The 59,493-nt window shown below is 52.7% G+C and overlaps 1 protein-coding gene across 1 annotated transcript; it reads right to left on the bottom strand.

Annotated features, from left to right (window-relative positions):
- Positions 1 to 3,655: 3,655 nt before the first annotated feature.
- On the bottom strand, positions 3,656 to 39,365 carry psmc3ip (PSMC3 interacting protein). Its single transcript, XM_059957794.1, has 5 exons — positions 39,266 to 39,365; positions 35,881 to 35,981; positions 19,142 to 19,231; positions 9,768 to 9,879; positions 3,656 to 3,867 (listed from the first exon to the last, which is right to left on the bottom strand). The coding sequence occupies exons 1-5, from the start codon at positions 39,288 to 39,290 to the stop codon at positions 3,656 to 3,658; spliced, it is 540 nt and encodes a 179-aa protein (XP_059813777.1). The 5' UTR covers positions 39,291 to 39,365.
- Between the last annotated feature and the right edge of the window lie 20,128 nt (positions 39,366 to 59,493).

Here is a 59,493-nt window from a genome sequence, read left to right as displayed (position 1 = left end):
TTCGATTCCCATCACACGGTAGTGTAGTGGTTAGCACAATGTTTACAGTACCAGTGATCCGGGTTCGATTCCCATCACACGGTAGTGTAGTGGTTACCACAATGTTTACAGTACCAGTGATCCGGGTTCAATTCCCATCACACGGTAGTGTAGTGGTTACCACAATGTTTACAGTACCAGTGACCCGGGTTCAATTCCCACCGCTGTCTGTAAGGAGACAGTACATCCTCCCGGTGGAATGCGTCGGTGTCCTCCGGCTGCCCTGGTTTCCTTGCACAGTCCAAAGACGTTCCGGTTGGTAGGTTAAATGGTAATTGTAAACTGTCCCGTGATTAGATGAAGGTTAAAATTTGGGGCTGCTGTGCGATGTGGCTTGAAGTATGTTAGACAGACTGGCCTGTAAATACTTGGCTTATCCCAGCTGACCACCTTGCTCTCTTCCAATGCTTGTAACCCTTAGAGTTACAAATCTGTTCAGTCCATGTAACTTTCTCCTGTGCCTCACACTGCAGCCTTGGACACCTATCATCAAACCCTGGGGATTAATCCACCTCTTACGAAACACAGTCCACCCAGAGGACCACAACCTTGCTGTGGGCTGGAGTCTTTTGTGCCTCAATGACCCCGAGAGCTACATCGGCTGAAGTCAGGGCCTTATGCTTTGGCTCTTGGGAGGGTCAATCATGCCAAATAGGTCAAAGGGCAGAGGCCAGGCCAAGAGAGGTCCACTGGCCCTCCAGGTTCGGGGGTTCAGCTCTGGGCCAACAACCCTGACCGGTCAAACAAAATTGTTATGGAAACAGCGACGAGGAATCCATCTGTGTCCGTGTGCGACGGTATTGCTGAGTCTCCTTCATGTGAAAACCAAGAGGAAACATGCTGAAGGAAGCCCTGACCAGCACCAGAGATGGAGGACCTTTGCTGCTGTCCTAAACACCAATGACGTCACGGTTGGCAACACACACACAAAACACAGCACTGCTCCATACTTCAGGAAAGGATATGGCACAGACATTTCTTTGCTGTATTGTTGTATGACTCTGTGATACATGGGTTTATTGTCTTCACATTGACAGCACATGATGGAAAAGGTAAGCTTTCAGCGCCGTCCACACAGATAATTTCATCGGTGAGATAAAACAAGGGAAAACCATAACAGAAAGCACAAAACAAGTGTTTGGTTCCATGCAGGTTCCAAGTGCTGTGCAGGTGGATAAAAGACAAAAGAGGTAGCTGAAGAGGTTGTGGAGACATTACGGAATGGAAAATTGCGAAGTCACCCCACTCTTCTAGGAGGCAGAAGAAAGGAAATCATAGGCCAGTTAGTCTGACCGCAATGGTTGAGAAGGTGTTTGAAATAATGATTCATTTTAATTTCAGGGAGTGTATACAGTATACAGCCTGGAATTCTTACTCTTCACAGGCATACACAAAACAGGAAACCCCAAAGAACGGGTGATGGTAGTATCAGTACCCCAAAGACCACCCCTACAATGCACAGGCGGCAGCATCGGCCCCCCTCCCACTTGCACAGTAGAACCAACCCCTCCCACCATGCAAGCAATAGCAAATACCCCGTAAGAGTCCATCAAAAACGACAGTCCGTATCGCGGCACCTCTCTCACCAGCGAGGGAAAGAGAAATCGCTCCTGCAACCACACCCAGATGCTGGAGTCAATTGTTAAAGAATCTTGCCCGTCTAATCTGTTGGAATCCTTTGAGGCAGGATAAGCAAAGGACGGCCTGTGGATGTTGTGTATTTGGATTTTCAGAAGCCCTCTGACGAGGCTGCTTAACAAGATCAGAGCCCAATCAGGAAAGATTGGGTGACTGGGCAAAGAGTGAGAATAAAGGGGAAATATTCTGGTTGGCTGCCAGTGACTAGTGGTGTTCCACAGGGGTCGGTGTTAGGACCACTCCTTTTTACATTATTTGGATGAAAGAACTGATGGCTTGCGGCCAAGTTTGTGGATGATACGAAGACAGGTGGGGGGCAGGTAGTGCTGAGGAAGTACTGAGGCTGCAGTAGGACTTAGACAGATTGGGGGAATGGGCAAAGAAGAGGCAGGTGGAAATACAGTCGGGTGTATATGGTCACGCACTTTGATAGAAGCAATAAAAGCATGTCTGTTTTCAAAATGGGGAGAAAATCCACAAATCAGAGGTGCAGAGAGACTTGGGAGTCCTTTTTTCAGGATTCCCCCAAGGTGAACGTGCAGGTTTAATCAGTGGTAAGGGAGGCAAATGCAATGTTAGCATTTATTTCGAGAGGACTAGAGTATAAAAGTAAGGGTGTGATGCTGAGGCTTTGTAAGACACTGGTGAGGCCTCACTTGGAGAACAGCGAGCAGCTTTGGGCCCCTTATTGTTCTGGCATAGGACAGGGCCTAGAGGCAATTCAGAATGATCCCAGGAATGAAGGGGTTAACAGAGGAGAGTTTGATGGCTCTGGGCCTGTGCTCGCTGCAGTTTAGAAGATTGGTGGGGGGAGGAATCTCACTGAAACTTATTGAAAGGTCTGGACAGAGTGAAGGTGGGGGGGATGTTCCTCACATAGTGGGGGAGTCTAGGGCCGGAGGGCACAGCCTCCGATCAGAGGGATGTCCATTTAGAACAGAGACGAGGAGGAATCTCTTTAGTCAGAGGGTGGTGAATCTGTGGAATTCATTGCACAGGCAACTGTGAAGGCCGGGCCATTGGGTGTATTTAAAGCAGAGATTGATAGGTTCTTGATTAGTCAGGGTGTGAAAAGTTTGGGGGAGAAGGCAGGAGAATGGGGTTGAGGGGTGTCAGAAACACACTGAGTCTCAGCAATTTGCAGAACGGTAAACTTTATTCCCGCACCCTTCTACTATAATAGTAGGCACTTACCCGGTGCGTCCTGGGGACTTCCAGTACCAGGTACTGTCCCCTTCTCCCCGTTTACCGCTCTGCGAATTGCTGAGACTCAGTGTGTTTCTGACAACGTGGGGGCTCGTCCAGGATCCACACTCCGGCCGCGGTGGACACGAGGAAGGACATCGGAGACGGTGCACCCCGCCGAGTTTGGCGGTCCCTGACTCCTTGCTCGTCGCTCCGGCGCGGCTTGAGCGAGTGATATCCGGACAGCGCAGAGCGGTAAACGGGGAGAAGGGGACAGTACCTGGTACTGGAAGCCCCCAGGACACACCGGGTAAGTGCCTACTATTATAGTAGAAGGGTGCAGGAATAAAGTTTACCGTTCTGCAAATTGCTGAGACTCAGTGTGTTTCTGACAAGGGGGTTAATAAATCAGGCACGGTGGAATGGCAGAGCAGACTCGATGGGCTGAATGGCCTAATTCTGCTCCTGTGTCTTATATGGTGTAAAGCCAGACATGGTAGGTAGTGAGATCAGAGACCACCTTATCATACAATCTAATCTCTCCACACTCCCTCTTCTCTCTTTTTCCATTCCTCATTCCGGCTCCCCTCCCACCCCTTCTTCTCTCACATCCCTCTGGTGCCCCCTCCTCCATCCCTCTCTCCCACAGTCCACTCTCCAGATTCCCTCTTCATCAATCCCCTCCCAGCTTCCTTACCACTGAGGTTAGGCTCACTGCTGCCACTCCTTGGGGAGATTTGGGGGAGGGGTGAGGGAGCTTGAGCTCATTTGTCATCCTCCTGTCAACTAGAACTCACTCATGGCTGGCAAAGATATTTTTGAAAAACTTAAGCTGCAGTCCCCAGAATAACACCTTCACCTGCTCCTTCTCCTCTGGGGTCACGTGATTGCTCGTAGATTTGATCTTCTGCAGTCTCGCCTGATGAGATGCACATTCTTGCTTTAAGGCTGCAATTTTCACCGACATCTCTTCAGTCGTCATCGAATTATTGAGATCCTTAAGTTCTAATTCGGACAGAAAATAGGTTAATGTCCATCTCCATCTCATAAGGTAGACGTAAATGTACAGGTGTACCCAGTACATCATACAGTACGGAACAGACACATCCTGCACAGCGAAATTCCGACTAAACTCCAGCTACACAAAGTCTACAATCTAAATACAGACCCAAAATAGGTTAACGAGAGACGGGGGGGGGGGGGGGGTGACAGCAGAGTGTCATTTTAAAAGATGTAGAGTTTAAGTGTGATAAATGTGAGGTGATGCATTTTGAGGAGGTTATCGAAGACAGGTCCCAAGCTTGGAAAAGAGGAGGGCTGGGCATGGGGGTGAGCAACGCCTGCCCCGTAAAAACTCAGAGCCGCAGAAATGCCAACAGAAATTCCAAACTACCATCCCTGGGAGAGGAACAAAGTCGTGTGGTGAAAGCTGAAGTCAACCTTCAGCTCAGGGCAGAGGATTATGGTGAGCTGCTGACAGCTGCCTTTGTCTCAGCAGGCGTCAAAGGCTTTAGAAGATTGGGACCAGGACATGTACCAGGAATAGCAAGGAGCAGCAGCGCCATGAGGTGAGAATCTGTGCGTCAGGGGTTCGATAGGTGTTTAATTAGTCAGGGTGTCAAGGGTTACGGGAGAGGGGTAATAAATCAGCATGGATGAGCGGCAGAGCAGACTCAATGGGCCAAATCCAACATCATAGGTTGTCCCCACGAAAGATGCCTGAACTTGGTGGCATAGATAGATAATGCGGCTGAGAGAGATGATGGGATGGCTGGCCGGCATTTCATGGCAGGGGACTGAATATAGGAGCAGGCAGGTTATGCCCCAGCTTTATAACAATGATAAAGGACAGCATACAGTCCTGGAAAATGAAGAAAGAAAAATAAAAAGAGGATGCAGAGGAGATTCATCAGGACGTTGCATGGGGTGGAGCATTTTAATTAATTATTTTATTCAGAGATTGAGCAGCACCAGACTGCCCGGCAACCCACTGATTTAACCCTGGCCTGATCATGGGACGGATACAATGACCAATTAACCTACCAACCAGTACGTTTTCGGACGGCGGGAGGAAACCCACGGGGAGGAACAGACACACAGGAATTGAACTCCGAGTGCCCCGAGCTGGCAATGCTTTGCACTAACCACTACTTTACCACGGAGCCCTAATTGTGGGGAACTGGAGGAAAGGAAGAGAGGGCATGAAGGGGTAGAGATGGGGTAGCCTGAGAGGATCTGTTCCCCCTAGACGGGAATAAAACTGCAGATCACAATCTGTGGTCAGGGGCAAGAGGTTCAGAGAGGATCGAAGTAAGTCATTCAATTCCCAGGTGAACTACCTCCACAAGCACTTCAATCACCCAGGGTCTGAAGGCTACAGGCCACGTGTTGGAAGGTGGGATAAAACTCTGACAGGAGCCCACTGGACAGTGCACCAGACCGCCTGCAACCCTCTGACTCAAGAGGACCCGCTTCCCACATCCTTACGGTTCAGACCGCTTCGCATTCCAGTTATTACCAACAGCACGCCCCTCAGCATTCTCTTTAATAACGGTCCCAAGTCCCTCTCACCGTGCTCCTTCTCCACATGAGTCACTTCTAAAGATCTTTGCTGACTCCTCTCTGATGCCTTCACATCTCCCCGCATGGGGAGGGGGGGGGGGGGGGGTACATAAAATTGACGGCAGTACACAGCTTCTGCCACCAGGGGTCAGGCAGGTGCTTTATAAAGAAACACCGAGCAGTGACAAAACCTGCGAATCCCACGCCACCTCTATTGAAACAGAGGGAGTCCACCCCTTCAGACAATCCCACACCTGCTCTAATTCCCATTACCTACGGACAATCCCACACCTGCTCTAATTCCCATTACCTACGGACAATCCCACACCTGCTCTAATTCCCATTACCTACGGACAATCCCACACCTGCTTTTATTCCCATTACCTACGGACAATCCCACACCTGCTTTTATTCCCATTACCTACGGACAATCCCACACCTGCTCTAATTCCCATTACCTACGGACAATCCCACACCTGCTTTTATTCCCATTACCTACGGACAATCCCACACCTGCTCTTATTCCCATTACCTACGGACAATCCCACACCTGCTTTTATTCCCATTACCTACGGACAATCCCACACCTGCTCTAATTCCCAATACCTACGGACAATCCCACACCTGCTTTTATTCCCGACATTACCTACGGACAATCCCACACCTGCTTTTATTCCCATTACCTACGGACAATCCCACACCTGCTTTTATTCGCATTACCTACGGACAATCCCACACCTGCTTTTATTCCCAATACCTACGGACAATCCCACACCTGCTTTTATTCCCATTACCTACGGACAATCCCACACCTGCTTTTATTCCCATTACCTACGGACAATCCCACACCTGCTTGTATTCCCGACATTACCTACGGACAATCCTACACCTGCTTTTATTCCCATTACCTACGGACAATCCCACACCTGCTTTTATTCCCATTACCTACGGCCAATCCCACACCTGCTTTTATTCCCGACATTACCTACGGACAATCCCACACCTGCTTTTATTCCCATTACCTACGGACAATCCCACACCTGCTTTTATTCCCAATACCTACGGACAATCCCACACCTGCTTTTATTCCCGACATTACCTACGGACAATCCCACACCTGCTTTTATTCCCATTACCTACGGACAATCCCACACCTGCTTTTATTCCCATTACCTACGGACAATCCCACACCTGCTTTTATTCCCAATACCTACGGACAATCCCACACCTGCTTTTATTCCCAATACCTACGGACAATCCCACACCTGCTTTTATTCCCAATACCTACGGACAATCCCACACCTGCTTTTATTCCCATTACCTACGGACAATCCCACACCTGCTTTTATTCCCAATACCTACGGACAATCCCACACCTGCTTTTATTCCCATTACCTACGGACAATCCCACACCTGCTCTAATTCCCATTACCTACGGCCAATCCCACACCTGCTTTTATTCCCGACATTACCTACGGACAATCCCACACCTGCTTTTATTCCCATTACCTACGGACAATCCCACACCTGCTTTTATTCCCAATACCTACGGACAATCCCACACCTGCTTTTATTCCCGACATTACCTACGGACAATCCCACACCTGCTTTTATTCCCATTACCTACGGACAATCCCACACCTGCTTTTATTCCCATTACCTACGGACAATCCCACACCTGCTTTTATTCCCAATACCTACGGACAATCCCACACCTGCTTTTATTCCCAATACCTACGGACAATCCCACACCTGCTTTTATTCCCAATACCTACGGACAATCCCACACCTGCTTTTATTCCCGACATTACCTACGGACAATCCCGCACCTGCTTTTATTCCCATTACCTACGGACAATCCCACACCTGCTTTTATTCCCATTACCTACGGACAATCCCACACCTGCTTTTATTCCCAATACCTACGGACAATCCCACACCTGCTTTTATTCCCAATACCTACGGACAATCCCACACCTGCTCTAATTCCCATTACCTACGGACAATCCCACACCTGCTTTTATTCCCATTACCTACGGACAATCCCACACCTGCTCTTATTCCCATTACCTACGGACAATCCCACACCTGCTTTTATTCCCATTACCTACGGACAATCCCACACCTGCTTTTATTCCCATTACCTACGGACAATCCCACACCTGCTCTAATTCCCAATACCTACGGACAATCCCACACCTGCTTTTATTCCCGACATTACCTACGGACAATCCCACACCTGCTTTTATTCCCATTACCTACGGACAATCCCACACCTGCTTTTATTCGCATTACCTACGGACAATCCCACACCTGCTTTTATTCCCAATACCTACGGACAATCCCACACCTGCTTTTATTCCCATTACCTACGGACAATCCCACACCTGCTTTTATTCCCATTACCTACGGACAATCCCACACCTGCTTGTATTCCCGACATTACCTACGGACAATCCTACACCTGCTTTTATTCCCATTACCTACGGACAATCCCACACCTGCTTTTATTCCCATTACCTACGGCCAATCCCACACCTGCTTTTATTCCCGACATTACCTACGGACAATCCCACACCTGCTTTTATTCCCATTACCTACGGACAATCCCACACCTGCTTTTATTCCCAATACCTACGGACAATCCCACACCTGCTTTTATTCCCGACATTACCTACGGACAATCCCACACCTGCTTTTATTCCCATTACCTACGGACAATCCCACACCTGCTTTTATTCCCATTACCTACGGACAATCCCACACCTGCTTTTATTCCCAATACCTACGGACAATCCCACACCTGCTTTTATTCCCAATACCTACGGACAATCCCACACCTGCTTTTATTCCCAATACCTACGGACAATCCCACACCTGCTTTTATTCCCATTACCTACGGACAATCCCACACCTGCTTTTATTCCCAATACCTACGGACAATCCCACACCTGCTTTTATTCCCATTACCTACGGACAATCCCACACCTGCTCTAATTCCCATTACCTACGGCCAATCCCACACCTGCTTTTATTCCCGACATTACCTACGGACAATCCCACACCTGCTTTTATTCCCATTACCTACGGACAATCCCACACCTGCTTTTATTCCCAATACCTACGGACAATCCCACACCTGCTTTTATTCCCGACATTACCTACGGACAATCCCACACCTGCTTTTATTCCCATTACCTACGGACAATCCCACACCTGCTTTTATTCCCATTACCTACGGACAATCCCACACCTGCTTTTATTCCCAATACCTACGGACAATCCCACACCTGCTTTTATTCCCAATACCTACGGACAATCCCACACCTGCTTTTATTCCCAATACCTACGGACAATCCCACACCTGCTTTTATTCCCGACATTACCTACGGACAATCCCGCACCTGCTTTTATTCCCATTACCTACGGACAATCCCACACCTGCTTTTATTCCCATTACCTACGGACAATCCCACACCTGCTTTTATTCCCAATACCTACGGACAATCCCACACCTGCTTTTATTCCCAATACCTACGGACAATCCCACACCTGCTTTTATTCCCAATACCTACGGACAATCCCACACCTGCTTTTATTCCCGACATTACCTACGGACAATCCCGCACCTGCTTTTATTCCCATTACCTACGGACAATCCCACACCTGCTCTAATTCCCATTACCTACGGACAATCCCACACCTGCTTTTATTCCTGTCCGTCACTCTAGATAATTACTGATTAAATACAATGACCATCCTACCCTCGGCAAAATCACTCATTAAAGATAATCACTAATCAAATATAATCACTGTCCCTCCCTCCGGATAATCACTGATTGAATATAATCAGTCTCCCTCCCCCACCCCCTCCCCCCAGATAATCTCTGATTAAGTATAATCACCATTCCTACCCCCCCCCAGATATAATCATAGTCCCTCCCTCCAGATAATCTGAGATTAAATATCATCACTGTTCCTCCCCCAGCTAATCACTATTTAGATATAATAGCTATCCCTCCCCTGGATAACCAGTGATTAAATATAATCACCATCTCTCTCTCCCCGGATAATCACTGATTTAATAGAAACACTGTTTCCTCCCCAGATAATCACTGATTAAATATAATCATGGACTCCCCCCACCCGATAATCACTGATTAATCATAATCACTATCCCCCCCAGATAACGACGGGTTAAATTACAGTAATCTATCGATTACTGGAGACGCAGATGATCTCACAAGCTGCATGTGGGCCAAGGGAAGAAAATTTCCCCAGTTTTGTATTGCCTTCTGACACCGATGAGGTGACAAACAACCCATGCACATCCCCCTTCCCACCTGTTTCCATCTGACGGCAGCTCTGCTGAATGCTGCTGAACTTCTCACTCAGCTCTCGGATCTGATTATCGAGTGCCTTCAGATCCGCTTCACCGACCGCTGTAAATTGACTCTAAACAGAATCAGATTGGACAAGAGTCAAACCACTGGTAAAACTAACAACTGGTTACCTGATGCCAAGAGAGAGGAATGAGCCGATGTTTGGCCATGACAGGAACGGGCTCATAGCCTTTACGAAGGGGCAGATCCGGGGCGGCATGGCCTGGGCCAGACAGCGAACAACGAGCTGCTGATGTTTGACCGATTTAAGCACAGGGCCAGGTTGGGAAGGTATCGACTCGAGGTCTGAGAGTGATTCAAAGTGGCAGGGCCTGGTTGGGGATGGGTCAAATCGAGGCAGCGGGGGCCAGGTCCAAGAGGTTATCGAACTGGCAGGGCCAGACTGGGAAGGTTCGGGTGTTGGGGCCGGAGGCAAGGGACGGGCCGATATCCAGCAGGTTTTTTGCAACTTCTGCTGATGGATGGTGGAAGAGTGTGTGTCTGGGGTGGGGTGGGCGTCTTCGACATTGCTGGCTGCTTTACTGAGGCAGGGAGAGAGAAGGGAGACTGTCAGAGGTAGGTGAGGGTCTTTGATCATGCTGAGGCAGCGTGGGGTGTGGACAGAGTCCATGGAGGGGAGAAGCGGGTAGGTGAGGGTTTTTGATTGTGCTGAGGCAGAGTCTGTGGAGAGGAGAAGGAAGAATGTCCTAGGTAGGTGAGGGTCTTTGATCGTGCTGAGGCAGACAGAGTCCGTGGAGGGGAGAAGGGAGAATGTCCGGGGTAGGTGAGGGTCTTTGATTGTGCTGAGACAGAGTCTGTGGACCAAGGCACAATGGATCCAGATAGGATGTTTTCTCCAGGGTCAATAGAACTGGAGTGGGTCGATGGGGAATTGCCGAGTTTCTTTTGCCTCCTTGGGAGTAAAAGGGAGGCAGTTGGCAATGGTGATCAAGTGAATCCTCCGAGTAAATTTGGTGGTGTCAGGGACAACAGAGATGGTTATCTAAGATTACAGCAGGATCAAGAACTTGGGAAGTGGGACGAGGAGTGGCAGAGGGTCTGAGCTACAAGGACATCTTTCCTGTCACGTAGGAGGCAAAGAAAGCCTTTACAGATATAAAATCGAGGGACGAAGAAGGTGGTCCTTTTCCTTAGGAGTGGCAAGTCTAAAACTAAAAGTCAGATTTAAGGTGAGGAGAAAGATTCGAAGAGGGGGTCCAATGGAAAACAGTTTTTAGAGGGTGGTGGGTAGGTGCAATATGCTGTCAGAGAAAGCTGTAAAGGTGGGTCCAAATACATTTAACAGGAAGCCTAAGAGAGCCTTTGGCACTGTGGCCTCACAAATCAAAGTATTATGTATAGGAAATGGGATGTCAAGTTGAAGCTGTATAAGACACTAATTCGGAGCATTGTGTGCAGATCTGGTCACCTACCTACAGGAAAGATGTAAATAAGGTTGAAAGAGCGTAGAGAAAATTTATGAGGATGTTTCCGGGTCTGGAGGACCTGGGTTACGTATCAAATAGGTTTGAACTTTATTCCTCGAAACACAAGATTAAGGGGAGATTTGACAGAGGTACGAGGGGTATAGATAGGGTAAACGCAAGCAGATTTTTCCACTGAGGTTGGGTGGGACTATAACCAGAGGTCATAGGTTAAATGTGAAAGATGAAAAGTTTAAGGGGAACATGAGGGCAAATTTCTTCACTCAGGGGGCCGTGAGCGTGTGGACTGAGCTGACGGCACAAATGGGGAAAAAGATTCTGATAGTCTCAGAGGAAACCCAAGTTTGTTCAACATTTCCGAATAGCAAAAACACTCTAATGCAGGCAGAACCCTGGTAAGCCTCCTCTGCACCCTCTCCAAAGCTTCCCCATCCTTCCAGTAATGGGACAACCAGCGGTGCACACAATATTCCAGGCAGAGAATAATCACAGCCCGAAAAGACGAAATGTTCAAAGTCAAAGTGGAGCAACGAAAAACCTACTTTCAACAGCGTCACAGGCAAATAGAATCACACCAGCAGCATTCACAAGAAAGGAATTATAGACAATTAGATCAAAAATGTCCGTTTTAGGTCGCAGGATTTAAGCGGTCACAGTGTCGCTAAAATGTAGTGATTAGTGTTGCTTTGGTTCATCCAAGAGCCAAACAAAGCCATAAGATATAGCAGCGGGATTAGACCATTTGGCCCATCAAATCTGGTCTGCCATTTTATCATGGCTGATTTATTATCCCTCTTAACCTCTATTCTCTTATAACCTTTGACACCTTGACTAATCAAAAACCTCCGTTTTAAATATACTCAATGACTTGGTCTCCACATCTGTCTATGGCAATGAATTCCACAGATTCACCACCTTCTAGCTAAAGAAATTCCTCCTCATCTCTGTTCTAAATGGATGTCCTTCTGTGGCTGTGCCCTCTGGTCCTAGACCCCCACCATCGGAAACATCCTCTCCACATCCACGCTATCTGTGTCCTCTGGTCCTAGACTCCCCCACTATAGGAAACACCCTCTCCACATCCACTCAATCTGTGTCCTCTGGTCCTAGACTCCCCCACTATAGGAAACATCCTCTCCACATCCACTCTATCTGTGTCCTCTGGTCCTAGACTCCCCCACTATGGGAAACATCCTCTCCACATCCACGCTATCTGTGTCCTCTGGTCCTAGACTCCCCCACTATAGGAAACACCCTCTCCACATCCACGCTATCTGTGTCCTCTGGTCCTAGACTCCCCCACTATAGGAAACATCCTCTCCACATCCACTCTATCTGTGTCCTCTGGTCCAAGACTCCCCCACTACAGGAAACATCCTCTCCACATCCACTCTATCTGGGTCTTTTAATGTCCCATCGGTTTCAATCAGATAACACCCCTCTTCCGCCAATCTTCTGAACTCCAGTGAGTACAGGCCAGGTGGTATCAAATGCTGCACAAACATTAACAAAAGGTTGAAAGGAGGTAGCTGTTCCAGAACCTGGGTTGCACTTCAGGCTTCTGCGCCTCCTCCCTGATTGCTGCAGCTGTGAGAAGACATGGGAAAGCTCAGATGCGGGGACCTTTGAAAAGGGCAGCACCTCTGGTAGATACTACTAACCGTGGTTCCAGCACAGAAAACTACTTTCATAGAACAGGAACAGGCCATTCAGGCGAACCAACTAGAAGAGCAAAATACTAATCCCTCCTCCCTACACCATGTCCGAATCCCTCCATCTTCCTTACACCTGTGTGCTTAACCAAACGTCTCCTCCGATGTATTTACCATTACCACCAGACCAGGCAGTCTACTCCAGGCATCCACAATTTTCTGAGGTAAAAACTTACCCCTTGAACCTACCCTCTCTCACCTTCAATACCTGCCCTCTGGTATTAAATATTTCAACCCTGGGAAAGGGATACTCACTGTCAACTTGATCTATGCCTCTCACAATCTTGTAAACCTCTATCAGGTGTCCTCTCGGCCTCCAGCGCTCCAGAAAAAAGCAACCTAAGTTCGTCCAACCTCATGTTATAACACACGCCTGCTAAACCAGGCAGCATCCTGCTAAACCTCTTCTGCACCCTCTCCGGAGCCTCAACATCCCTCCTACAGTGGGGTGACCAGAACTGTATGCAATACTCCAGATGTGGCCTCACCAGAGTTTTATGAAGTTGCAACATAACCTCCTGACTTTTGAACTCAGTGCTTCAACTCATCAAAGCAACCATTCCATCAGCTTTCTCAACCACCTTATCGACCTACGTCACCATTTTCAAGGTGCTACGAACTTGGAGATCTCTCTGCTGCAGGGGCAACCCCAAGCTTCCCGTTGTCGACCACAAATGTTTTGTGGCCTCCCGTAATGTTACACTGAGGATAAACGTACAGCACCTCATATTCTGTCTGGGCACACTGCTGCCTTCTGGAAATAAAAAAATGCTAAAACTCCTGCCTGCAGTGCCCAAGAAGAACAATGTCGGCTGCCTTAATGAGTATCGCCAGTTAGCACTCACATTGACAGAGATGAAATGCTTTCAGAGGTTGGTCATGTCTAGACTGAACTCCTGCCTCAGCAAGGACTTGGACCCATTTCAGTTTGCCTATTGCCACAATAGGTCAATGGCAGACGTAATCTCAATGGCTCTCCACACCTAGACAACACAAACACCTACGTCAGGGTGCTGTTCATCAACTATAGCTCAGCATTTAAAACCATCATTCCCACAATCCTGATTGAGAAGTTCCAGAACCTGGGCCTCTGTACCTCACTCTGCAATAGGATCCTTGGCTTCCTAACCGGAACACCACAGTCTCTGCAGATTGATGATAACGCTGGTGCACCTCAGGGGTGTGTGCTTAGCCCACTGCTCTACACTCTGTATAGACATGTCAATGTAACTAGGCATAGCTCAAATACTATCTATAAATTTGCTGATGATACAACCATTGTTGGTAGAATCTTAGGTGGGGATGAGAGGGCATACAGGAGTGAGATATGTCAACTAGTGGAGTGGTGCTGCAGCAACAACCTGGCACTCAACATCAGTAAGATGAAAGAGCTGATTGTGGATTCTGGAAGGGTAAGATGGAGGAAAAAAAATACCAATCTCATAGAGGAATCAGAAGTGGAGAGAGTGAGCAGCTTCAAGTTCCTGGGTGTCAAGATCTCTGAGGATCTAACCTGGTCCCAACATATCGATGTAGTTATAAAGAAGGCAAGACAGTGACTATACTTCATTTGGAGTTTGAAGAGATTTGGCATGTCAACAATTTCACTCAAAAACTTCCATAGTTGTACTGTGCAGAACATTCTGACAGGCTGCAATGATCATAATATGATAGAATTCATCCCATATTTCGAGAGGGAGAAGATGAAGTCAGATGCATCAGTATTACAGAGGCATGAGAGAGGAGTTGGCCAAAGTTGATTGAAACAGGACACCAGCAGGGATGACAGCAAAAGAGCAATGGCTAAGAGTTTCAAGGGGCAATTCCGAAGGCCCAGGATAGATGCGTCCCAAAGAGGAAGAAGGATTTTAAAGGCAGGATGAGGGTGACAAGGGAAGTCAAAGCCAACATAGAAGCCAAAAAGGGGCATATAATAGAGCAAAGATCAGTGGGAAGTTAGAGGATTGGGAAGCTTTTAAAAACAACAAAAGGCAAATTAAGAAAAGACATTGAGGAGGTAAAAATGGAATACGAAACTAAACTAGCCAACAATATTAAAGAGGACACAAAAAGTAGATTTTTCAGATGCACAAAGAGTGAAAGAGAGGCAGGAGTAGATAACGGACTGTTGGAAAGTGACACCAGAGAGGTAGTGAAGGGAGACAAGGAAATGGTGGAAGAATTGAATAAGTATTTTGCATCAGTCTTCACTGTGGAAGACATCAACAGTATGCCAGAAATCAGAGTGCGTCAGGGGCAGATGTGAGTAAAGCTGCCATCACTAGGGAGAAGGTGCTCCAGAATAGTTCTGGGAATGAAAGGGTTTTCACGTTACGAGCACTGGATGGCTCTGGGCCTCTACGTACTGGAGTTTAGAAGAATGAGGGGTATCCAACTGAAGCCCATTGCATGTTGAAAGGCCTGGATAAAGTGGATGTTTCCTGTAGTGGGGGGATGTAGGACCAGAGGGCACAGATAGAGTGGATGTGGAGAGGATGTTTCCTATAGTGGGGAGTCTAGGACCAGAGGACACAGATAGAGTGGATGTGGAGAGGATGTTTCCTATAGTGGGGGAGTCTAGGACCAGAGGACACAGATAGAGTGGATGTGGAGAGGATGTTTCCTATAGTGGGGGAGTCTAGGACCAGAGGACAGAGATAGAGTGGATGTGGAGAGGATGTTTCCTATAGTGGGGGAGTCTAGGACCAGAGGACAGAGATAGAGTGGATGTGGAGAGGATGTTTCCTACAGTGGGGGAGTCTAGGACCAGAGGACACAGATAGAGTGGATGTGGAGAGGATGTTTCCTACAGTGGGGGAGTCTAGGACCAGAGGACACAGATAGAGTGGATGAGGAGAGGATGTTTCCTATAGTGGGGGAGTCTAGGACCAGAGGACACAGATAGAGTGGATGTGGAGAGGATGTTTCCTATAGTGGGGGAGTCTAGGACCAGAGGACACAGATAGAGTGGATGGGGAGAGGATGTTTCCTATAGTGGGGGAGTCTAGGACCAGAGGACACAGATAGAGTGGATGGGGAGAGGATGTTTCCTATAGTGGGTGAGTCTAGGACCAGAGGACACAGATAGAGTGGATGTGGAGAGGATATTTCCTGTAGTGGGGGGAATGCAGGACCAGAGGGCACAGCCTCAGATTGCGAGACACCACTTTTGAACAGAGATGAGGTGGAAATTCTTTAACCAGTGGGTGATGAATCGGTGGAACTCATTGCCAAGGATGGCTGTGGAGGCCAAGTCATTGAGTATGTTTAAAGCGGAGGTTGATAGATTCTTGATTAGTAGGGGGTGTCAACGGTTACAGGGTGGGAGAATAAATCAGCCATGATAGGATGGCAGATGGGCCCAACGGCCTAATTCTGCTCCTATGCTTTATGGTCTAATTATCTATAATGTTTGTTTAGCATTCAGTCCTCCACAGAGAATTGTTTCGTTAGCTGACCATATCTTTGATTTCATCTCATTTTTCTACTTTGTGGCGTTACGTGCTCCCTATTGCGTGGTGACCAGAATTCTATCTAAATACTGGGTCGGGCACGCCGGTGAAGCGCGCAGGGCCTGGGCACGCCGGTGAAACGTACATGGCCTGGGCACGCCGGTGAAACGTATCGGGCCGGGCACGCCGGTGAAGCGTGCAGGGCCTGGGCACGCCGGTGAAGCGTGCAGGGCCTGGGCACGCCGGTGAAGCGCGCAGGGCCTGGGCACGCCGGTGAAACGTACATGGCCTGGGCACGCCGGTGAAACGTATCGGGCCGGGCACGCCGGTGAAGCGTGCAGGGCCTGGGCACGCCGGTGAAGCGTGCAGGGCCTGGGCACGCCGGTGAAGCGTGCAGGGCCTGGGCACGCCGGTGAAGCGTGCAGGGCCTGGGCACGCCGGTGAAGCGTGCAGGGCCTGGGCACGCCGGTGAAGCGTGCAGGGCCTGGGCACGCCGGTGAAGCGTGCAGGGCCTGGGCACGCCGGTGAAGCGTATCGGGCCTGGGCACGCCGGTGAAGCGTGCAGGGCCTGGGCACGCCGGTGAAGCGTGCAGGGCCTCGGCACGCCGGTGAAGCGTGCAGGGCCTGGGCACGCCGGTGAAGCGTGCAGGGCATGGGCACGCCGGTGAAGCGTGCAGGGCCTGGGCACGCCGGTGAAACGTATCGGGCCGGGCACGCCGGTGAAGCGTATCGGGCCTGGGCACGCCGGTGAAGCGTATCGGGCCTGGGCACGCCGGTGAAACGTATCGGGCCGGGCACGCCGGTGAAACGTGCGGGGTCTGGGCATGCCGGTGAAGCGCGCGGGGACTGGGCACGCCGGTGAAACGCGCGGGGACTGGGCACGCCGGTGAAACGTACAGGGCTGGGCACGCCGGTGAAATGTACAGGGCTGGGCACGTCGGTGAAGCGCAGGTCCGGGCACGCCGGTGAAGCGTATCGGGTCGGGCACGCCGGTGAAGCGTATCGGGCCTGGGCACGCCGGTGAAACGTATCGGGCCGGGCACGCCGGTGAAGCGTGCGGGGCCTGGGCACGCCGGTGAAGCGTGAGGGGCCTGGGCACGCCGGTGAAGCGTGAGGGGCCTGGGCACGCCGGTGAAGCGTGAGGGGCCTGGGCACGCCGGTGAAGCGTGAGGGGCCTGGGCACGCCGGTGAAGCGTGAGGGGCCTGGGCACGCCGGTGAAGCGTGCGGGGCCTGGGCACGCCGGTGAAGCGTGCGGGGCCTGGGAACGCCGGTGAAGCGTGCGGGGCCTGGGCACGCTGGTGAAATGTATTGGGCTGGGCACGCCGGTGAAACGTACAGGGCCGGGCACGCCGGTGAAGCGTATCGGGCCTGGGCACGCCGGTGAAACGTATCGGGCCGGGCACGCCGGTGAAGCGTGCGGGACCTGGGCACGCCGGTGAAGCGTGCGGGGCCTGGGCACGCCGGTGAAGCGTGAGGGGCCTGGGCACGCCGGTGAAGCGTGCGGGGCCTGGGCACGCCGGTGAAGCGTGCGGGGCCTGGGAACGCCGGTGAAGCGTGCGGGGCCTGGGCACGCTGGTGAAACGTACAGGGCCGGGCACGCCGGTGAAGCGTATCGGGCCGGGCACGCCGGTGAAGCGCGCAGGGCCTGGGCACGCCGGTGAAGCGCGCAGGGCCTGGGCACGCCGGTGAAACTTGCAGGGCCTGGGCACGCCGGTGAAACGTATCGGGCCGGGCACGCCGGTGAAACGTGCAGGGTCTGGGCATGCCGGTGAAGCGCGCGGGGACTGGGCACGCCGGTGAAACGTACAGGGCTGGGCACGCCGGTGAAGCGTGCAGGTCCGGGCACGCCGGTGAAGCGTATCGGGTCGGGCACGCCGGTGAAGCGTGCGGGGCCTGGGCACGCCGGTGAAGCGTGAGGGGCCTGGGCACGCCGGTGAAGCGTGCGGGGCCTGGGCACGCCGGTGAAGCGTGCGGGGCCTGGGCACGCCGGTGAAGCGTGCGGGGCCTGGGCACGCCGGTGAAGCGTGCGGGGCCTGGGCACGCCGGTGAAGCGCGCGGGGCCTGGGCACGCCGGTGAAACGCGCGGGGCCTGGGCACGCCGGTGAAGCGCGCGGGGCCTGGGCACGCCGGTGAAACGTACAGGGCCGGGCACGCCGGTGAAGCGTATCGGGCCGGGCACGCCGGTGAAGCGCGCGGGGCCTGGGCACGCCGGTGAAATGTATTGGGCTGGGCACGCCGGTGAAACGTACAGGGCCGGGCACGCCGGTGAAGCGTATCGGGCCGGGCACGCCGGTGAAGCGCGCAGGGCCTGGGCACGCCGGTGAAGCGCGCAGGGCCTGGGCACGCCGGTGAAGCGCGCAGGGCCTGGGCACGCCGGTGAAGCGCGCAGGGCCTGGGCATGCCGGTGAAACTTGCAGGGCCTGGGCACGCTGGTGAAACGTATCGGGTCCGGGCACGCCGGTGAAACGTGCAGGGCCTGAGCACGCCAGTGAAACGCGCAGGGCCGGGCACGCTGGTGAAACGTACAGGGCCGGGCACGCCGGTGAAACGTGCAGGGCCTGGGCACGCCGGTGAAACGTGCAGGGCCTGGGCACGCCGGTGAAATGTATTGGGCTGGGCACACCGGTGAAGCGCGCGGGGCCTGGCACGCCGGTGAAATGTATTGGGCTGGGCACACCGGTGAAACGTACAGGGCCGGGCACGCCAGTGAAATCTAATTCCTCACCTGATCAGCAAAGTAAATCTTCTGTTTCCCGTACACCTTCTCTTTAATTTTGCCATCATGTGCGAGCTGCTCAAGGGCTTTCACTACAACCTGCCACAAAAGATTTCACAAAAGATTACTCCCATAAAACTTCCCACCTTTCTCACGGGCACCAAGCTCAGCCTCGGAGTTATAATTAAAGGGAAACCAGGATTCAATGCACTCTCGCTGCTGTACTGCAACACGGTGGACACCCTCCGCAGGGTTAGTCCAGCCCAGAATACCCTCTCCATTCAGTTATCAACATGCGCCACTTCCTGCCGACAACTTATTCTCCAAAAAATTACATTTGGAATGTGAAACTAATTCATCCAATGACAAACACAGAAGAAAACATAAACAAATTGCAGAAATTTATAGCAAAAGACTGTTAGGTCCCTGTTGTATTGGCCAAAAATGGAGCAGTTTATATTCCCAAATTCCCAGATGTTGGTCTACAGGCTCTCTCAGAGATTCTGTTTTCTCTCAACACCCCTGTCACACGGGTTGGAGAAAAACAGATCAACGATGCTCACTCTGTAAACACCAGTAACATATTTTACATCTCAAATCAACAGGCTCTGGATTCAAAACAGAGTAACAATGCTCACTCTGCTAACTTAAATATAATTTTTGTCTCATCTCAAATGAACGGACTGTGGGTTCAAGTGTTCACTCCGCTAAGTTCAATACAATTCTACACGTCTTCAGATCAGTAGATTCAAGAATGTTTAATGTCATTTTCAGTACACAGGCACAAAGGAGAATAACATAATTGTTACACTTGATCTGATGCCACAAAAAAAACATGAAGATTAAAAGCACAATAACAGAAAGGACAATTAATATCAGTACATAAGATAGCTGTTATACAGAGATTGATAGGGGTGTCTGTACATAATGTGACAGACAGGAAATGCTAACATAGTAGTTGGGGGGGTGAGTGGGTGGAGATGGTGATCGAGGGAGGTGAGTGGGTGGAGATGGTGATTGGGGGGGGTCAGTGGGTGGAGATGGTGATTGAGGGGGGGTCAGTGGGTGGAGATGGTGATTGAGGGGGGTCAGTGGGTGGAGATGGTGATTGAGGGGGGTCAGTGGGTGGAGATGGTGATTGAGGGGGGTCAGTGAGGTGATGGTGATTGAGGGGGGTCAGTGGGTGGAGATGGTGATTGAGGGGGGTCAGTGGGTGGAGATGGTGATTGAGGGGGGTCAGTGGGTGGAGATGGTGATCGAGGGAGGTGAGTGGGTGGAGATGGTGATTGGGGGGGTTAGTGGGTGTAGATGGTGATTGAGGGGGGGTCAGTGGGTGGAGATGGTGATTGAGGGGGGTCAGTGGGTGGAGATGGTGATTGGGGGGGTTAGTGGGTGGAGATGGTGATTGGGGGGGTTAGTGGGTGTAGATGGTGATTGAGGGGGGTCAGTGGGTGGAGATGGTGATTGAGGGGGGGTCAGTGGGTGGAGATGGTGATCGAGGGGGGTCAGTGGGTGGAGATGGTGATTGAGGGGGTGTCAGTGGGTGGAGATGGTGATCGAGGGGGGTCAGTGTGTGGAGATGGTGATTGAGGGGGGTCAGTGGGTGGAGATGGTGATTGAGGGGGGTCAGTGGGTGGAGATGGTGATTGAGGGGGGTCAGTGGGTGGAGATGGTGATCGAGGGGGGGTCAGTGGGTGGAGATGGTGATTGGGGGGGGTCAGTGGGTGGAGATGGTGATTGAGGGGGGATCAGTGGGTGGAGATGGTGATCGAGGGGGGTCAGTGGGTGGAGATGGTGATTGAGGCGGGATCAGGGGGTGGAGATGGTGATTGAGGGGGGATCAGTGGGTGGAGATGGTGATTGAGGGGTGTCAGTGGGTGGGGTTGGTGATCGAGGGGGGTCAGTGGGAGGAGATGGTGATCGAGGGGGGTCAGTGGGTGGAGATGGTGATTGAGGGGGGAACAGTGGGTGGAGATGGTGATTCAGGGGGGTCAGTGGGTGGAGATGGTGATTGGGGGGGTCAGTGGGTGGAGATGGTGATTGAGGGGGGTCAGTGGGTGGAGATGGTGATTGGGGGGGTTAGTGGGTGTAGATGGTGATTGACGGGGGTCAGTGGGTGGAGATGGTGATCGAGGGGGTCAGTGGGTGGAGATGGTGAACGAGGGGGGATCAGTGGGTGGAGATGGTGATGGGGGTGGTCAGTGAGGTGATGGTGATTGAGGGGGGTCAGTGGGTGGAGATGGTGATCGAGGGGGGTCAGTGGGTGGAGATGGTGATCGAGGGGGGTCAGTGGGTGGAGATGGTGATCGAGGGGGGTCAGTGGGTGGAGATGGTGATTGAGGCGGGATCAGTGGGTGAAGATGGTGATTGAGGGGTGTCAGTGGGTGGGGTTGGTGATTGAGGGGGGTCAGTGGGAGGAGATGGTGATCGAGGGGGGTCAGTGGGTGGAGATGGTGATTGAGGCGGGATCAGTGGGTGGAGATGGTGATTGAGGGGGGTCAGTGGGTTGATGGTGATTGAGGGGGGTCAGTGGGTGGGGATGGTGATTGGGGGGGTCAGTGGGTGGAGATGGTGATTGAGAGGGGTCAGTGGGGGTGATGGTGATTGAGGGGGGTCAGTGGGTGGAGATGGTGATTGAGGGGGGTCAGTGGGTGGAGATGGTGATTGAGGGGGGTCAGTGGGTGGAGATGGTGATTGAGGTGGAGTCAGTGGGTGGAGATGGTGATTGAGGGGGGTCAGTGAGGTGATGGTGATTGAGGGGGGTCAGTGGGTGGAGATGGTGATTGAGGCGGGATCAGTGGGTGGAGATGGTGATTGAGGGGTGTCAGTGGGTGGAGATGGTGATTGAGGGGGGTCAGTGGGTGGAGATGGTGATCGAGGGGGTCAGTGGGTGGAGATGGTGATCGGGGGGGTCAGTGGGTGGAGATGGTGATTGAGGGTGGGTCAGTGGGTGGAGATGGTGATTGGGGGGTCAGTGGGTGGAGATGGTGATTGAGGGGGGTCAGTGGGTGGAGATGGTGATTGAGGGGGGTCAGTGTGTGGAGATGGTGATCGAGGGGGGTCAGTGGGTGGAGATGGTGATTGAGGGGGTGTCAGTGGGTGGGGATGGTGATCGAGGGGGGTCAGTGGGTGGAGATGGTGATTGAGGGGGGTCAGTGGGTGGAGATGGTGATTGAGGGGGGTCAGTGGGTGGAGATGGTGATTGAGGGGGGGTCAGTGGGTGGAGATGGTGATTGGGGGGTCAGTGGGTGGAGATGGTGATTGAGGGTGGGTCAGTGGATGGAGATGGTGATTGAGGGGGGTCAGTGGGTGGAGATGGTGATTAAGGGGGGTCAGTGGGTGGAGATGGTGATTGAGGAGGGTCAGTGGGTGGAGATGGTGATTGAGGGGGGTCGGTGGGTGGAGATGGTGATTGAGGGGGGGTCAGTGGGTGGGGATGGTGATTGAGAGGGGTCAGTGGGTGGAGATGGTGATTGAGGGGGGTCAGTGGGTGGAGATGGTGATTGAGGGGGGTCAGTGGGTGGAGATGGTGATTGAGGGGGGTCAGTGAGGTGATGGTGATTGAGGGGGGTCAGTGAGGTGATGGTGATTGAGGGGGGGTCAGTGGGTGGAGATGGAGATTGAGGGGGGTCAGTGGGTGGAGGGTGATTGAGGGGGGGGTCAGTGGGTGGAGATGGTGATTGAGGGGGGTCAGTGGGTGGAGATGGTGATTGAGGGGGGTCAGTGGGTGGAGATGGTGATTGAGGGGGGTCAGTGGGTGGAGATGGTGATTGAGGGGGGTCAGTGGGGGTGATGGTGATTGAGGGGGGTCAGTAGGTGGAGATGGTGATTGTGGGGGGTCAGTGGGTGGAGATGGTGATTGAGGTGGAGTCAGTGGGTGGAGATTGTGATCGAGGGGGTTCAGTGGGGTGATGGTGATTGGGGGGGGTCAGTGGGTGGAGATGGTGATTGAGGGGGGTCAGTGGGTGGAGATGGTGATTGAGGGGGGTCAGTGGGTGGAGATGGTGATTGAGGGGGGGTCAGTGGGTGGAGATGGTGATTGGGGGGTCAGTGGGTGGAGATGGTGATTGAGGGTGGGTCAGTGGATGGAGATGGTGATTGAGGGGGGTCAGTGGGTGGAGATGGTGATTAAGGGGGGTCAGTGGGTGGAGATGGTGATTGAGGAGGGTCAGTGGGTGGAGATGGTGATTGAGGGGGGTCGGTGGGTGGAGATGGTGATTGAGGGGGGGTCAGTGGGTGGGGATGGTGATTGAGGGGGGTCAGTGGGTGGAGATGGTGATTGAGGGGGGTCAGTGGGTGGAGATGGTGATTGAGGGGGGTCAGTGGGTGGAGATGGTGATTGAGGGGGGTCAGTGAGGTGATGGTGATTGAGGGGGGGTCAGTGGGTGGAGATGGAGATTGAGGGGGGTCAGTGGGTGGAGGGTGATTGAGGGGGGGGTCAGTGGGTGGAGATGGTGATTGAGGGGGGTCAGTGGGTGGAGATGGTGATTGAGGGGGGTCAGTGGGTGGAGATGGTGATTGAGGGGGGTCAGTGGGTGGAGATGGTGATTGAGGGGGGTCAGTGGGGGTGATGGTGATTGAGGGGGGTCAGTAGGTGGAGATGGTGATTGAGGGGGGTCAGTGGGTGGAGATGGTGATTGAGGTGGAGTCAGTGGGTGGAGATTGTGATCGAGGGGGTTCAGTGGGGTGATGGTGATTGGGGGGGGTCAGTGGGTGGAGGTAGTGATTGGGGGGGGTCAGTGGGTGGAGATGGTGATTGAGGGGGGTCAGTGGGTGGAGATGGTGATTGAAGGGGGTCGGTGGGTGGAGATGGTGATTGAGGGGGGTCAGTGGGTGGAGATGGTGATTGAGGGGGGTCAGTGGGTGGAGATGGTGATCGAGGGGGGTCGGTGGGTGGAGATGGTGATCGAGGGGGGTCAGTGGGTGGAGATGGTGATCGAGGGGGGTCAGTGGGTGGAGATGGTGATCGAGGGGGTTCAGTGGGTGGAGATGGTGATTGAGGGGGGTCAGTGGGTGGAAATGGTGATTAAGGGGTGTCAGTGGGTGGAGATGGTGATTGAGGGGGGGTCAGTGGGTGGAGATGGTGATTGAGGGGGGGTCAGTGGGTGGAGATGGTGATTAAGGTGTGTCAGTGGGTGGAAATGGTGATTAAGGGGTGTCAGTGGGTGGAGATGGTGATTGAGGGGGGGTCAGTGGGTGGAGATGATGATCGAGGGGGGTCAGTGGGTGGAGGTAGTGATTGAGGGGGGGTCAGTGGGTGGAGATGGTGATTGAGGGGGTGTCAGTGGGTGGGGATGGTGATCGAGGGGGGTCAGTGGGTGGAGATGGTGATTGAGGGGGGTCAGTGGGTGGAGATGGTGATTGAGGGGGGTCAGTGGGTGGAGATGGTGATTGAGGGGGGGTCAGTGGGTGGAGATGGTGATTGGGGGGTCAGTGGGTGGAGATGGTGATTGAGGGTGGGTCAGTGGATGGAGATGGTGATTGAGGGGGGTCAGTGGGTGGAGATGGTGATTGAGGAGGGTCAGTGGGTGGAGATGGTGATTGAGGGGGGTCGGTGGGTGGAGATGGTGATTGAGGGGGGGTCAGTGGGTGGGGATGGTGATTGAGAGGGGTCAGTGGGTGGAGATGGTGATTGAGGGGGGTCAGTGGGTGGAGATGGTGATTGAGGGGGGTCAGTGGGTGGAGATGGTGATTGAGGGGGGTCAGTGAGGTGATGGTGATTGAGGGGGGTCAGTGAGGTGATGGTGATTGAGGGGGGGTCAGTGGGTGGAGATGGAGATTGAGGGGGGTCAGTGGGTGGAGGGTGATTGAGGGGGGGGTCAGTGGGTGGAGATGGTGATTGAGGGGGGTCAGTGGGTGGAGATGGTGATTGAGGGGGGTCAGTGGGTGGAGATGGTGATTGAGGGGGGTCAGTGGGTGGAGATGGTGATTGAGGGGGGTCAGTGGGGGTGATGGTGATTGAGGGGGGTCAGTAGGTGGAGATGGTGATTGAGGGGGGTCAGTGGGTGGAGATGGTGATTGAGGTGGAGTCAGTGGGTGGAGATTGTGATCGAGGGGGTTCAGTGGGGTGATGGTGATTGGGGGGGGTCAGTGGGTGGAGATGGTGATTGAGGGGGGTCAGTGGGTGGAGATGGTGATTGAGGGGGGTCAGTGGGTGGAGATGGTGATTGAGGGGGGGTCAGTGGGTGGAGATGGTGATTGGGGGGTCAGTGGGTGGAGATGGTGATTGAGGGTGGGTCAGTGGATGGAGATGGTGATTGAGGGGGGTCAGTGGGTGGAGATGGTGATTAAGGGGGGTCAGTGGGTGGAGATGGTGATTGAGGAGGGTCAGTGGGTGGAGATGGTGATTGAGGGGGGTCGGTGGGTGGAGATGGTGATTGAGGGGGGGTCAGTGGGTGGGGATGGTGATTGAGGGGGGTCAGTGGGTGGAGATGGTGATTGAGGGGGGTCAGTGGGTGGAGATGGTGATTGAGGGGGGTCAGTGGGTGGAGATGGTGATTGAGGGGGGTCAGTGAGGTGATGGTGATTGAGGGGGGGTCAGTGGGTGGAGATGGAGATTGAGGGGGGTCAGTGGGTGGAGGGTGATTGAGGGGGGGGTCAGTGGGTGGAGATGGTGATTGAGGGGGGTCAGTGGGTGGAGATGGTGATTGAGGGGGGTCAGTGGGTGGAGATGGTGATTGAGGGGGGTCAGTGGGTGGAGATGGTGATTGAGGGGGGTCAGTGGGGGTGATGGTGATTGAGGGGGGTCAGTAGGTGGAGATGGTGATTGAGGGGGGTCAGTGGGTGGAGATGGTGATTGAGGTGGAGTCAGTGGGTGGAGATTGTGATCGAGGGGGTTCAGTGGGGTGATGGTGATTGGGGGGGGTCAGTGGGTGGAGGTAGTGATTGGGTGGGGTCAGTGGGTGGAGATGGTGATTGAGGGGGGTCAGTGGGTGGAGATGGTGATTGAAGGGGGTCGGTGGGTGGAGATGGTGATTGAGGGGGGTCAGTGGGTGGAGATGGTGATTGAGGGGGGTCAGTGGGTGGAGATGGTGATCGAGGGGGGTCGGTGGGTGGAGATGGTGATCGAGGGGGGTCAGTGGGTGGAGATGGTGATCGAGGGGGGTCAGTGGGTGGAGATGGTGATCGAGGGGGTTCAGTGGGTGGAGATGGTGATTGAGGGGGGTCAGTGGGTGGAAATGGTGATTAAGGGGTGTCAGTGGGTGGAGATGGTGATTGAGGGGGGGTCAGTGGGTGGAGATGGTGATTGAGGGGGGGTCAGTGGGTGGAGATGGTGATTAAGGTGTGTCAGTGGGTGGAAATGGTGATTAAGGGGTGTCAGTGGGTGGAGATGGTGATTGAGGGGGGGTCAGTGGGTGGAGATGATGATCGAGGGGGGTCAGTGGGTGGAGGTAGTGATTGAGGGGGGGTCAGTGGGTGGAGATGGTGATTGAGGGGGGTCAGTAGGGGAGAAGGTGATTGAGGGGGGTCAGTGGGTGGAGATGGTGATCGAGGGGGTTCAGTGGGTGGAGGTAGTGATTGAGGGGGGTCAGTGGGTGGAGATGGTGATTGAGGGGGGTCAGTGGGTGGGGATGGTGATTGGGGGGGTCAGTGGGTGGAGATGGTGATTGGGGGGTCAGTGGGGTGATGGTGATTGGGGGGTCAGTGGGTGTGGATGGTGATTGAGGGGGGTCAGTGGGTGGAGATGGTGATTGAGGGGGGTCAGTGGGTGGAGATGGTGATCGGGGGGGTCAGTGGGTGGAGATAGTGATTGAGGGGGGTCAGTGGGTGGAGATGGTGATTGAGGGGGGGTCAGTGGGTGGAGGTAGTGATTGAGGGGGTTCAGTGGGTGGAGATGGTGATTGGGGGGAATCAGTGGGGTGATGATGATTGAAGGGGGGTCAGTGGGTGGAGATGGTGATTGGGGGGGTCAGTGGGTGGAGATGGTGATTGAGGGGGGATCAGTGGGGTGATGATGATTGAGGGGGGGTCAGTGGTTGGAGATGGTGATTGAGGGGGGTCAGTGTGTGGAGATGGTGATTGAGGGGGGTCAGTGGGTGGAGATGGTGATCGAGGGGGGTCAGTGGGTGGAGATGGTGATTGAGGGGGGTCAGTGAGGTGATGCTGATCGGGGGGGTCAGTGGGTGGAGATGGTGATGGGGGGGTCAGTGGGTGGAGATGGTGATTGAGGGGGGTCAGTGGGTGGGGATGGTGATTGAGGGGGGTCAGTGCGTGGAGATGGTGATCGGGGGGTCAGTGTGTGGAGATGGTGATCGAGGGGGGTCAGTGGGTGGAGATGGTGATTGAGGGGGGGGTCAGTGGGTGGAGATGGTGATTGAGGGGGGGTCAGTGGGTGGAGATGGTGATTAAGGACGGTCAGTGGGTGGAGATGGTGATTGAGGGGGGGTCAGTGGGTGGAGATGGTGATTGAGGGGGGGTCAGTGGGTGGGGATGGTGATTGGGGGGGTCAGTGGGTGGAGGTGGTGATTGAGGGGGGTCAGTGGGGTGATGGTGATTGGGGGGTCAGTGGGTGGAGATGGTGATTGAGGGGGGTCAGTGGGTGGAGATGGTGATTGAGGGGGGTCAGTGGGTGGAGATGGTGATTGAGGGGGGTCAGTGGGTGGAGATGGTGATTGAGGGGGGTCAGTGGGGGGGATGGTGATTGAGGGGGGTCAGGGTGGGATGGTGATTGATGGGGGTCAGGGGGGGATGGTGATTGAGGGGGGTCAGTGGTGGAGATGGTGATTGAGGAGGGTCAGTGGGGGGGATGGTGATTGAGGGGGGTCAGTGGGGGAGATGGTGATTCAGGGGGGTCAGTGGGTGGAGATGGTGATTGAGGGGGGTCAGTGTGTGGAGATGGTGATTGAGGGGGGTCAGTGGGTGGAGATGGTGATTGAGGGGGGTCAGTGTGTGGAGATGGTGATTGAGGGGGGTCAGTGGGGTGATGGTGATTGGGGGGTCAGTGGGTGGAGATGGTGATTGAGGGGGGGTCAGTGGGAGGGGATGGTGATTGGGGGGTTCAGTGGGTGGGGATGGTGATTGAGGGGGGTCAGTGGGTTGATGGTGATCGGGGGGGTCAGTGGGTGGAGATGGTGATCGGGGGGTCAGTGGTGGGGTTGGTGATTGAGGGGGGGTCAGTGGGTGGAGATGGTGATCGAGGGGGGTCAGTGGGTGGAGATGGTGATTGAGGGGGGTCAGTGGGTGGGGATGGTGATTGAGGGGGGTCAGTGGATTGATGGTGATTGGGGGGGTCAGTGGGTGGAGATGGTGATTGAGGGGGGTCAGTGGGTGGAGATGGTGATTGAGGGGGGTCAGTGAGGGGGATGGTGATTGAGGGGGGTCAGTGGTGTTGATGGTGATTGAGGGGGGTCAGTGGGTGGAGATGGTGATTGAGGGTGGTCAGTGGGTGGAGATGGTGATTGAGGGGGGTCAGTGGTGGAGATGCTGATTGGGGGGGTCAGTGGGTGGAGATGGTGATCGGGGGGGTCAGTGGGTGGAGATGGTGATCGGGGGGGTCAGTGGGTGGAGATGGTGATTGAGGGGGGTCTGGGTGGAGATGGTGATTGAGGGGGGTCTGGGTGGAGATGGTGATTGAAGGGGGTCGGTGGGTGGAGATGGTGATCGGGGGGGTCAGTGGGTGATGGTGATTGAGGGGGGTCAGTGGGGGGGATGGTGATTGAGGGGGGGTCAGTGGTGGAGATGGTGATTGAGGGGGGTCAGTGGGTGGAGATGGTGATTGAGGGGGGTCAGTGTGTGGAGATGGTGATTGAGGGGGGTCAGTGTGTGGAGATGGTGATTGAGGGGGGTCAGTGTGTGGAGATGGTGATTGAGGGGGGTCAGTGGGGTGATGGTGATTGGGGGGTCAGTGTGTGGAGATGGTGATTGAGGGGGGTCAGTGTGTGGAGATGGTGATTGAGGGGGGTCAGTGTGTGGAGATGGTGATTGGGGGTGGGGTCAATGGGGGGGATGGTGATTGAGGGTGGTCAGTGGGGGGGATGGTGATTGAGGGGGGTCAGTGGGTGGAGATGGTGAGGGGGAGGTCAGTGCGTGGAGATGGTGATCGGGGGGGTCAGTGTGTGGAGATGGTGATCGAGGGGGGTCAGTGTGTGGAGATGGTGATCGAGGGGGGTCAGTGTGTGGAGATGGTGATCGAGGGGGGTCAGTGGGTGGAGATGGTGATTGGGGGGGGTCAGTGGGTGGAGATGGTGATTGAGGGGGGGTCAGTGGGTGGAGATGGTGATTGAGGGGGGGTCAGTGGGTGGGGATGGTGATTGGGGGGGTCAGTGGGTGGAGGTGGTGATTGAGGGGGGTCAGTGGGGTGATGGTGATTGGGGGGTCAGTGGGTGGAGATGGTGATTGAGGGGGGTCAGTGGGTGGAGATGGTGATTGAGAGGGGTCAGTGGGTGGAGATGGTGATTGAGGGGGGTCAGTGGGTGGAGATGGTGATTGAGGGGGGTCAGTGGGGGGGATGGTGATTGAGGGGGGTCAGGGGGGGGATGGTGATTGAGGGGGGTCAGGGGGGGATGGTGATTGAGGGGGGTCAGTGGTGGAGATGGTGATTGAGGGGGGTCAGTGGGTGGAGATGGTGAATGAGGAGGGTCAGTGGGGGGGATGGTGATTGAGGGGGGTCAGTGGGGGAGATGGTGATTGAGGGGGGTCAGTGGGTGGAGATGGTGATTCAGGGGGGTCAGTGGGTGGAGATGGTGATTGAGGGGGGTCAGTGTGTGGAGATGGTGATTGAGGGGGGTCAGTGGGGTGATGGTGATTGGGGGGTCAGTGGGTGGAGATGGAGATTGAGGGGGGGTCAGTGGGAGGGGATGGTGATTGGGGGGTTCAGTGGGTGGGGATGGTGATTGGGGGGGTCAGTGGGTTGATGGTGATTGGGGGGGGTCAGTGGGTGGAGGTAGTGATTGGGGGGGGTCAGTGGGTGGAGATGGTGATTGAGGGGGGTCAGTGGGTGGAGATGGTGATTGAAGGGGGTCGGTGGGTGGAGATGGTGATTGAGGGGGGTCAGTGGGTGGAGATGGTGATTGAGGGGGGTCAGTGGGTGGAGATGGTGATCGAGGGGGGTCGGTGGGTGGAGATGGTGATCGAGGGGGGTCAGTGGGTGGAGATGGTGATCGAGGGGGGTCAGTGGGTGGAGATGGTGATCGAGGGGGTTCAGTGGGTGGAGATGGTGATTGAGGGGGGTCAGTGGGTGGAAATGGTGATTAAGGGGTGTCAGTGGGTGGAGATGGTGATTGAGGGGGGGTCAGTGGGTGGAGATGGTGATTGAGGGGGGGTCAGTGGGTGGAGATGGTGATTAATGTGTGTCAGTGGGTGGAAATGGTGATTAAGGGGTGTCAGTGGGTGGAGATGGTGATTGAGGGGGGGTCAGTGGGTGGAGATGATGATCGAGGGGGGTCAGTGGGTGGAGGTAGTGATTGAGGGGGGGTCAGTGGGTGGAGATGGTGATTGAGGGGGGTCAGTAGGGGAGAAGGTGATTGAGGGGGGTCAGTGGGTGGAGATGGTGATCGAGGGGGTTCAGTGGGTGGAGGTAGTGATTGAGGGGGGTCAGTGGGTGGAGATGGTGATTGAGGGGGGTCAGTGGGTGGGGATGGTGATTGGGGGGGTCAGTGGGTGGAGATGGTGATTGGGGGGTCAGTGGGGTGATGGTGATTGGGGGGTCAGTGGGTGTGGATGGTGATTGAGGGGGGTCAGTGGGTGGAGATGGTGATTGAGGGGGGTCAGTGGGTGGAGATGGTGATCGGGGGGGTCAGTGGGTGGAGATAGTGATTGAGGGGGGTCAGTGGGTGGAGATGGTGATTGAGGGGGGGTCAGTGGGTGGAGGTAGTGATTGAGGGGGTTCAGTGGGTGGAGATGGTGATTGGGGGGAATCAGTGGGGTGATGATGATTGAAGGGGGGTCAGTGGGTGGAGATGGTGATTGGGGGGGTCAGTGGGTGGAGATGGTGATTGAGGGGGGATCAGTGGGGTGATGATGATTGAGGGGGGGTCAGTGGTTGGAGATGGTGATTGAGGGGGGTCAGTGGGTGGAGATGGTGAGGGGGAGGTCAGTGCGTGGAGATGGTGATCGGGGGGTCAGTGTGTGGAGATGGTGATCGAGGGGGGTCAGTGGGTGGAGATGGTGATTGAGGGGGGGGTCAGTGGGTGGAGATGGTGATTGAGGGGGGGTCAGTGGGTGGAGATGGTGATTAAGGACGGTCAGTGGGTGGAGATGGTGATTGAGGGGGGGTCAGTGGGTGGAGATGGTGATTGAGGGGGGGTCAGTGGGTGGGGATGGTGATTGGGGGGGTCAGTGGGTGGAGGTGGTGATTGAGGGGGGTCAGTGGGGTGATGGTGATTGGGGGGTCAGTGGGTGGAGATGGTGATTGAGGGGGGTCAGTGGGTGGAGATGGTGATTGAGGGGGGTCAGTGGGTGGTGATGGTGATTGAGGGGGGTCAGTGGGTGGAGATGGTGATTGAGGGGGGTCAGTGGGGGGGATGGTGATTGAGGGGGGTCAGGGTGGGATGGTGATTGATGGGGGTCAGGGGGGGATGGTGATTGAGGGGGGTCAGTGGTGGAGATGGTGATTGAGGAGGGTCAGTGGGGGGGATGGTGATTGAGGGGGGTCAGTGGGGGAGATGGTGATTCAGGGGGGTCAGTGGGTGGAGATGGTGATTGAGGGGGGTCAGTGTGTGGAGATGGTGATTGAGGGGGGTCAGTGGGTGGAGATGGTGATTGAGGGGGGTCAGTGTGTGGAGATGGTGATTGAGGGGGGTCAGTGGGGTGATGGTGATTGGGGGGTCAGTGGGTGGAGATGGTGATTGAGGGGGGGTCAGTGGGAGGGGATGGTGATTGGGGGGTTCAGTGGGTGGGGATGGTGATTGAGGGGGGTCAGTGGGTTGATGGTGATCGGGGGGGTCAGTGGGTGGAGATGGTGATCGGGGGGTCAGTGGTGGGGTTGGTGATTGAGGGGGGGTCAGTGGGTGGAGATGGTGATCGAGGGGGGTCAGTGGGTGGAGATGGTGATTGAGGGGGGTCAGTGGGTGGGGATGGTGATTGAGGGGGGTCAGTGGATTGATGGTGATTGGGGGGGTCAGTGGGTGGAGATGGTGATTGAGGGGGGTCAGTGGGTGGAGATGGTGATTGAGGGGGGTCAGTGAGGGGGATGGTGATTGAGGGGGGTCAGTGGTGTTGATGGTGATTGAGGGGGGTCAGTGGGTGGAGATGGTGATTGAGGGTGGTCAGTGGGTGGAGATGGTGATTGAGGGGGGTCAGTGGTGGAGATGCTGATTGGGGGGGTCAGTGGGTGGAGATGGTGATCGGGGGGGTCAGTGGGTGGAGATGGTGATCGGGGGGGTCAGTGGGTGGAGATGGTGATTGAGGGGGGTCTGGGTGGAGATGGTGATTGAGGGGGGTCTGGGTGGAGATGGTGATTGAAGGGGGTCGGTGGGTGGAGATGGTGATCGGGGGGGTCAGTGGGTGATGGTGATTGAGGGGGGTCAGTGGGGGGGATGGTGATTGAGGGGGGGTCAGTGGTGGAGATGGTGATTGAGGGGGGTCAGTGGGTGGAGATGGTGATTGAGGGGGGTCAGTGTGTGGAGATGGTGATTGAGGGGGGTCAGTGTGTGGAGATGGTGATTGAGGGGGGTCAGTGTGTGGAGATGGTGATTGAGGGGGGTCAGTGGGGTGATGGTGATTGGGGGGTCAGTGTGTGGAGATGGTGATTGAGGGGGGTCAGTGTGTGGAGATGGTGATTGAGGGGGGTCAGTGTGTGGAGATGGTGATTGGGGGTGGGGTCAATGGGGGGGATGGTGATTGAGGGTGGTCAGTGGGGGGGATGGTGATTGAGGGGGGTCAGTGGGTGGAGATGGTGAGGGGGAGGTCAGTGCGTGGAGATGGTGATCGGGGGGGTCAGTGTGTGGAGATGGTGATCGAGGGGGGTCAGTGTGTGGAGATGGTGATCGAGGGGGGTCAGTGTGTGGAGATGGTGATCGAGGGGGGTCAGTGGGTGGAGATGGTGATTGGGGGGGGTCAGTGGGTGGAGATGGTGATTGAGGGGGGGTCAGTGGGTGGAGATGGTGATTGAGGGGGGGTCAGTGGGTGGGGATGGTGATTGGGGGGGTCAGTGGGTGGAGGTGGTGATTGAGGGGGGTCAGTGGGGTGATGGTGATTGGGGGGTCAGTGGGTGGAGATGGTGATTGAGGGGGGTCAGTGGGTGGAGATGGTGATTGAGAGGGGTCAGTGGGTGGAGATGGTGATTGAGGGGGGTCAGTGGGTGGAGATGGTGATTGAGGGGGGTCAGGGGGGGGATGGTGATTGCGGGGGGTCAGGGGGGGATGGTGATTGAGGGGGGTCAGTGGTGGAGATGGTGATTGAGGGGGGTCAGTGGGTGGAGATGGTGAATGAGGAGGGTCAGTGGGGGGGATGGTGATTGAGGGGGGTCAGTGGGGGAGATGGTGATTGAGGGGGGTCAGTGGGTGGAGATGGTGATTGAGGGGGGTCAGTGGGTGGAGATGGTGATTGAGGGGGGTCAGTGTGTGGAGATGGTGATTGAGGGGGGTCAGTGGGGTGATGGTGATTGGGGGGTCAGTGGGTGGAGATGGAGATTGAGGGGGGGTCAGTGGGAGGGGATGGTGATTGGGGGGTTCAGTGGGTGGGGATGGTGATTGAGGGGGGTCAGTGGGTTGATGGTGATTGGGGGGGTCAGTGGGTGGAGATGGTGATCGGGGGGTCAGTGGTGGGGTTGGTGATTGAGGGGGGGTCAGTGGGTGGAGATGGTGATTGAGGGTGGTCAGTGGGGGGGATGGTGATTGGGGGGGTCAGTGGGTGGAGATGGTGATTGAAGGGGGTCGGTGGGTGGAGATGGTGATTGAGGGGGGTCAGTGGGGAGATGGTGTTTGAGGGGTGTCAGTGGGTGGAGATGGTGATTGAGGGGGGTCAGTGGGTGGAGATGGTGATTGAGGGGGGTCAGTGAGGGGGATGGTGAATGAGGGGGGTCAGTGGTGGAGATGCTGATTGGGGGGGTCAGTGGGTGGAGATGGTGATCGGGGGGGGTCAGTGGGTGGAGATGGTGATCGGGGGGGTCAGTGGGTGGAGATGGTGATTGAGGGGGGGTCAGTGGTGGAGATGGTGATTGAGGGGGGTCAGTGGGTGGAGATGGTGATTGAGGGGGGGTCAGTGGTGGAGATGGTGATTGAGGGGGGTCAGTGGTGGAGATGGTGATTGAGGGGGGTCAGTGGGGGGGATGGTGATTGAGGGGGGTCAGTGGGTGGGGATGGTGATTAAGGACGGTCAGTGGGTGGAGGTGGTGATTGAGGGGGGTCAGTGGGGTGATGGTGATTGGGGGGTCAGTGGGTGGAGATGGTGATTGAGGGGGGTCAGTGGGTGGAGATGGTGATTGAGGGGGGTCAGTGGTGGAGATGGTGATTGAGGGGGGTCAGTGGGTGGAGATGGTGATTGAGGGGGGTCAGTGGGTGGAGATGGTGATTGAGGGGGGTCAGTGGGGGGGATGGTGATTGAGGGGGGTCAGTGGGTGGAGATGGTGATTGAGGGTGGTCAGTGGGGGGGATGGTGATTGAGGTGGGTCAGTGAGGTGATGCTGATCGGGGGGGTCAGTGGGTGGAGATGGTGATCGGGGGGGTCAGTGGGTGGAGATGGTGATTGAGGGGGGTCAGTGTGTGGAGATGGTGATTGAGGGGGGTCAGTGGGGGGGATGGTGATTGAGGGGGATCAGAGAGGTGGAGATGGAGATTAGGGGGGGTCAGTGGGTGGAGATGGTGATTGGGGGTGGGGTCCGTGGGGGGGATGGTGATTGAGGGGGGTCAGTGGTGGAGATGGTGATTGAGGGGGGTCAGTGTGTGGAGATGGTGATTGGGGGGTCAGTGGGGGGGATGGTGATTGGGGGTGGGGTCAATGGGGGGGATGGTGATTGGGGGTGGGGTCCGTGGGGGGGGTGGTGATTGGGGGTGGGGTCCGTGGGGGGGTGGTGATTGGGTGTGGGGTCCGTGGGGGGGTGGTGATTGGGGGTGGGGTCCGTGGGGGGGGTGGTGATTGAGGGGGGGTCAGTGGGGGGGTGGTGATTGGGGGTGGGGTCCGTGGGGGGGGGTGATTGGGGGTGGGGTCCGTGGGGGGGGGTGGTGATTGAGGGTGGGTCAGTGGGGGGGATGGTGATTGGGGGTGGGTTCAATGGGGGGGATGGTGATTGAGGGGGGTCAGTGGGCGGAGATGGTGATTGAGGGGGGTCAGTGGGTGGAGATGGTGATTGAGGGGGGTCAGTGGGTGGAGATGGTGATTGAGGGGGGTCAGTGTGTGGAGATGGTGATTGGGGGGTCAGTGTGGGGGATGGTGATTGGGGGTGGGGTCCGTGGGGGGGGTGGTGATTGAGGGTGGGGTCCATGGGTGGGGGTGGTGATTGAGGGTTGGGTGGTTTCATTGGATTCCACGACATAGGACAGTGATATTGAACCTGCTCTGAATTTAGCAGATATTAGCAAATTCCACATTAAATCTGGCTCTGATCCATTTCCGTTTCCCATCTCTCCAGGCCACATACCTAAGATCCTCCTGTCAGCCCTGAAAACCATCTGCAACATCAATGACTTTGCGTTCACTGGTCGACACAAACTCGACAAATTTTATTCAGCATTTTTAAACTTCGGGGTTTGAAAAATTCGAATGACCGGCAGGGGAAGCTGAGGACAATAAAACTGAACTAACCCTCAGAAGTTCTTTAAATCACACACAGCCTTTTGAATCATCAGCAAACCGGTGTACATTAACCTTACCGTTTTCCCGAAATGGTGTTCTCGCTGGAGATTTCCGAAAACATCCTGTGCACTGTAGGGCCGATTCTGATCCATCAAGTACTTCAAAATAACTGACGTAGCTGAAAAAAAGATATTTCAGCTCCCCGTTAGTTTACACAAGGGTGTATTACTTCTCATGTAAACTCCCTTAGATTGATCCGACTAAATCGTGTGTTCGGAGGACTGTCCTTTGAAGATAAGTTCAGAAGAGTAATGGGTGAGCTTATTAAGACGTAGAAGATACTGAAGGAGAATGTCAGGATAGACGCTGACATGTTTTTATTGTGAGAGATTGAAACGTTGGCGGACAGGGCATAGTTTAAATTGACAGACATTTAAAATAGGTAAAAAGGTAAAGTGAAAGTTCTTCCCGTGCCTCGGGTGGCAACTTTGCCGTTCCTTTTGCGCTTCGTCTGTTTCATGAGGTCGAGCGGCTGGCTCGATGCTCAACCCAGCACGGCTGGAACTTGTGCAAGGAGCGACTGGCCTCAAACCCCGGGCCTTCCGCCCTGAAGTCCGGTGTGGATGCCACTGCACCACCAGCGCAGAAGAGGGGCTGGGCAGAAATTTGGTTTGGCAGAGGACATGAAATCATTGAAATCCCCAACCCCACTAAGTTGTGGCAGCTAAATCTTCGGACAAGTTTAAGATGAAGGTAGGTTTTTTTTTTATTATTGAAGCAGTCAGCGAATTGAGGGCTGTGGGTACTGGCTCAGAAGAGTCAGAGTCCAACATAGATCAGCCATGATCATATTGAATGGTGGGCAATCTTGAGGGGCCAGGAAGCTACTCTCATTTGTGTGCCATTGCAAATCAGTCATTAAACAGATATCATTTTACTGCCTGTCATGGGGGGGTGGGGGAGAACACTACACTTACGCTTTCTAATGTCAATTCTGGGCTGCTGACAAAGATTACACTGTGCTTACTCCTGGCCACATATTTATTTAAGATTGGTCCCCGTACAGGTTGAAGGGAGTAGATAGTTCTGGAGTTTCTGCACAGACTAGATGGGCTGAAGGACCTGCTTATGGGCCGTACTTCTGTCAGCATTCAGGTCTTCCACATCCAAATCCAAATTTTTATACAGATATTGCAAACAGGTCTTGCCACACAGCCCTTTTTTTAAAAAAGCAGCTGATCTTAGGAATCTGGAATCATCACAGATCACATAAATTCAACCTGACCAAGTGGCTTTTTCATTTCCACTGCTGAGCTAATTTTGGGTTAAGATTGTCCATTTCCCCCAAGATTTAATATTTTTGGTACAAAAAAAGCCTCCTGGAGGAACTCGGCAATTCTGGCAGCGTCCACACCAAGGTCTGATTCTTGATCAGACTGTCAATCGTGTGAGATGGAATAGCCCCTTAAAATCCACATGTTTATTGAGATCTGCATGCGAGTTTCTTATAAAAAGAAAACTGCAAACAGGCCAAATTTAAGTATCACAGAAAACTTATGAGTAACCTGTACTGAGTCACCTATACTGAATACGGAACAGCCACCCTCACCCTAATGTCCTGAGCATTCCCTTTCACCTTTTCCCCGTCTACCCAGCCCAATTGCCCCCTCACACTGTCAGAAATCCCTTTCACATTCTCCTTGTGTTTCCCCAGCCCAATTCCCCGGTCACACCGTCAGAAATCCCTTTCACATTCTCCTTGTGTTTCCCCAGCCCAATTCCCCGGTCACACCGTCAGAAATCCCTTTCACATTCTCCTTGTGTTTCCCCAGCCCAATTCCCCCCTCACACCTTCAGAAATCCCTTTCACATTCTCCTTGTGTTTCCCCAGCCCAATTCCCTCTCACACTGTCAGAAATCCCTTTCACATTCTCCTTGTGTTTCCCCAGCCCAATTGCCCCCTCACACTGTCAGAAATCCCTTTCACATTCTCCTTGTGTTTCCCCAGCCCAATTGCCCCCTCACACTGTCAGAAATCCCTTTCCCATTCTCCTTGTTTCCCCAGCCCAATTCCCCGGTCACACCGTCAGAAATCCCTTTCACATTCTCCTTGTGTTTCCCCAGCCCAATTCCCCCCTCACACCATCAGAAATCCCTTTCACATTCTCCTTGTGTTTCCCCAGCCCAATTGCCCCCTCACACTGTCAGAAATCCCTTTCACATTCTCCTTGTTTCCCCAGCCCAATTCCCCCCTCACACCATCAGAAATCCCTTTCACATTTTCCTTGTGTTTCCCCAGCCCAATTCCCCCCTCACACTGTCAGAAATCCCTTTCACATTCTCCTTGTGTTTCCCCAGCCCAATTGCCCCCTCACACTGTCAGAAATCCCTTTCACATTCTCCTTGTTTTTCCCCAGCCCAATTGCCCCCTCACACTGTCAGAAATCCCTTTCACATTCTCCTTGTGTTTCCCCAGCCCAATTGCCCCCTCACACTGTCAGAAATCCCTTTCACATTCCTTGTGTTTCCCCAGCCCAATTGCCCCCTCACACTGTCAGAAATCCCTTTCACATTCTCCTTGTTTCCCCAGCCCAATTCCCCGGTCACACCGTCAGAAATCCCTTTCACATTCTCCTTGTGTTTCCCCAGCCCAATTCCTCCCTCACACCGTCAGAAATCCCTTTCACATTTTCCTTGTGTTTCCCCAGCCCAATTCCCCCCTCACACTGTCAGAAATCCCTTTCACATTCTCCTTGTTTTTCCCCAGCCCAATTGCCCCCTCACACCATCAGAAATCCCTTTCACATTCTCCTTGTGTTTCCCCAGCCCAATTGCCCCCTCACACTGTCAGAAATCCCTTTCACATTCTCCTTGTGTTTCCCCAGCCCAATTCCCCGGTCACACCGTCAGAAATCCCTTTCACATTCTCCTTGTGTTTCCCCAGCCCAATTGCCCCCTCACACTGTCAGAAATCCCTTTCACATTCTCCTTGTTTTTCCCCAGCCCAATTGCCCCCTCACACTGTCAGAAATCCCTTTCACATTCTCCTTGTGTTTCCCCAGCCCAATTGCCCCCTCACACTGTCAGAAATCCCTTTCACATTCTCCTTGTTTTTCCCCAGCCCAATTGCCCCCTCACACTGTCAGAAATCCCTTTCACATTCTCCTTGTTTCCCCAGCCCAATTCCCCGGTCACACCATCAGAAATCCCTTTCACATTCTCCTTGTGTTTCCCCAGCCCAATTCCCCCCTCACACCATCAGAAATCCCTTTCACATTCTCCTTGTGTTTACCCAGCCCAATTGCCCCCTCACAACGTCAGAAATCCCTTTCACATTCTCCTTGTGTTTACCCAGCCCAATTGCCCCCTCACAACGTCAGAAATCCCTTTCACATTCTCCTTGTGTTTACCCAGCCCAATTGCCCCCTCACAACGTCAGAAATCCCTTTCACAAGATCTCACCGCCAGAATCCTTCTGTTTACTCATGGTGTCTGTCCCACAGCGTGAGTGCAGACCGACTCAGACCAGGACCAAGGTTGAAAACTTTCAACTTGCAGCCTCTGAAACATTGGATAGGGACAAGGTCACTCTCACACACACACACACCCTGGACAGAGACACTCACACCGTCCCTCACCCTGGACAGAGACACTCACACCGTCCCTCACCCTCACCCTGGACAGAGACACTCACACCGTCCCTCACCCTCACCCTCGACAGAGACACTCACACCGTCCCTCACCCTGGAGAGAGACACTCACACCGTCCCTCACCCTCACCTTGGACAGAGACACTCACACCGTCCCTCACACACACCCTGGACAGAGACACTCACACCTTCCCTCACCCTCGACAGAGACACTCACACCGTCCCTCACCCTCGACAGAGACACTCACACCGTCCCTCACCCTCACCTCGACAGAGACACTCACACCGTCCCTCACCCTCACCCTCGACAGAGACACTCACACCGTCCCTCACCCTGGAGAGAGACACTCACACCGTCCCTCACCCTCACCTTGGACAGAGACACTCACACCGTCCCTCACACACACCCTGGACAGAGACACTCACACCTTCCCTCACCCTCGACAGAGACACTCACACCGTCCCTCACCCTCGACAGAGACACTCACACCGTCCCTCACCCTCACCTCGACAGAGACACTCACACCATCCCTCACCCTCACCTTGGACAGAGACACTCAGAACGTCCCTCACCCTGGACAGAGACACTCACACCATCCCTCACCCTCACCCTGGACAGACACACTCACACCGTCCCTCACCCTCACCCTCGACAGAGACACTCACACCGTCCCTCACCCTCACCCTGGACAGAGACACTCACACCGTCCCTCACCCTCGACAGAGACACTCACACCGTCCCTCACCCTCACCCTGGACAGAGACACTCACACCTTCCCTCACACTCACCCTGGACAGAGACACTCACACCGTCCCTCACCCTCACCCTGGACAGAGACACTCACACCGTCCCTCACCCTCGACAGAGACACTCACACCGTCCCTCACCCTCACCCTGGACAGAGACACTCACACCTTCCCTCACACTCACCCTGGACAGAGACACTCACACCGTCCCTCACCCTCACCCTGGACAGAGACACTCACACCGTCCCTCACCCTGGACAGAGACACTCACACCATCCCTCACCCTCACCCTGGACAGAGACACTCACACCGTCCCTCACCCTCACCCTGGACAGAGACACTCACACCGTCCCTCACACTCACCCCGGACAGAGACACTCACACCGTCCCTCACCCTGGACAGAGACACTCACACCATCCCTCACACTCACCCTGGACAGAGACACTCACACCATCCCTCACACTCACCCCGGACAGAGACACTCACACCGTCCCTCACCCTGGACAGAGACACTCACACCGTCCCTCACACTCACCCTGGACAGAGACACTCACACCGTCCCTCACCCTCACCTTGGACAGAGACACTCACACCGTCCCTCACCCTGGACAGAGACACTCACACCGTCCCTCACACTCACCCTGGACAGAGACACTCACACCGTCCCTCACCCTCACCTTGGACAGAGACACTCACACCATCCCTCACCCTCACCCTGGACAGAGACACTCACACCGTCCCTCACACTCACCCCGGACAGAGACACTCACACCGTCCCTCACCCTCGACAGAGACACTCACACCATCCCTCACCCTCACCCTGGACAGAGACACTCACACCGTCCCTCACCCTCGACAGAGACACTCACACCTTCCCTCACCCTGGACAGAGACACTCACACCTTCCCTCACCCTCACCCTCGACAGAGACACTCACACCGTCCCTCACCCTCACCCTGGACAGAGACACTCACACCGTCCCTCACCCTCACCCTGGACAGAGACACTCACACCGTCCCTCACCCTCACCCTGGACAGAGACACTCACACCGTCCCTCACCCTCACCCTCGACAGAGACACTCACACCGTCCCTCACACTCACCCCGGACAGAGACACTCACACCGTCCCTCACCCTCGACAGAGACACTCACACCTTCCCTCACCCTGGACAGAGACACTCACACCGTCCCTCACCCTCACCCTCGACAGAGACACTCACACCTTCCCTCACCCTGGACAGAGACACTCACACCATCCCTCACACTCGACAGAGACACTCACACCTTCCCTCACCCTCACACTCGACAGAGACACTCACACCTTCCCTCACCCTGGACAGAGACACTCACACCGTCCCTCACCCTCGACAGAGACACTCACACCGTCCCTCACCCTGGACAGAGACACTCACACCGTCCCTCACCCTCGACAGAGACACTCACACCGTCCCTCACCCTCGACAGAGACACTCACACCGTCCCTCACCCTCACCCTCGACAGAGACACTCACACCGTCCCTCACCCTCACCCTGGACAGAGACACTCACACCGTCCCTCACCCTCACCCTGGACAGAGACACTCACACCGTCCCTCACCCTGGACAGAGACACTCACACCGTCCCTCACCCTCACCCTACACAGAGACACTCACACCGTCCCTCACCCTCACCCTGGACAGAGACACTCACACCGTCCCTCACCCTCACCCTGGACAGAGACACTCACACCGTCCCTCACCCTGGACAGAGACACTCACACCGTCCCTCACCCTCACCCTGGACAGAGACACTCACACCGTCCCTCACCCTGGACAGAGACACTCACACCGTCCCTCACCCTCACCCTGGACAGAGACACTCACACCGTCCCTCACCCTGGACAGAGACACTCACACCGTCCCTCACCCTCGACAGAGACACTCACACCTTCCCTCACCCTCGACAGAGACACTCACACCGTCCCTCACCCTCACCCTGGACAGAGACACTCACACCGTCCCTCACCCTCGACAGAGACACTCACACCTTCCCTCACCCTGGACAGAGACACTCACACCGTCCCTCACCCTCACCTTGGACAGAGACACTCACACCGTCCCTCACCCTGGACAGAGACACTCACACCGTCCCTCACCCTCACCCTGGACAGAGACACTCACACCGTCCCTCACACTCGACAGAGACACTCACACCGTCCCTCACCCTGGACAGAGACACTCACACCGTCCCTCACCCTCGACAGAGACACTCACACCGTCCCTCACCCTGGACAGAGACACTCACACCGTCCCTCACCCTCGACAGAGACACTCACACCGTCCCTCACCCTCACCCTCGACAGAGACACTCACACCGTCCCTCACCCTCACCCTCGACAGAGACACTCACACCGTCCCTCACCCTCACCCTGGACAGAGACACTCACACCGTCCCTCACCCTCACCCTGGACAGAGACACTCACACCGTCCCTCACCCTCACCCTCGACAGAGACACTCACACCGTCCCTCACCCTCACCCTGGACAGAGACACTCACACCGTCCCTCACCCTCACCCTGGACAGAGACACTCACACCGTCCCTCACCCTCACCTTGGACAGAGACACTCACACCATCCCTCACACTCACCCTCGACAGAGACACTCATAACGTCCCTCACCCTGGACAGAGACACTCACACCGTCCCTCACCCTCGACAGAGACACTCACACTGTCCCTCACCCTCACCCTCGACAGAGACACTCACACCGTCCCTCACCCTGGACAAAGACACTCACACCGTCCCTCACACTCGACAGAGACACTCACACCTTCCCTCACCCTGGACAGAGACACTCACACCGTCCCTCACCCTCGACAGAGACACTCACACCTTCCCTCACCCTGGACAGAGACACTCACACCGTCCCTCACCCTCACCCTGGACAGAGACACTCACACCGTCCCTCACCCTCGACAGAGACACTCACACCGTCCCTCACCCTGGACAGAGACACTCACACCGTCCCTCACCCTCACCTTGGACAGAGACACTCACACCGTCCCTCACCCTGGACAGAGACACTCACACCGTCCCTCACCCTCACCTTGGACAGAGACACTCACACCATCCCTCACCCTCACCCTGGACAGTGACACTCACACCGTCCCTCACCCTGGACAGAGACACTCACACCATCCCTCACCCTCACCCTCGACAGAGACACTCACACCATCCCTCACCCTCACCCTCGACAGAGACACTCACACCATCCCTCACCCTCACCCTCGACAGAGACACTCACACCGTCCCTCACCCTCACCCTGGACAGAGACACTCACACCGTCCCTCACCCTGGACAGAGACACTCACACCATCCCTCACCCTCACCCTGGACAGAGACACTCACACCGTCCCTCACACTCACCCTGGACAGAGACACTCACACCGTCCCTCACCCTCACCCCGGACAGAGACACTCACACCGTCCCTCACCCTCGACAGAGACACTCACACCTTCCCTCACCCTGGACAGAGACACTCACACCGTCCCTCACCCTCACCCTCACCCTCGACAGAGACACTCACACCGTCCCTCACCCTGGAGAGAGACACTCACACCGTCCCTCACCCTGGAGAGAGACACTCACACCTTCCCTCACCCTCACCCTGGACAGAGACACTCACACCTTCCCTCACCCTGGACAGAGACACTCACACCGTCCCTCACCCTCACCTTGGACAGAGACACTCACACCATCCCTCACCCTGGACAGAGACACTCACACCGTCCCTCACACACACCCTGGACAGAGACGCTCACACCTTCCCTCACCCTCACCCTGGACAGAGACACTCACACCTTCCCTCACCCTCACCCTGGACAGAGACACTCACACCGTCCCTCACCCTCGACAGAGACACTCACACCATCCCTCACCCTCACCCTGGACAGAGACACTCACACCTTCCCTCACCCTGGACAGAGACACTCACACCGTCCCTCACCCTCACCTTGGACAGAGACACTCACACCTTCCCTCACCCTGGACAGAGACACTCACACCGTCCCTCACCCTCACCTTGGACAGAGACACTCACACCGTCCCTCACACACACCCTGGACAGAGACGCTCACACCTTCCCTCACCCTCACCCTGGACAGAGACACTCACACCGTCCCTCACCCTCACCCTCGACAGAGACACTCACACCATCCCTCACCCTGGACAGAGACACTCACACCGTCCCTCACCCTCACCCTGGACAGAGACACTCACACCTTCCCTCACCCTCACCCTCGACAGAGACACTCACACCGTCCCTCACCCTCACCTTGGACAGAGACACTCACACCGTCCCTCACCCTCACCTTGGACAGAGACACTCACACCTTCCCTCACACTCACCCTCGACAGAGACACTCACACCTTCCCTCACACTCACCCTCGACAGAGACACTCACACCTTCCCTCACCCTCGACAGAGACACTCACACCGTCCCTCACCCTGGACAGAGACGCTCACACCGTCCCTCACCCTCACCTTGGACAGAGACACTCACACCTTCCCTCACACTCACCCTCGACAGAGACACTCACACCTTCCCTCACACTCACCCTGGACAGAGACACTCACACCTTCCCTCACACTCACCCTCGACAGAGACACTCACACCTTCCCTCACCCTCACCCTGGACAGAGACACTCACACCGTCCCTCACCCTCAACAGAGACACTCACACCATCCCTCACCCTCAACAGAGACACTCACACCATCCCTCACACTCACCTTGGACAGAGACACTCACACCGTCCCTCACCCTCACCCTGGACAGAGACACTCACACCGTCCCTCACCCTCACCCTGGACAGAGACACTCACACCATCCCTCACCCTCACCCTGGACAGAGACACTCACACCGTCCCTCACCCTGGACAGAGACACTCACACCATCCCTCACACTCACCCTGGACAGAGACACTCACACCGTCCCTCACCCTGGACAGAGACACTCACACCGTCCCTCACACTCACCCTCGACAGAGACACTCACACCTTCCCTCACCCTGGACAGAGACACTCACACCATCCCTCACACTCACCTTGGACAGAGACACTCACACCGTCCCTCACCCTCACCCTGGACAGAGACACTCACACCGTCCCTCACCCTGGACAGAGACACTCACACCGTCCCTCACCCTCACCCTGGACAGAGACACTCACACCGTCCCTCACCCTGGACAGAGACACTCACACCATCCCTCACCCTCACCCTGGACAGAGACACTCACACCGTCCCTCACCCTCACCCTCGACAGAGACACTCACACCGTCCCTCACACTCACCTTGGACAGAGACACTCACACCGTCCCTCACCCTCACCCTGGAGAGAGACACTCACACCGTCCCTCACCCTCACCCTGGAGAGAGACACTCACACCGTCCCTCACCCTCACCTTGGACAGAGACACTCACACCTTCCCTCACCCTGGACAGAGACACTCACACCGTCCCTCACCCTCACCCTACACAGAGACACTCACACCTCACCCTCACCCTACACAGAGACACTCACACCTCACCCTCACCCTACACAGAGACACTCATACCTCACCCTCACCCTACACAGAGACACTCACCCTCACCCTACACAGAGACACTCACACCTCACCCTCACCCTACACAAACACTCATACCTCACCCTCACCCTACACAAACACTCACACCTCACCCTCACCCTACACAGACACTCACACCTCACCCTCACCCTACACAGACACTCACACCTCACCCTCACCCTACACAGACACTCACACCTCACCCTCACCCTACACAGACACTCACACCTCACCCTCACCCTACACAGACACTCACACCTCACCCTCACCCTACACAAACACTCATACCTCACCCTCACCCTACACAGACACTCACACCTCACCCTCACCCTACACAGAGACACGACCCCCGCTCCTCCGCCTCCTACTGTTGTTGTTGTAATTTCTCGCTTTTCCCGCTTTCACCTTGCGCCTGCGCACAAAGCGGATCCGCAATCCTCCCGTCCTGTCATTAACGCGCCTGCGCTCAAACTGCTCGGATGCCGGGTCCGGTCCCACCGTCCCGTCCTGCAACGGTTTCTGTCCTCAATGCGCCTGCGCCCAAACTGCTCGGATGCCGGGCCCGCAAGGACGGTCGCGACTGCGCCTGCGCTTTAATCATCCGTGTGCCGGCTCCGGAGCCGCTGTTTTCACCTTCCTCGGCGCAAATGAACACGAGAGGCGGAGTTCGGCCCACAATCCCTCACTGCTGAGACCAGAATTAGGCCATTCAGCCCATCGAGTCTGCTCCGCTAATTTTTTCCCCTCAGATCCTCATTCTCCTGCCTTCTGCCTGTAACCTCTGAGACCCTCTCTTATCAAGAAACTATACAATTATATAGGAAACATCCACTCTATCTGTGTCCTCTGGTCCTAGACTCCCCCACTACAGGAAACATCCTCTCCACATCCACTCTATCTGTGTCCTCTGGTCCGAGACTCCCCCACTATAGGAAACATCCTCTCCACATCCACTCTATCTGTGTCCTCTGGTCCTAGACTCCCCCACTACAGGAAACATCCTCTCCACATCCACTCTATCTGTGTCCTCTGGTCCTAGACTCCCCCACTACAGGAAACATCCTCTCCACATCCACTCTATCTGTGTCCTCTGGTCCTAGACTCCCCCACTACAGGAAACATCCTCTCCGCATCCACTCTATCTGTGTCCTCTGGTCCTAGACTCCCCCACTACAGGAAACATCCTCTCCGCATCCACTCTCTGTGTTCTCTGGTCCTAGACTCCCCCACTATAGGAAACATCCTCTCCACATCCACTCTATCTGTGTCCTCTGGTCATAGACTCCCCCACTATAGGAAACATCCTCTCCACATCCACTCTATCTGTGCCCTCTGGTCCTAGACTCCCCCACTATAGGAAACATCCTCTCCACATCCACTCTATCTGTGCCCTCTGGTCCTAGACTCCCCCACTATAGGAAACATCCTCTCCATATCTACTCTATCTGTGTCCTCTGGTCCTAGACTCCCCCACTATAGGAAACATCCTCTCCACATCTACTCTATCTGTGTCCTCTGGTCCTAGACTCCCCCGCTATAGGAACCATCCTCTCCACATCCACTCTCTCTGTGTCCTCTGGTCCTAGACTTCCCCACCACAAGAAACATCCTCTCCACATCTGCTCTATCTGTGTCCTCTGGTCCTAGACGCCCCCACTATAGGAAATGTCCTCTCCACATCCACTCTATCTGTGTCCTCTGGTTCTAGAATCCCCCACTATAGAAAACATCCTCTCCACATCCACTCCATCTGTGTCATCTGGTCCCAGACTCCCCCACTATAGGAAACATCCTCTCCACATCCACTCTATCTGTGTCCTCTGGTCCTAGACTCCCCCACTACAGGAAACATCCTCTCCACATCCACTCTATCTGTGTCCTCTGGTCCTAGACTCCCCACTATAGGAAACATCCTCTCCACATCCTCTCTATCTGTGTCCTCTGGTCCTAGACTCCCCCACTATAGGAAACATCCTCTCCACATCCACTGTATCTGTGTCCTGTGGTCTGAGACTCCCCCACTATAGGAAACATCCTCTCCACATCCTCTCTATCTGTGTCCTCTGGTCCTAGACTCCCCCACTATAGGAAACATCCTCTCCGCATCCACTCTATCTGTGTCCTCTGGTCCTAGACTCCCCAACTACAGGAAACATCCTCTCCACATCCACTTTATCTGTGTCCTCTGGTCCTAGACTCCCACCACTATAGGAAACATCCTCTCCACACCTACTCATTGAATAGTAGGACAGTCTCAATGGGCCAACTGGACTTTTTCTATTCTAATATCACTGATGGGGGTATTCTGCCACCTGCGTGGGATGACAAGTCTATCGGGATCCTGAGGACTTGTGGATTCTTTCGAACTTAGTCTTTTAACCTCTTTGGACTATTTTTACTGTGCCCATGGTATTTTTTTTAATCAGTTATGATATTGTTTGCACTGTTTTATATAGTTACTATATGTAACTATGTAGTTTTGTGTAGGTCTTGTAGCTTAAGTTTTTGTTTTGTCGTGGTCTAGTTGGTCTCCTAACGGTGTGCCTGGGTAGTCTTGTTTTGTCTGGTGGACTTGGAGCTCCTTTCTGGGGAACGTGCTAAGATGGTAGAGTGATATTAATACTCAGCAGCCTCTCCGGACTCTGGATTTGGGGATTGCCAAATGTTATGTGGATTTTCTGGTGTAGTCTGTTTTGTCATGTACTTTTGTGATATCATTCTGGAGGAACGTTGTTTCATTTTTTAACTGCATTGCAGTCGTGGTTTCTAAATGACAATAAACTGAAATTCAATTCAAAAATTCAAATTCAATAATATCTGTGGTCTTATGGGAGGTGAGACATACGGGTTATGGAGAACGGAAAGTGAGAAGTGCTCTCTGGGTGGGAGGAGACAAATACAATACAGGCATGCAAGAGGCTCTCAGACAGGCACAGAGTTTGCTTGAGGAAATTCAGAAACAGAATCAGGTTTAATATCACTGGTACAATCAGGGAATCGATCTTCGAGTCTACAGATTACAATTGGAGTCAGAAGGTGCATGCCAGATGGGCAATTTAACATTAGTCATGGGGGGGGGTGGGTTTCGACATGAATGTAGTTTAGGAAAATCGGTGGGGGGGATTTCTAGAATGCTTATGAGACAGCTTGAGCCCACTGGTGGATCTGCTATTCTGCACTGGGTGTTGTGCAATGAACCTGAATTGCTTAGAGAGCTTAAGGTCAAAGAACCCTCAGGGGTAAAGTGATAGAATTCACCCGGAAATTTGAGAAGGAGAAGTGAAAGTCAGATGCATCAATGTTACAGTGGAGTAACAGGAATTGCAGAGACACAACAAAGGAACTGGCCAAAATTGATTGGAAAAGGACATTGGCAAGGATGACAGCAGAGCAGCAATGGCTGGAATTTCTGAAGGCATTGCAGAAGGTGCGGGATGTTAACATATATATAATGAAGTATAAACAAAGGAGAATTGGTGAATGTAGTGTATTGTGTACTTGGAATGTCAAAAGGCCTTTAACACGGTGCCACACGAGGCTATTTCAGAGCCCGTGGTATTATAGGGAAGATGCTCACATGGATAAAGCAGTGGCTGACTGGCAGGAGGCAATGAGTGGGAATAAAGGGAGCCTTTTCTGGTTGGTTACCGGTGACTAGTGGTGTTCCACGAGGGTCTGTGCTGTGACCGCTTCCTTTCACATTATCAGTCAATGATTTGGATGATGGAATTGATGACTTTGTTGCAAAGTTTGTGGATGATACGAAAATAGGTGGAGAGGCAGGTAGTTTTGAGGAAGTAGAGAGGCTACAGAGGACTTGGACAGATTAGCAGAATGGACAAAAAAAAAAGTGGCAGATTGGAATACAGTGCCAGGAAGTGTATGGTAATGCACTTTAGAAGAAATAATAGGGCATTTTAAGGCAGAGTTTGATTATTCATTGATTGGTCAGGGCATAAAGGGATATGGGGAGAAGGCAGAAGATCAGGGCTGAAAGGGAAAATGGATCAGCAATGATGAAATGGTAGAGGTGATACAATGGGCGAAATGGTCTAATTCTGCTCCAATATCTTCTGCTGTTATGAATATGCCACATGCCACCGACTTCACCAAGACCAGCGTGGGTGTGCGTGTGCCTTCAAGAACATACCAGAGTCTATCAGGGGAATTACTATTAAAGGGACAGAGCATAAATTGGCTTGTTATGCGCATGGCATTTTGATCTATCTAGGGCAACCAACGTACTCTACCTAAATTGAAGCAATCCTTTGAACAATATGGTCAATTATCAGGATACAAGATCAACATAGATAAAACCAACTTACTTTCATATTACTATAGCCCACCAAGAGAAATTGAAAGTTGGTACCCCTGGGCATGGCACACAGAGCCTTTCAAATATTTGGGCATCATTATGCCAAAAGATTTGGCAAAATTATCAGAATGTAAATACCATCCTTTATATAAAAAAATTAAGGAAGGTGTGACAAGATGGAGCCTGATTCCTTTTTTCAGTCTCAGTTCAAGGATTGAGTCTATTAAAATGAATGTACTGCTCAGACTATTATATCTCTTTCAGACCCTACCAATAGAGATTAATCAAAATCAATTCAATGAATGGAACAAGATGTTATCAAGGTATATTTGGCAGGGTAAAAGGCCTAGAGTTCATCTCAAAACTTTGCAATTAGCAAAGGAAAAGGGGGGATGGGGCTTGCCTTCTCTTAGAGATTATTATTTTGCAGCACAATTGAGAGCTGTGATATGTTGGTGCAACCCATCATATGACGGTCAATGGAAAAACATTGAGGAGCGGGTACTTTCCATCCCCATACAAGCAATTTTGGCTGATAACAACCTGCAAAGGTACATAAATACTATTGATAACCCATGGGTGAAATTGATTCTTAAAGTATGCAAAACTATTATAAAAGAATATAATCTATTGGGAGATATTGCAATTCTTAAATTTTGTGCATATGACTCTGATTTTACACCAAATAAATTGGATGCTAGATTTAAGGACTGGACAGCTAAAGGAATAAGAGTTCTTTGCAACATAATGAAAGAAGGAACACTGTTCAGTTTTGAAATGCTTAAAGAGAAACACATTAGAAAAACAAGATTTTTATTGGTATTTACAGATGTGACAATATGTAATATTATGTATATTATGTAATATATGCAATATGACAATAAGACACTTAAAAATGTAACCAAGGCAAATACATGCTTGATAGAGCTCTTTAGAAAAGCATATAATTCAGATAATGGTAGTAGAATCATTTCAAGCATGTATAAGGGGTTGTCAAATCTTAAAACACATTCGACTTCATACATTAAAACAAAATGGGAGAAGGAAAGTGGGATAATTATATCTAAGGAAGATACAATATGGAGGTATCAATGGAAGTGTACCAATTCACAGAAATGGAGGGAGTTTGGATGGAAAAACTTGATATTTTATTACACCCTCAGAAATCCCATTATGATAGTAACCTCCCTGCTTGCTGGAGAAATTGTGGAAATCAAAATGCAAATCATTATCATATTTTTTGAGACTGCCCCGTTATCAAAAACTATTGGAGGGGGATACACAATGCCCTAGAAGACATCTTTAAATGTGAAATATCCTTGGACCATATTTTTGGATATATGACAAGAATGGTTGAAAAGAGATAAATATTTAATGAATATACTGTTGGTGGCTGGTAAAAAGACTCTTACTAGGAAATGGTTATCACAGGAGAGCCCAACTTTAAATACATGGATGGAAATTACAATGGACATTTACAAAATGGAGTAGATAACAGCATCTGTTAATCATAAGCTGCAACAATTTGATTCATACTGGGGAAAAATGGTTTAATTACATAATGCTTCGTAGGCCTGATTTTATTCTTACAAATCAATTAATCTGTTGTAAAAAAAAAATCACTCCCTACTTGTACATAGTTCTTTCCTTGTGCTTGTTTTTTCTTTCCACTCTTTTCTATAAGTGTACACCCCAGATAAATACTTTGTGGAGATTTTGTGATATATATGATTATATGATATATATGTACAATGTCTGAAATACATCTTATGGAAATGTTTGTTTGATGAACTTCAATAAAAAAAAAATAAATTACAAACAAAAAACATACCAGAGTCTATGCAGATTGGAAATAATATCTCCTCGCTGACAATCAACCCCGATGCAAGTCAACCCACCACTCTACTCTCTTTCGCTCCACGATTATTTGGCTGGGCACAGCTCAAATGCCATCTATAATTTTTCTGGCAACAAACTAACAGGCTTGGGCGAGGTAAGTTTCTGGTCAGTAGCTTCTTCATGCTTCACCTGGGGATGGCTTCAGAGGCCGCGTGTGAGATGTGGGAACTCTGGGAGAGCTCCAGCCTCCTGGATAACCAGATTTGCACCAGGCACATCGAGCTGCGGCTCCTCAGGGAACTTGTTAAGGAACTGGACCTGCAGGTCGATGACCATTAGCTCATAGGGGAGAATGGGGGAGCGATAGATAGGAGCTAGTCATCCCTAGCTTGCAGAAGGCAGGTACCTGGGTGACTGTCAGGAGAGGGAAAGGAAGCAGGCAGCCAGAGCAGAGCACTCCTGTGGCTGTCCCCCTCAGTAATAAGTATTCCGCTTTGGATCCTGTTGACCCACCAGGAGGGAGCCACAGCAACAGGGTCTCTGGTGCCGTGGCTCGGAAGGGGAGGGGAAAGAGAAGGACTGCAGTATTGATAGGGGATTTCATGGTTAAAGGAGTAGACAGGAGGTTCTGTGGATGTGAAAGAGACCTCCCAATGGCGCCAGGGTCAGGGATGTCTCGGATCGGGTCCACAGCTCTCTGAAGGCGGAGGATGAGCAAGGTCATGGAAACATGAGGAGGTCCCGAAGAGAGCAAGGTAGAAAGTTGAAAAGCAAGTCCTCCAGGGTGGTAATCTCTGGACTGCAACCTGTGCCAAGCGCCAGTGAGGGTGAGAATAGGATGATTTGGCAGATGAATGTGTGGCTGAGGAAACAGTTGGTTTTCAGATTTCTGAATCATTGGGATTTCTTCTGGGGAAGGTATGACCTGTAGTACGAAAGGGACGGGTTACACCTGAACTCGAGGGAGCAGCCATTGTCCTTGCAGGCAGGTTTGTCTGGTTGTTGGGGAGGATTTAAGTGAATTTGGCAGGAGCATGGGAACTGGACAGATGGGGCAGTTGGTATACAACCAGGTGCAGAGTGCAGTGAGGCTGTTAGGAAGGACGGGCAGATGATGGGTCAAAATTGCAGTCAGTGGGATGAGTTGCAGTGTAACTTGGGGACAGAATTGAAAAGGGTGATGAATACAGGACTGAAGGTGTTATCTTTGAATGCACACAGCATACGGAATAAGGTAGATGATCTTGTAGCACAGTTAGAGATTGACAGGTGTGACGTTGTGGGCATCACTGAGTCGCGGCTGAAAGATCAAAGTTGGGAGCTTAACATCGAAGGTACACATTGTATTGAAAGGACAGACAGATAGGCAGAGGGGGTGGCATGCCTCTTGGTAAAAAATGAAATCAAATCCTTGAAAGAGGTGATTTTGGATCAGAACATGTTGAATCCTTGTGGGTTGAGTTCAGAATTTGCAAGGGTTAAAAAAACCCCTGATGTTACATACAGGCCGAACGGTGGCTAGGATGTGGGAGGAGGGATATAAAAGGCACATCAAATGGGCAATATTACGAGAGTCATGGGGGGGGGTTTCAATACGCAGGTAGGTTGGGAAAAATCAGGTTGGTGCCGGATCCCAAGAGAGGCTATTTGCCGAATGCCAGTGCGATGGTTTTAGATCAGTTTGTGTTTGAACCCACCAAGGGAGATGCTATTCTGGATTGGGTGTTGTGCAATGAACCAGTTTTGATTTGGGAGCTTAATGTAAAGGGACACTTGGAGGACAGTGATCATAACATGGTAGACTTCACCCTGCATTCGAGAGGGAGAAGCTAAAGTCAGATGTAACACTATTACAGTGGAGTAAAGGGAATTACAGAGACTTGAGAGAGGAGCTGGCCAAAGTTGGTTGGAAGGGATCACTAGGAGGGATGACAGCAGAACAGCAGTTTCTGGGATAAATTAGAAAGGCGCAAGAGAGAGACATCCCAAAGTAGTATTCTAAAGGCAGGAATATGCTACTGTGGCTGACAAGGGAAATCAAAGCTAACGTAACATATACTATTGCAGAATTATTGAGAAGTTGTTAAAAGGCAACTAAAAAGCCACAAGGAGCAAAAAGATGAAATACGGAGCTAAGTTAGCCAAAAACAAAGAGACCGCCAAAAGTCTCTTCATATACTTAAAGTGTAACAGAGCGATGAGGTAGATATCAGACTGCTGGAAAATGATGCTGGGGAGGTAGTACTAATGGGGGACAAGGAAATAGCAGACATTTCAGTCTTCGCTGTGGAAGACATTAGCAGAACGCCAGAAGTTCAAAGACTCGGGGAAAGAAGTGAGTGAAGTCGCTGTTATTAAGGAGAAGGTGCTTGGGAAACTGAAAGTTCTGATGGTAAAGGAGTCACCTGCACCAGATGGTCTACACTCCAGGGTCCTGAAAGAGGAGGCTGAAGAAATTATGGAGGCATTTGTAATAATCTTTCGAGAATCACTCGATTCGGGAATGGTTCTGGAGGACTGGAAAATTGCAGATGTCACTCCAAGAATGGAGGGAGGCAGAAGAAATGAAATTATAGGCCAGTTAGTCTCAACCTCAGGGGTTGGGAAGATGTTAGAGTCGATCGTTAAGAACGTGGTTTCAGGATACTTGGAGGCACATGATAAAATAGGCCGAAGCCAGCATGGTTTCCTTAAGGGAAAATCTTGCTTCACAAATCTATTGGAATTCTTTGAAGTAGTAGCAAGCAGGATAGACAAAGGAGAATCAGCGGGTGTTGTGTGCTATATTTTCAGAAGGCCTTCGAGAAGGTGCTGTACATGAGGATTGCATGAGCCCATGGTATTACAAGAAAGATCCTAGCGTGGATTGAGGGTTGGCTGACTGGCAGGAGGCAGAGTGGGAATAAAGGGAGACTTTACTGGTTGGCTGCCGGTGACTAGTGTTCCACAGGGGTTGGTATTGGTTATATGTCAAGGGCCCCTTATCAAAGAATGACATGCTGACTTTGAAGAAAGTCCACAGGAGGTTCACGAGAATGAATCCGGGAAAGGGTTAATGTATGAGGAGCCTTTGATGGCTCTGGGCCTGTACTCATTGGAATTTAGAAGAATGAGGTGACGGGGCAGAAAGCAATCTCATTGAAGCCTCTCTAATATTGAAATGCCTCATAGAGTAGACATGAAGAGGATGGTTCTGATATTGTGGGAGACTAGAACAAGAGGGCACAGCCTCAAATTAGAGGGATGTTCATTTAGAATGGAGATGAGGAGGAATTTCTTTAGCCAGAGGGTGGTAAATCTGTGGAATTCTTTGCCACGGTCGGCTGTAGGGGCCAGGTCATTGGGTGCATTTAAGGCCCAGGGTAATAGGATCTCAATTAGTCAAGGTGAGAAAGGTTACAAGGCGGCAGGAGAATGGGGTTAAGATGGAAAATGGATCAGCCGTGATGTAACGGTGGGGCAGAGTTAATGGGCCAAGTGGCCAAATTCTACTCATATCTCTTATGGTTTTACGGTCTGATTTACGGCCTCCAGGGACTCATGTTTGTCTAAAACTTCAAAATTGGGTATATATTTCCTAACATAATCTCAAATTTGTAAATATCTAAAAAAAACTAGATGCAGGGATATTGTAAACTGCTTGTAACTGCGCGAATGAGGCAAAGTTTCTATTAATATATAGATCACCTACACTACAGATGCCACTCAGTTTCCAGGACAAAAAAACAGAATCATTCGGGCCAGGCAAAGAAGGAATGATTGTCACAGATCAGAGAGCCAATATAAGCTTTTGGGGCCTTAATGTGTAGTTGAACCTGCTTCCAAGTTCCTATAGTGCTGCCAACCACAAGGCTGTTACTAAAACTGCAGTGGGGTTATTAAGGAGAGCTGCTAAGCAGTGGGAACCAGACCTGCTCATAGCCATCCTTGGAGCAACAAGTTCCCTATCTTAAGCCAATAAGTATGAAAAAATGGCTGTACTGTTTGGAATGGTGACTGCTAAGAAGTTAATCCTGCACATGTGGAAAATGGACTCTGTGCCTATGTACGATCTGCGGCTGAGAGAACAGGAGAGACTGAGACTATATAATGAGGACAGAGGGGTCATCTTTGAAAGGCCCTGTATTGGACTTCCTTACGGGGTGGGGACTGAGGTTTTTTTGGTGTGGTGCACCTCTGCTGTGTATGTTTACTCATATTATTTATATTATTCTCCCTTTTGCTGATCAATATTTAATTTAATTTTGTTATGGTCGTGGTTTTTGTGGAGGTGCTGTATTTTTTTGCTGTTGTTTGTAGAGAGAAAAATTTTTTTTTAAAAAGATTGAGGAGAACTGGTGTGTCACAAAAGGCGCTCTTAAACTTCTACACCACGGAGAGCATTCTAACTGGCAGTGTCGTTGTCCTGGGCCACTGCACAGGATCAGAAAGAGCTGCAAACTGAGCCAACTCCATCGCGGGCACTGGGCGCCGCAGGACACCTTCAAAAGACAATGCCTCAAAAAGGCGGCGTCCATCATTAATGACCCCATTCCCCCAGGACATGTCCTGTTCTCATTGCTGCCAACAGGGAGGGGGTTCAGGAGCCTGAAGCAACACACTCAACGATTCAGGAACAACTTCTTCCCCTCTGCCATCAGGGAGGAGGTACAGGAGCCTGAAGACACACACTCAGCGATTCAGGAACAACTTCTTCCCCTCTGCCATCAGGGAGGAGGTACAGGAGCCTGAAGACGCACACTCAACGATTCAGGAACAGCTTCTTCCCTTCCGCCATCCGATTCCTGAATGGACAATGGACACTATCTCACTTTTCATATATCTGTATGTGCATTTGCTGTAATATATAGATTTTATGTATTGTACTGTACTGCTGCCACAGAGGAAATTTCAAAACTAACTGTTTGAACCAGGTTCTGATGTCAACAAATATGTCGTTATGTGGCAGCAGTACCTTGCAATACATAACAGTAAAATTACAAATTACAGTAAGAAATATTTAAAAAAATTAGTGCAGAAAGAGCAAAAAAAAAGAAAAAAAGTGAGGAAGCCTGCATGTGTTCATTGGCCCTGGCAGAGTTTGTTAAAACATCCTTAGCCATGGGTGAGGTAACGGAGGATAGCTAATGTTATTCTGTTGTTTAAGAAAGGCTCTAAAAATAAGCCAGGAAATTATAGGCCTGAAGTAGTTGTGAATAAATTATTCTAATAGACTGGATAGAAAAGGCCTAATTAGGGATAGTCAGCAGTGGCTGTGTGTGTGTGGGAAGTAAGTGTCCCACTGATCTAATAGTTTCTCAAGGAGATTCCCAAGGTTGTTGTTGCTCGAGTGCCATCTATAAAATTGCTGATGACACTATGGCTGGCAGAATTTCAGAAGGTGACAAGAGGGTGTACAGCGGCGGGATTTATTGGCTGGTTGAGTGGTATCGCGGCAACAACCTTGCACTCAACATCAGTAAGACCAAAGAACTGAAGGGTAAGACAAGGGAACACACACACACACACCAGTCTTTAGAAGTGGAGAGAGTTAGCAAGAGATCTATGCTGGGCCCAGCATATCCATGTAGTTAGAAAGAAGGCACCACAGCGGCTATATTTCATCAGGAGTTTGAGGAGATTTAGTGTGTCACAAAAGACGCTTGCAAATTTCTATATGCGTGCTGTGGACAGCATTCTAACTGGCTGAATCACGGTCTGGGGTGGGGGCTACTGCACAGGATCAAAGTAAGCTGCAGAGTGTTGTAAACTTAGTCAGCTCCATCACGGGCACTAACCTCCAAAAAGGCAGTATCCATCATTAAGGACCCCCATCCCCCAGGACATGCCCTCTTCTCATTGTTACCATCAGGGAGGAGGTACAGGAGCCTGAAGACGCACACTCAATGATTCAGGAACACCTTCTTCCCCTCTGCCATCAGTGAGGAGGTATAGGAGCCTGAAGACACACACTCAATGATTCAGGAACAGCTTCTTCCCCTCTGCCATCAGGGAGGAGGTACAGGAGCCTGAAGACGCACACTCAATGATTCAGGAACAGCTTCTTCCCCTCTGCCATCAGGGAGGAGGTACAGGAGCCTGAAGACACACACTCAACGATTCAGGAACAGCTTCTTCCCCTCCGCCATCAGGGAGGAGGTACAGGAGCCTGAAGACACACACTCAATGATTCAGGAACAGCTTCTTCCCCTTCGCCATCAGATTTCTGAATGGACGTTGAACCCATGAACGCCACCTCACTAGTTTTTTTGCCTCTTTTTGCACTATTCATTGGATTTTTTATATATGCACTTAATGTAATTTACAGTTTTTATGTATTTCAGTCTACTAGAGTCACATATTTCACCACATATGCCAGTGATACTAAACCCAATTCTGAAAGGCGGTGGATTTTGTCCACATCTGGGTTCCCAACCTTTTTCATGCCGTGGACTTTGGTCAACAAGGTTTAGTCATTGGGCAATCAGGCTGTGTTAGTAAATTGGAGGCCTGTAACGAGTGGTGTGCTGCAGGGATCGGTGCTGGGGCCATTGTTGTTTCTCATTTATATCAGTGATCTGGATGATAACGTGGCAAAGTGGATCTGCAAATTTGTGGATGACACCAAGATCAGGGGCGTAGTGGACAGTGCTGGCAGTGGGATCTGGACCAGCTGGAGAAATGGCAGGTGGAATTTGATGCAGACAAGTGGGAGGTTTTGTACTTTGGTAGGAACAACCAGGGTAGATCTTCCACAGTGAACAGTAGGACACCTAGGTAGAACAAAGATCTGGAAATACAGGTCCGTAATTCATTGGAAGTGACATCACAGATAGAAAAGAAAGCTGTAAAGAAAGCTTTTGGCACATTGGCCTTCATAGATCACAGTATTGAGTACAGAATGTTATGTTGAAGTTGTAGATGTCAGTGGGCATTACTTGGGAGTACTGTGTGCTGTTCTGGTCACCTACCTGCAGGAAAGGTGTACGTAAGATTTGAAGCAGGATTTGAGGTTGGGTGCATGTGAGTTCAATTGTCACATTGAAGAGGAGTTTGGTTAGGTACATTGGTGATTCCAGGATTGAATGACTTGTTACATAAGGGGCTCTGGGCCTGTAGCCACTGGAATTCAGAAGAATGAGGGGGCGACCTCATTGAAACCAATCGAATGATGAAAGGCCTTGATAGGATGTGGAGAGAATGTTTGATCTGGTGGGAGATCAAAAGATCAGAGGACACAGCCCTCAGTACAGAGGGGCGTTGAGGAGTAATTTCTTTGGGTAGGGAGTGGTGAAACTGTGGAATTCCTTGCCTCAGACGTCTGTGGAGGCTATTTCATCGGGTATAGTTAAGGCAGAGGTCGATATATTCCTGATTGGTCAAGGCATGAAGTGAGATGGGGTGGGGGCTGGGGGCTGAGATGGAAAATGGACCAGCCATGGTGAAATGTTGGAGCTAACTCGATAAGCCAAATGGCCTAACTTTGCTCCCATAGCTTAAGTTTCTATGGTACATTAACTGGGAGAGGTATGAGCCAGGCACAGGCTAGC

This window comes from Hypanus sabinus (assembly GCF_030144855.1).
Source record: "Hypanus sabinus isolate sHypSab1 chromosome X1 unlocalized genomic scaffold, sHypSab1.hap1 SUPER_X1_unloc_2, whole genome shotgun sequence".
Classification (NCBI taxonomy): Eukaryota; Metazoa; Chordata; class Chondrichthyes; order Myliobatiformes; family Dasyatidae; genus Hypanus; species Hypanus sabinus.
Note: the sequence above shows the minus strand (reverse complement) of the source record. Positions and strands in the feature narration are given on the sequence as shown.

Excerpts from the sequence above, each read along its gene's own strand:
- psmc3ip (XM_059957794.1), bottom strand. The coding sequence starts at position 39,290 with ATGAGTAAACAGAAGGATTCTGGCG. Across the intron at positions 19,232-35,880 it reads AACACCATTTCGGGAAAACG|GTTGTAGTGAAAGCCCTTGA; the intron begins GTAAGGTTAATG and ends CTTTTGTGGCAG. Across the intron at positions 9,880-19,141 it reads AGATTTACTTTGCTGATCAG|AGTCAATTTACAGCGGTCGG; the intron begins GTGAGGAATTAG and ends GATTCTGTTTAG.